This window comes from Alexandromys fortis, unplaced genomic scaffold (genome assembly GCF_014885135.2).
Source record: "Alexandromys fortis isolate MF-2015 unplaced genomic scaffold, M_Fortis_MF-2015_v1.1 scaffold_15, whole genome shotgun sequence".
Taxonomy (NCBI): Eukaryota; Metazoa; Chordata; class Mammalia; order Rodentia; family Cricetidae; genus Alexandromys; species Alexandromys fortis.
The window spans coordinates 19,053,420-19,125,508 of NW_026067911.1; positions in this window are offsets into that span (position 1 = coordinate 19,053,420).

The window sequence follows — 72,089 nt, forward strand, 5'->3', positions numbered from 1 at the left end:
TGTGCTGTGGTTTGGGAACACAGAATGTGAGGTCATGATGCCCTTCCTCTTTCAGAGAGACCTGGGTATACCTGGAGCAAAAAGATAGCTACCTCAGAAGACCAACTTACATTAAAAAAAAAAAAAGAAACCCCAGGATTATCTCTGTGACAAACACAGAGTATAAGCCATATGCCTCATTTCCAGGGAACAGCAATTTATCAAAGTAGGGAAATAAATGATTCCTGGAACGAGTTGGTAGGACTGGATCGAGATGGAGCATCTAGGCTTACTTGGCAAGGAAAATTGAAGGGAAGATGTAGAAAGATGTATGTATGAGGCTCAAGAGACTATGTATAGCCAGGTTTGTCACAGGGGTGAGCACCATTTAAACGTTCACTAAGAGTCACCAAGATGGTTTAGTGGGTAAAGGCACTCATTCCCAAACTGATTACCTCAGTTTGAAGGAGAGAACCAATTCTCACACGCTGTCCTCAGACATGGTGCACGAAGAACACCACCACACACAAATAAATAAATATGATTAAAATAGAATTTAGAAGTGTATTAGCCCTGAAAAAGAACCATGGTCCGCACTGTGGCAGCCTTCGAATTTTAGTCACACACGATAAAGACTAATAGAAGCCTGGGCTCAGGGGGATGGGGTATTCAAGGTAGAATGTGAGATGGTCTGTAGGAACACTGTATGTAGAAGTCTCCATAGTGAGGGAAGGCATAAAGACCCACCTAGGACACTGTCTAGAGCAAAGGAACATCGATGAGGAAGACACTAGAGAGAATTAGCAGAGTCTCCCTGGGTCGTCTCTCTCCCACTCTGTCTGAAGCTCAGACTTGTTTAGTCCTTTTACTCAGGATTTGTGCCTGGTAGCATATTCATGATGGTTTTTGACTTATGCCTCTTCTGCAAGGACAGACGACTCACTTTGAATAGCAGTGCAGAAGAGGACTTTCTTTTCTTTTTCTTTTTTAATAATGAATGCCACTGATAGAAGATCTACAGGCTCCACAGCTCTTCTGGGAATTGGCTCTCAGTGTAGATCATGAGATCCATTTGTTTTGTGGAAGTCGATGCTAAGCAGGAGAAGGGATTCATGTGAAGAAATGGCCAGTATTCCGAGAGCTGAACAGTAAGCTTCAAAAGACACACTATTGACACACACAAATAACACGCGCCTACTGTTAATATCTTTCTGTTTTCTTTATTTTGAAAAGACAACTTGGAAGCATATGTGGGGAAGAGGTGAATCATGTGAGAAGTGTTAATGAAGAAAAAACGAAATTCATAAAGGAAGAAGGGGGGTGAGAAGAGAGAAACCTGTTTGAAACGGATAGGCTTGATCGAAACACGTGCAGCTCTGGCAGAAGACAAATTAATTCAATTAACCTAAACACAAGGCGCATGCCACCCATCCCACACCTAGAGTCTGCCATGCACTCCCTGCTGGCTTGAAATTGCTTGAACTTAATGGATCAGTCTTCAGAAAGCTAAATCACACCCACTGACAGACCGCTCAGCGTAATGCTCAATGAACTTGGCCTCTGACATTTCATAGGGTAGATATCTGGTTATTAGTCCCAGAAAGGGACACAGGGCAAACTCTTTTATCCTATTCTAGCTTGGACATTCTTCTCAGAGCACAGGAGAGGGGTTGCTTGCAGGAGCGTGGGTGACTCAGACAGGTGCATCATTGAAAAGCCCATCCCAGCATGAGTGATCACCTTCAGAACTGCATCCCAAGAGCTGCCTGGACCACTGAAGAGGCTCTCCTCCTCCTGGGGCTATTTAGTGCTCTGCTTCCTCAACTTGCGAAGGAAATAATGAATCTAATCCCTTTCTGAAATTCTAAGTTTTATTTAATTCCTCAGTTTTATGAATTTCAGTTTGGTCAAAGTGGCTCCCGAGGAGGTTGGAATGAGAATTCCAGAGATGCCGTGTGGCCTGATGCTTTCATTTTGGTGATGAGAAAACGAATATCTTGAAACTGCAGTTAGCTTAGGTAAATTTGTCATGCCGGCCAACTTAGTAACTTCAGGAGGTATGTGTGGGCAGTGAATTTCTGTATCACTGGTCCTTTTTTCCTCAATAATTGGTGCCATCCATTTTCACTGATCAGTGTCTATAGATAGGTTAGGGTGCAACTTAGCAGTCCATCACTGTTACAAATACCCGAGACAACTCGCTAATAAGGAGGATAGCTGTGTTGGCTATGGCTTCAGAAGCTTTGATTGTGATCTTGTTTATCTGCTGTTGCTCAGGTACCCTGTGTCGTGGTGGGAGAGCATGTGGTGAGTGCAGGTATGTAGCTTGGAAGTAAAGAGCAAGAGAAGACAGCAAAGCTGTCAGGTTCTCTTCCAGGACAAAGCCCCAGTGATATAATTTCTTTCCCTTAGACCCCCCACTTCCTGACTCCTGAAAACAGCCAGCTTTCTACACATGGGTTTTGGGGGAGCGCTTGCAATCTAAACAAATCAAAAGCGTGGCATCTACAGACACATCAAATGGATGTATGGACAGAACTTGAATGTCTGAATTCTGTGTCAGACTTTTAGGTGTATAAAGTTACACTATTTATATAATTTATGAAAGAAAATGGGGAACGCTCAGAAAATGGGGAAATGGAGATGGTTAATAGCCTAGTGACCTTTGCACTGTCTGTATAACCCAAGAACACACCAAACCCTCCCCCGGACACTCACGATGTCATATGTAGTCAATCTATATTACTCATGTTTATGGAAGAGATCACATATATTTTACAAAGTTTCAATGTAACCATGTTATAAGTTTATTGTACATATGGGATTTAGTTAATTATCACCAGAAAACTGTTTTTCCAAATCGTGCTGTGCTGAAGTATGACTAAATTAAACTGCCTGTTATAAGACTGGTTACTGAATTATGTTGTGTTGGAGGAGGGGGGCCACTTGTTCGTCCCTGCTGCCCAGAACCGAAATAATCACACGGAAACTGTATTAATTAAATCACTGCTTGGCCCATTAGCTCTAACTTCTTATTGGCTAACTCTTACATCTTAATTTAACCCATTTCTATTAATTTTTGTGTATTGCCACGAGGCTGTGGCTTATAGGGAAAAGTTCTGGCATCTGCCTCCAGGAGGGCTGCATGGCATCTCTCTGACTCCACCATTCTTTCTCCCAGCATTCAGTTCTGTCTTCCCTGCCTACCTAAGCTCTGCCCTACTATAGGTCCAAAACAGTTTCTTTATTCATTAATGGTAATCACAGCACACAGAGAGGACTCCCACATCACCCATGTAGCTTACCTCACTAGGAATATTTATTATTTTTCTCTTCAGGATCCATGTTCTTATAGAAACTAAAATTTCCATTTCTTTGAAACTTTTCCTGCCTGTGTTGAGACGGGATTTAGAACTCATTTTGAGCTCCATATACTTATATGTATCTGTCCTGTAGAAATGATCATATTCTGCCTTAACAATGTGTTAGGGATTTTCTCTCAGTCACCCACACCGGCCTCAGCTGTAAGCCCTTCGGTGTGTGGTACAGCACACTGCTCACTGATGTAGTCTGACTGGCCCCTTCAGAACACAGTGAAGCACTGGCAGTGCTTACTAGAAAAAGAAGAAAGTAGATGCCAGGCTACAAAGACAGACAGGAAGTTAAAAAGTTCGGAGGCGCTGGGCCAGTGACCTTTAGTGAGTGTCACATTCATTTCCCCCAGAAAGCTGAGCTAGAAGAAGAGAGGCCCCTCCTGTACAGGCTTGTCATGCCTTCCATCTTCCGACGCAGACCCTGAATGACTGACCCAAATCCTAGTGGCTCAGAGTGAGGCCAGTTTTGTGGTACAACCTATGACCCAGAGTGCGGTGGATTTGGCTTGCAAGATGACCCCAGGCTCTGATGGTGAAGAGTCAGGAACGCCATCCTAGCTATGGCAGAAAGTTGAAGAATTGGGATGCCATCATAGCCAAAGCAGGTAGGTGAGGAGTCAGGGCGCCATTTTAGCTATGGCAGGAAGGCGAAGAGTTGGAGTGACATTTCAGACTTGGCAGCCAGGAAGGTTTTTTACTAAGTAGCAGAGAAACTCACAGGTGTGTTAATATCTGACCCAGCAGCTGCCTGAATGTCAGCGAGCAAAGAACTTCAAGCAGAGGGAAAACCATCAGAAGGGCTATACAGACGGGGAGGCATTTCAAAGATGGCGGTGTAGGTGAGGGAGAAAGGGTATGGTCAGAGAGTAGCATACAGGACCTTGGAAGATCTGGTGGAGACAAAGTAGCTTTTTATTTTACACCACCACATTGGGTTTAGGAGGTGCTGGCAAAGGAATCCGGAGTCTTGTGCATACCAGGCAAGCTTTAACAACAGAAGCGTATCCCCAAAGCTTAGATTAAAATATCCCGTTCTACAAGAGACAGGGAACTGTGTGGAAAGCTTAGAGCTGAGGTACACTTGACAGCATGTGCTTTCTAAGTGGTGAGCATCTTCCGGAAGCTGTGTGGGGGACACGGAAGTGCAGGTAAGATGATATTGGCTTGGATCAGCATTGTCGTATTGAAAAAAAAAATCCCAGGACTTTTCCTATATAGTGCTTGAGATACTATCAGGAGGAGTGATTCTGTAGGTTAGTTCCCTCTGCTCCGCAAAAGGAGGTGAATGGAGGTGTCCTTATTGCGCTCGAAAACATAGGTTGAGAAACGTGTTCACTCAGAGAGGAGATGGAAAATTTGCCTTCTACATGCAAACCTCCAGCCTTCTGAGTGTGGGTAGGATCCTTGGGGTTGGCATTCCTGAGAGAGGGAGGACGGAGGGGCTGTGCGTCTGGGAGTGAGCCGGAAGTACGTCATTGAAGATGCGTGTGTGCAGTCACTTCTAGACGGAGAGCAGAGAGAGCCGAATTGAAGACTCCCAACCTGAAATGGCAGAAGAGAAGGTGAAATATAGAAGGAATGAAGGGAAGTGGAAAAGAAATAGGGCAGTGTATTTAGTCAAATGAAAACCCAGTGTCTTCAGCAAGTAAAAGCAAAGAGCATGTTCCTTGCACGCAAATACATTCAAACAGCTGACCCTACAACTGTCTGATAGAGAATGGGGTGTCTTTAAATTAATTAATTTGGCTATCACAATGTCTTTCAAGTCTGCAAAATGATGGTCCACGATGAGACAATTTCTAAGGCCATTTAAAACATTTGTCTTTAAATATTAGCCGCGTGAAAGGAGAGGGTAAGTGCAGTCAACCGCATACTCTGAGAGGAACAGAAATAGGTGTGATATTTTAGGAAAGGGGATGACAGGGACGTTTCTTGTTGAGTCATGAATGTTTGCGGTAATTAGGGGACATGTGGGTGTTGCTCTAGAGAGTTCAGGGCGTTGATGAAGCAGCTCACAGGAGCGTTATGAAAACAGCACATCTGCAGAGGATACGACGTGGTGCTGCAACATGAAGCCTCCCCCCTCTTCCCCAACTCATTTCTCCTGCACTGATTTCAGAGTGATGCGCTTATCTAAGAGCGGCACACCTCCGTTTATGTCTTCTCCGCATCAGGAGGCTGTCCCTTTCCAGCGATCAATCACGCACATGTTCAAAAACTAAGCAACCAGGAGCTAATGATGAAACAAAATAAAACCGAGCAAGGACAGTCTTTAAAGGATGCTTCATGCCAGCAGAGAACACATTACTACAGCGTATAAGTCACACGTAGATCGGGCAGAAATTAGATAATCTAAGACACAGCTGTTTAATGACCAAACGTTGTGTTCAACAAGGTCAACTCTGAGAGTTTATGCCTAACGCTTCTCACTGATAACCTTTGTGCCAAATTTCAAAATTCCCTTCTAATTAATGAAAACATCAGCATTTTTAAATTCCTTTTATAAATGTGCTTATGATCTTGCATGAAGTAATGCAGTCACCACCCTTGCCCATGAACATTCGATGGCTTTCAAAGCTGTTCCCTCTGCCTTACTCTTAGCAGTGTACCTCACATTCTAATCATGTTTTGATCACAACTCGAGAACAACTTGCTAATTGCTCATAATTATTTGCAAATATTTACGATTTAACAATGAACGCCTCTGCAGCATTTGTTTGGCCTGAAACCAGTAGTCCAGGCTTCCCTTTTCTGGTGTGCTCAAGCTTCCCTTTCCACTTAGTGTTTGAAAGGCAGACTTAAAGTAAATGGCCTTAGCGTGAAAGTAAACAATAGTTTTTAAACGTCGCAATTTAACACAGTAGCCACTTACCTCACAGTTCTGCAGACCGGACGTTTGAGCGTAGCGTACCTGGGCGTTTATTTTCTGCTCTCTAGCGTCTACGCTGCATCTGTAGTTAGTTGCTGTTTGGGGACAAGCTGGGACACCTGTGTCTGCTCTGCGTTGTCTCTAATCTCCCGGGAAGTTAGTTCATCCTGCTTCCTAGACAGGGGAGGATTTCTGCAAGGGATGAGAGAGGAAGCTTCAAAATGTGTTCAGTCATAGATGAAAAATTCTAAATAGGGCGTTGCTTTCTCTTTTCCTCACTGGGTGACACAACCCAGTGACTTTGTGCACACTTCTTTATCAATCAGTTCTTCTGTGAGGCTTCCAGAGCCTTCACAAGGGTGGCAGCGATCATCCTCTCTCATCTGTGTTCCTGTGACTAAGTTTACGGCTGTAGACAGGCTGTTCCTGATGCAAGGGAAGAGCTTGGGTGTGTGCCATTGTGTATAGAACTGTCTGTGCACAGACTCCACGGCCATTGGCTGCTAGAATGATGTGATGATGATGGTGTGTGTGTGTGTGTGTGTGTTTGTGTGTGTGTGTGTGTATAGTTGCTCCCACTAGCTTCTTAGCTGCTGAAGGGACAAACAGGAAATATGGCCTTATTCTTTATTGTGTTTTTGTGCCTAGTCTAGGTACACAATGATGCTTTTAAACAGATTCCTTAATTAGATATGCTAACATGACTAATATTTCAAATGTCTTCACTAAATGCCAAATTTTCTACAAAATAATGTATGATAATCAATGCAACCGCTGAAACTAAAGACTTTTCCAGGGCTGAATAAAGTTCTAGACATCTTCAGTTCCATTCTGGGAACAACGTGACTCTAAATATGACTCTAACTGTGACTCTAGCATGCCAGCAAATTGAGCTTTCCCTGCCCCTAAGCAGAGCACATCTGTCCTCAGGTTAATGGAATCACTTCCTAGTTCCTTTCACCCTGAGAGAATTAAGCACACAGACACCACTCTCATGGGGGCTAAACTTCACAACGTTGTCAACAAAACTCCATGGAAGCAGGGAGTTCCATATCTTCTCCAGCTCAACACCTAGAATGGTACATGGACAATACATTTGCCAGTTGAAATATACTTCAAACAAGTGAGTAAATTAGCAATTCAAATCTAATCGAATGTATAAGCTGAAATATTTCTATGTGGCAATTCAGTGGTCAGAGATAGCAAACTGTCTGGTTCCAGCCATGTTTGGGTCAGTGGGCCAAGAGAAAGCTAAATTAGACTGTCAGGTTGATAGTAAGAAATGCTAGAAAACAAACAGACACCGAAGACAGGCTAAATAGCAGATATTCGAAATTTTGATTACAGACTTTCGTACCTTCTATTCCGGACTGTAATTCTTACAGATGTTCACGCTGAAGTTTGGAGGAGTTTGAGCATGTGTACACAAGCCTTGAGTACCTCAGACGGCGTTTATTCCTTCCCTTTAATCATAGGGATTTTGTAGATGTCAGGCCAGATGTGTCCCACACTTTAGAAAAGTATATAATTAGTTTGTAAGCGCTTTTCTCTCTCTTACTCCTTTTAGTTACACAGCAAAAGCCACGACGGCAATTTTAGGCTTTCTGTCGCATATTTGCTCGGTTTGGGAAGGAAGTTTTCTTCTATTAGTAGAAAACTACTTAACGTTCTCCCATTATTTGTAAAGAAAGAGATAAGCTTATCTAAAAGGTGTAGAATATGTAGTACAAAATTTAACCTATCTTGGACAAGTTATTACTACTTATTATTTTGAGAACAGCTCGTCTTCTTTAAAGGTTTATTAGATATAATCATTTGTTTACAAAATTTATTTTAAAAAAAAGTATAGATGCTTCTTGACATGGACTAAATTAATAGAAATAGTTATCTTATTAATAGTTAGTGTGAACTTTTACAAGAGAATTTGCAACTTTTTCTTCTCCTGTCAAGTTCTATGATGCTTAAGAAGCCCTTGTCCTCCATGGACTATCATTACCCCCCCCCCCCACACACACTTTCCCTATCTTCAACGTAATTGTTGTTATTTCCTTTCCCTAATTCTTCCATCTGAAGGTGAACAATGAAGATCCATTTTGTGAATGACCAAGGCCAAACTGTTGGTCTCAGTAATCTTCCTGCTGTGAAGATCAGGGAGAGGGCTACAGCTAAAACACATCAAACCCAGAGGAAGGTTCCCCGACTCACACAGTCATGGCTGAGCATGTAGCCTTCTACTTCACCGGCACAACTCTGCTTTCCATTTCCTGTGCAGAGTCCTTTTCCATCCTGGTCTTTCAAAAAAATGTAGCTTGACAATCCTTCTTAACGTGATCCGTAGGGTCTCGCGTGTGTCGTGCACTGAAGATGTGGACTGTTTGCTTTTTAAACTCAATGGCACGATACTCATTTCCAACAATGTGGAATATGATAGCAAACTCTTCATACCGCATCCATAAGCAGCCTTCTCGCCCCTGATTTATTCAGCTGTTCACACAATATTCTAGTGCATTTAAAGGAGGGTCTCTTTTTAACTATTCCTCCATGGATATAATAGCATTCTGGACTTAACGTTTTATGATGAGGGATATTCTTAACAAGTTCTGATGTCATTCAAATGCTATCATCTGGTTCAAAGGAATGCTGGCGATTTCTACATAAAGATTGTTATGTAGAATTTTCTAACAAAATCAAGTCTAGCAAAACTGCATACTATGTTCCATTAAAAATTCTGAGTATTTTTCGTTTGTTTCCTGGATCCTTTTGGCATCAGGTTCAATGATTTCGAAATAAGGATACTTTGCTCTTTCCCTTTCAGTTCTTAAAAGTATTTCACTTAATACAATGGCCAGTGTTTTTCAAGGCCAGTTTAAAATCAAGACTGTGATAAACATTAAGCTTTAAGGCTTTTTTGCATTTTAAAACTATAAATATCAGGCAAATACATATATATATACATATATATACACACATATACATATTTAAATACCTATGCATTTTCATGATTTGTTCAGAATTATTTCCTAACCATAAATGAGGGTTGGTTGCTGTCAAATAATTTTCTGCATTGATTTAGAAGATTATGTGGCTTTTTTGGGCTCTGTTAATCATATGTGCTCATTTTAATAATTGGATATTTAAAATTGCAGTCTAGAATGTGTACAAAAAAACCCATAAATAGTTTTCTGTCCTCATACTCCAATCAGGGCATTTCTGTGTTTTCCCCTAACAATACAGAGATATTCTTCCAACACCGCCCACCTGCAGACACAGTAGACACTTAACTCAGACTTAGCTGAGTTCTGATACATCAGCCTGGAGATCACATCCCACAGGTCAGTAGGTAGAGTCCCCAAAGACGGCATTTCTTTGTTTTTTTTTTATAACAGATTTTTTTTTCTATTTCTCCCACACTGTCAACAAAATTTTAGTCATCTTGATTAACCCTTAAATTATTATCTTAAAATCCTAATCTACTAATTCCAATGCCAATCAATAAGGGCTGTAATTTTACATCTGCTTGCCTTTCATGGTTCCTGTCACGTGATGACCTTGTCTCAGAATACCTGGCATGTATGTATTAGCTATTGGACAATGTGAGTTAGACCTTCAGAGTGTTGATTCCATGTGTTTCTTTCCACCCAAGAGCTTCTTCGCTGTGCCCAGCTGTGCCCCTCTACCACAGTTCAGCAGTGGATCTGTGCCTTGGTTTTCCTGCTTATCAATTGCCTCCAGGTAAAAGTTACCCTGTAGAATGCCAAGTCACCTTGTCCTAAAAGGCTTTCGTGCATACCCACCCTTCTGGGTGTCTTGTTCCTTCTTACAGGTGAGTATTTGCTTTGGAACACACTGAAGATATATGTGTCTCCATTCTCACCTTCATCATGACGTCACACAGATTATCAGAGAGAGGAGAATATTCCCTAGAACCTCTTAGTCTATGCGTCCCTGCTACCCACAAACACCATAGGATTTGCCTTGGATAAGTTGGTGTATATTCTCTCCAATATAGCAGTTCCAAACAAACAGCTCCCAGTAAAAAAAAAAAATAGTTTTGGTATTGTTAAAGAAATTTGTTTAGCATTAAATAAATACATAAATAAATAAGTAAATAAATAAGCTTGTTTGTGCATTGGGCAGTGGGTACAGAAGTCAACTACATGTTGAGCATTTTCACACATTATTGGTGATTATTAAATTGAGATTAATATTGCCTTGAGATAACACGCACTTGGTCAGGAGCACTGGTTCATCACCTTGTGTATCTGTGTAGGTGAGCTCCCTCTGATTTTTTTGTTTGTTTTTTTAGAGACAGGGTTTCTCCTCCCTCTGAATTTTAATGGGGAAGAAAAGCTAAAGTGGGAAGGCAATGGTTTTCTTATGAATGTATGCAAAAAGATAGTTTAGTTATGTAGGTAAAATTCACTAGTCTAATATAATAATCTGGCCAAGAACCTGTGGCTGGGGAGGGAATGGGGTTTACTACTATTATTTGGCTAAAGGAGCACAGTATCAAGTGGGCTTCTAAATGCTTACCCTTCTTCACATAGACTAGTGCAGTTTTCACCCTTGTTGGAAAAGCATCTTTGTGTAGTGGAGTGGCTGATACAGACAAAATGACTGTGGAGGGCTCAGCCCCCAAAGAGACATCTTTATCACATCCCCATCCCCAAGGTCCCAGAACCATCTAGGAAGAGGGGGCAGAAAGATAGTGAGAGCTGGAGGTTGGAGAAGATTACTGTAAAGTTCATCTTCTGGACACAATGGGGTATTATGCTTATGAACGGACAGCTGCAAAGGCTATCCGGATAAGACCTGGTGAAGATCAAGCCAGAGAACCCCCCAGCATGGAGAAAGGAGGGACTCATGAGGTCCCACCTCTAGCCAAGGAGCTGTTTGTAGCTTATGGTCCCTGAGGAAGTGGTGTGGTCCATGGTGGGTTGCCATGCTCCAGTGGATGGTTTATATCCATGAACATGAAGGCAGCACTGGTTAGAACTGCAAAAGACAGAAATAAGGGCAGGGAACTTTGGAGGGGGACCTAGCAAGAGTTGGAGGGCAGCTTGAGGAGTGTATATTATCTAAATACAATGTTTTTATGTATTAAATTACCAAAGAAATAGGTAAAAATGTTTTTAAAAATGGAGTGGGGAGGTGGGCACAAAGTCACACACCTGGATGAAGAGCCCTTGGCAACTGATAACTTCCTGGAGAGGGAGAACTGGTTCTCTTTCAGGACAGGGTTGTCATCCTCTATAGAAAACCCCACCCCCATTCTGGAATATTTGGACAGCAAAGGTTCTCTTCAAGAGCAGCAAGCTCAATGAGCCATCTGCCCAGTCCCTCCCTCTTCTCTTCTATCTCCATCAAGCAACCTCTAGGAGGCCAAAATGCATTTCTCTTTGTTGCTGATCTGAGCACGTAAACAAGGGGCACATAGCAGTCATATAACCACCGTTCCTATAAAATGTGAAGAAAATGAGAACTTAGCATTGGTCCGAATTGCTCAATGGGAAATGATGCATTCTATCAGATGGGACACAGTGCCCGTTTGAACTGAGGGATTAGTGTCAGCCTTGTCCTTGCTCCAGATCCACAGATGCTTTTGGAGTCTGCACAGAAGCAGAGCGGTTCTGGACCTTATGACTCAGGCTTTTCTCTTCTAAGCCATCCTATAAAATATTCAAACATGTGCGTGAATACCACTGCCATTTCTTATAAAGTCATTTGCATTTCTTTCTTCCTGGATTAATTACGTTCAGATGTGCTATAAAGAGTGTCTACTAAAAAATCACCTGGAATCATTTGGTAGATAATTGGAAGACATTAAGTGATAATTCTCCACTCATGACTCAGTCCCGCCCACCTTTCCTGACTGTGACATTTCCCGACTATTCTAAGAGACTTCCTGTTTTCTGCTATCTTCAATTAGATTTTTCTGTCACAGACAACCATTTGCATATCTAATAACTCTTTTCGATGTTAATGTTACAACTTTTTGTAATGTTTTTTGATGGTGTTTTAAGAACAAGAGATTTAAATTTAGGCAAAAATCCAAGAGCATTCATTATTTCCTATCTAACTCCGGGTTAGTGATTGGGTCAAGAAAAAGTCTCTTTCGTCTGCTGCAAGTTTCTAGGGTGGTTTCTCACCCTTGCTCATAGGCATCCTTGCAACTCTGCTTTTAATTTCACTCCTGTGAGTGCAGGAACACTTTTCTGTGATGAAGAAAAACAGCCATTGCTCCCTAGAGACTGCCACAGCACCGGCATATAGCTTGACAAGAACACCCCCGACTTCATCTTCAGACTTTAGTCTGCGTCCAACAACCATTCGCAAGGCATAGCCCACAACAATGTCTGCTGTGAGCCATTTGGAACCAACCCCCAGCTCATCTGATGAAGAGAGTAACACTACCGTGATCTCTGAGAACAAGCAGCACAGCTTCTTCTGACCTACCACGAAGCAGCTGCTTGGAGGCAGGAGTTGACGTGGACCCAAGAAATCAAATTGGTCAAATTCTTCTCAGGTACCAGTAGCCAGCCCCAGAGCCAAACTACAGCTTGAACATTGACATCTGATGTACAGCTCCCGAGACTCTAGTTTTCCTTTTAGAACCCAGGATCCCTCACATCCCTCTGCCACATGCCGCCATCCACTGGAAAGCACTTAACAACAGCCTTTGGTTCTGTAATGTCCAGGCAAGCAGGGAAAGATGCGACCGTATCAGCAGTCACGTGGAAGCTTAAATGTAAGCATCACCCTGGTCCCAAGGCTCCAAGGTGACTGCATTTCTGTATGGATTTCCCTACCCTTTTTATTTGATTCCAAACCTCAGCATTTATTGTACTGGGAAGCCCTACATCTGATTATCCACACACAGCTGTGAGCCTACCTCTTATTCCTCCGATCTTTGCATTCTCCACGTTATTTTAAATCCCCCAAGTGGATCATTTTTTTTTATATTTACTTATTTATTTTGCATCTCGACCACAGTTTCCCCTCCCTTCTCTTCTCCCAGTCCCTTCCCCACATACCCTCGGCACACCTTCCTTCCGCCCACCCCCAATCTGCTCCTCCTCAGTTTCTGTTCAGAAGAGGGCAGGGCTCCCACAGATATCAAAGCATGGTATATCAAGTTGCAGTAAGACTAAGCACTTCTTCTTGTATTAAGGCTGGTCAAGGCAACTTAATATATGTAATAGTGTCTGAAATGCCCACAAAAGAGTCAGAAACAGCCAACAGCCCCTGCTTCCACTGTTAGGAGTCATAGAAGACAAAGCTACACAACTTTCCCATATATGCAGAGGGCCAACGTCAATCCCATGTGCTCCCTGGTTGTGGGTTCGGTCTCTGTGATCCCAGGTTAGTTGATTCTGTGGGTCTTCTTGTAGTGTCTGTGACCCCCCTGGCTCCTACAATCCTTTCTCCCACTCTTCCACAGAGTGGAATGTTAGTATGTTGGTCTGCATCTGTTTCCATCAGTTGCTGGATGAAGTCGCTTTGATGACAGCTGGGCTAGGCACCAATCTATGAGCATAGTAGAGTAGCATTAGGCATCATTACATTGACATTTTTCTTTCTCTACCTATGTTTGGTTCCATCTTAGGTCACGAGGCAGTTTGCAAGGATAGATGAGAATATGAAAAGGAAGCGGTGTGGCAATGGTGACCATAAGTTACATGTATTTTCTTGGCTTTGCATATTGAATTGTGTAGTTGGCTGGTCCTAACTAGCAATCTTCTGTGTAACCACGCTTTTCTCTACCAACCAACTCAAGAGCACATTGACAGTCGATATTCCTGCCTTAGTGAGATTTTCAGTCGCCATCATCGTGAAAAAGTTAACTTGGGGAGTGAAGGCTTTATTTGGCTTATACTTCCGCATTGCTCTTCATCACTAAGGGAAGTCAGGACAGGAACTCATACAGGGCAGGAACCCTGAGGCAGGAGATGATTCAGAGGCCATGGGGGGGGGGTGCTGCTTACTGCCTTGCTCAGCTTGTTTTCTTATAGAACCCAAGACTACCAGCCCAGGCATGGCACAACCCACATGGGCTGGGCCCTCCCACCTTGATCACTAGTTTAGAAAATGCCTTACAGCTGGATCTCATGGAAGAATTTCCTCAACTGAGGCTCCTTCCCCTCTGATGACTCTAGCTTGTGTCAACACACAAAGCCAGCCAGTACGGTGCCTGCTCCTGTGTGCAAGTTTCCACATGATAATTGGCTAATCTTTCTTCATTTTCCTTATGAGTCAGCTCAGTTTTTCTAAGATTCAAATCTTAAATCTTTAGAGGGCAAATCTTTTTTCTTATGCTTATAAATAATGGGATTTAAAAATAATTTCTGTGGCTCACATGGTTCATTAGGTGATGAATAATAAATGAGATTAATTTTCATAGTTTATGTCTCAATGACTCCGTGTAATAAATAATATTTGGGACAATTTACAAATTGGTGGGAAAGGCTCAATTTATAAAACACACTGTGTCTTAATAAAGTCACAAGGTAAATTGTGCCTGGGCTGTCTCATTTTTTTTCTACCCTCTAGGCTTATCCCTTTAAAAGCTCAGACTATCTGATTTTCATAGTATTTTTTAATTTCTTGTAATGAATATATTTATTAGACCCTAATATTTCCAGGCACAGTGCTAAGGGCCCCCAAGCCAGACAGAGGTCCAGGCCATTTGACCACAAGAACAGCGTTTGACACAATAGTCACCACTATTGTATTGGGGAGTGTGATATGTCATCCTCTGAATTTCTTAATTCTGAAAGGCAGACTAGAAAGTTTTTCTGAAGGAGGTTATTTTGACACAAGACATTTCTTTATTTATGATCATAAAATCATTGTATATACTTCCTAGTGAGGAAGAATTTGAGGCATTAAGTCACCACATTGTAGCAAAGGGGTTTGCTTTGTGCCGACAGGATGATGCCTCTGCTACAATGCATTTTGATCATCTTTTGATTGAATTGAGAAATGCCTAAACTATTAACAAAGCCACTGCTGGTGTGGTCCTAAAACTTTTTTTTTTCTAGACCCATTAACTCATGAGGGTTCTGACCTGATGGTTTTTAAGTCACTGATGGATTCAAAATAAGACGATTGTTGAGAGAAGGAGGGGTTGTGGAAGTCAGAGGTTCCAGGTTGTTGTGTAGATGATGCCATTCCGTCACAAAGAGCTCAGGTCTGGCGCATGGCAGCACGCTATAGAATGTGATAGGTTCGTAATCAATGATTGGTAGAGACATAATGGTTGGAAGTTGAATGGGTGCCAAAGCAGATAATGGAAAGAGATGATACATTTCTCGTAGGTTCTCACCAATACCCAATTTCTAGTGATGAGCAGATTCCAAAATATGGATATAGCAGAGTATTTTTTTTCCAATTTACTTTCTTATGGAAATTTGGTTTCTTTCCAATTTGGAGATCTATTAACCATAATTGTATTATTAATGTTCAAGTACATGAGGGATATACTTGTCTTTCTCTTAGGTGAACGCCTGTGGGTAAAATGTTTTCCACACACCAGGTGAGATAAAATCATCAAGTTGTTGTAACGTAGTTCCACCACTTACCATTTCAATGGGAGTTTACACCACATAAGCAAAAACAACACAAATAAAAAAATCAATTTTCTCTTTTGTCTAAGTTTTTAGCACTGCAGGTGCCAAGGCGCACCCGATATGTAGGCTAATTAGCCAGTTGGAAAATTGTATTAAGCACCTAAAATGTGCTCTAATGAGGCTAGGTACTGTGGCTATGGGTAAGAGCTGTCTCTTGTCTTTAAACTCAGAGGGGGAGTGTTAGCTAACATAACATACTTTTTTTTTTAATTTGGCTTTTTGATCTAGTGAAGCACAAATAATAAAAACCCAGAGACAGATACTGGGGTTCACGCTGAAGATCAGAAAAGCAAAGCAGCCAAGCCACTAGAGAGATCTGATCTCTACCAAGGCTCAGACAAACAAAGGGGCGATCCTGCAAAGAACTCCACCAACCTCAGACTCCACACTCCACTGAGTTCCTGTCTCCTCCCTCTCTCCACACAGCCACATCACTCCTGTCTCCACCTCCCTAGTGCTGGGATTAAAGGTGTGGGATCTTAGTGCTGGGGCGGCCTTGAACTCAGAGAGATTCAACTGCCTCTGTCTCCTGAGTCCTGGGAGTAAAGGTGCGCAGTAGCAGATAGAAAACAAATCCAAGAAATTCATTTAAAGAATAAGAGCAAGGAAGTGAGCAGAAAGGCTAGGAAAAGCCACCATCTGGGCAGCACAACGCCATCGCAATCAGGAACTCAGGGATGCTGAGGATGCCTGAGAGACCCCTGTCTAGTCATTCAGGGTCTTAGGGGACCCAGCTACCACTGAACTATTCGCTACTGACTGACTTAGGGAAAGGGAGAGTCATTGTCTTTAATTGTATACCACCTGATCACTCCACCATTTTCCAGTTGCCGTTCCTCCAATGATTGTACAGATGGTCCTGTTAAACTAAATGTGTCAAGGAACAAAACCCATGATTGTGAGAAACAGACAAAGGGAGGAGGGAGAGGGTTTGTAGATAGGGAGGAAGGGAGGGAGGGAGGAAATTAGGGTGGGAAAGAGGGTGGTGCAGAGAAAGCAAGCAGAATTTATGCATGTGCGAAATTTTAAAATAAAAATAACAAATAAAACAAAAGGCATTAGGGAAGTATATATGGTATAAAGAATATAATATATGCCATCTGTTATAATATGAAATATTGTATAAAGATAATTTCTTTCATGATGCTATTTTTTTCTCATTAATTCTAGAAACAAAAGTCTGGGTTTTAGCCTCTATTTAAATTTCTAGACGTGGAACCCATGCCAACCATACATGGGCATGTGGGAAGATAAAAGCCATGAGTATAGTTAAATGTTAGATATGTGACTACTACTTCAAATTGTTTTCCTGATTTTCTTTAAACATCTGGTTTTTCTCACAACGCATTTTCATTAGAAGATGTTCTTAAATATAACCTAGGGCTGGGAGTGTAGTTTAGTGCATAAGACCCTGAGTAAAAGCCACAACACTACAAAACAAAATACCATTTATATGACAGACACTGTATATTAAAGTGCTCTATCTGATTTGTAGTGTGGTAGACAAGCCGTCATACGACCTTCTACCAAAGCTTCGATCGAATTTATCCTTTCTCTATATAATTCTTACCTTGTGCAATCTCTATTCTTATAAGTAAACACTGATTAACTTTTTGTCATTCTTTGTTAGTCCTAAAACTTTATATGAATGAGACCATTCCACATGCACACACTTATCCGGTATCTTTGCTTCAGTTGTTTTGGGGACTCATTTTCATCACAACAATATTTTATGTTTTAAATACAGATCAGATTCCATCATGTGCCTAGAGCAAAGAGTTTTCCACTTCATTTCCTGACGGACATTTGGGTTATTCCCAATTTTGCGTCTATTTTACATAAGTCTGCTGTGAACATTCAAGTAACCTTCATGGGGACTACCTAAATTTCTTTCCTATTTCTATGAAATGATACCATGGCCAAGCCACTCATAGAAGAGTTTTGGGGGGCTTACAGTTGCGGTGAGTCCGTGACCATCATGAAAGGGAGCATGGCAGCAGGCAGGCATGGCTCTGGAGCAGTAGCTGAGAGCTCACATCATGATTCAGAAGTAGGAGGCAGAAAAAGCTAACTGGGATTGGCATGGGATTTTGACCTGTAGGCTCACCCCTACTGACACACCTCCTCTAATAAGGCCACACCTTCTAGACCTTACCGAATAGTTCCACCAAATAAGGGCTGAGTATTCAAACACATGAACATACAGGGGCTAATTTCATCCAGACCACCACAGGGACATACCTACCCTTTTCTTCAGTGGACACTTTGGATGGACTGTTACCATAAACTGTATAAAATAAAAATACTGAGTTCTTTTAAACTAGTTCTGCCATGTCCCCTTTCGGGTAACAATGGAATAGTGGGAGTCTACCTTCTGTATTGAATTTTCATTTGAATTTTAATAAATAATAAATAAGAGTTGCCTGAAGGTCAGAGAGTAAAATAGCTCCACGGGTCAGCCTTACAGACCAGGCAGTGGTGACACACACCTTTAATCCCAGTAGCCACACTAGTTAGCCACAGAGGCTGGGTGGTAGCTGTGCACACCTTTAATCCCAGCACTAGAGAGGATTCTGAAATGAGAGGAGACAGCTCTCAGACACAGTCTCATTCTGAGATTCCTGGAGGCGGGATGGCCATTTCAGACTGAGGTAGAGGTAAGAGCCAATGTCTGGCTGTTTTGCTTTTCTGACCTTCAGGTTGAACCTCAATATTTGTCTCTAGGTTTTTATTAATCGTACTACAACTTTCCATTAGGTCTGAGTAGCAATGAGGATGGCAGGTACACACTGACCTACCTCACTCCTAAGGACTCCCAGGGCTTTGCTAATCGTTCATTCCTGCAACTTGAAACTCACTCATCTTTTGCCTCGGTCGAATTCCACCTATTTCTTCCACTTGACTCCTGTTTTGAGTCTTGAATATAGCCTCCTGTACCTGCTTAACATCATCAAGTCCGAATAAATGTCTGTAATCACTTGCAGGCTTATAGTGATGGGGTATGTGTTTGATAAGCTACCTTTTCAAATTTCTGTATTTTCATTTATGTGCATGTGTGTGTGCGCATGTGTGGGTGAGTTTATGCGTGTGTGCAGGTAAGCCTGCAGGCCAGAAGGGGATACTGGACTCCCTGGAGCTGGAGCTACCAGTGGTGGTGGGAGCCAAAGTATGGTCCTAAGCAAAGACAGTATATGCTCCTTGACCAGTGAGTCATCTCTCCAGTTCTATGAAATGACTACGATTTCATAAAGTCTCCAGCCTGGCTTTGAGAAGGAAGGAACATGACCTTGTTTCCTTTTACCAACCTCTGAAAAGATAAAGAAGGAACACTGACCAGGGGTGTGAGTCTTTCTGCTCTAATTGCAGTCTGGGTGTCTCCAACAGCATACGGCTGAGCGTGTTGGTGGGGAGATGACAAACGGCTTGGGGAAGAAATACAAGGCAGAGGGAAGGATCCCCAAAGAACCATGGCACCTGTTCAGACTTAATGCACAGTAGCCACTTCCTTCTCCTACGAAGGCAACACCAGCAAGACTCCACTGGAGGGGATGAGGTTAGAAAGAAACATTGGGGGGAAGGTTTAAAAATATTATCTAGTAATTTAAAAGAAAATTTAGTGCTAAAACTTTCCCCCCTTGCTTTAAAAGCATGGGCTTTTATACTCATCTAAGGGGTTTAATGAAGCTGTTGCCCTCAGGAAGAATAGTCCTAAAAGAGGAAAGACATGAATTACTATGAATCTGAAAAAAAATGGCCTCACATTTCATTTTAATGACTCTTCATTTCTCACTGTGTGCTCTTACTCTATGCTGTTAGTGTGATACTGGGATTTTACTTTCTTAGAGAAGCTCTCTGTACAGTCTATTGGCATTTTGTTTGGGATGATCCAAATAATACTAACATATAATGTCCTTTACAAATCAAATGAAACTTGGAGACACAGTGACACAGAATACCTCTGTTGACATTATAATAGGATATTAAATAGTCACAAAATTTCAGAAATTTTTCATGCAACTTCTCATATCTCCACCAAAAAGCTCCACTTGAGAGATAGATCTTTGAGACAGTGTGCCCACGGTTTGGAAGTGGTGAACCCAGGCTGAACCATAAACCTTCTAGTGTAGTTAGGTGCTGTTTGTCCGTACACGTAACCTAGCCTTGCTATCTCAAGCTTCGAGCTTGTGGAATCTCGTCTAGCTGGTGTGCTGGGAGTGTAGATCTGAGAACAGGGCGTGTGGGATTTCAGTATCACTGTGTAGCTCCCAGGACTGCGGTCTGAACGGCACAAAGAGGCAAGGAGTCTTTCAACCCATTGAACTCTTCTGGAGAATCTCATGTTAGCTGTCTTCCTCCACAATCATGTCAACGTGTGCATCCCCATATATGGCCACAAGGAAGCGTGAACTCTGTGGTCAGTGGAGCTGGGTAACCAGTCTCCATCACAAAGCCATTAACCACAAACGCATTCTGATTTTTTAGCTGCTCTATACGGCTCATGCCATCAAGTCTGAAGTTCTAGGAAGAAGCCAATGGTCCTGTGGAATCGGGGAAGCTCCTTAGAAGAACTTAGCAGTGTATGTAATTCTGATTTGCTAACCCCGGAAAATGTGGAGTTATAGTGTTAAACACCACAGTTTAACTTTTTAGACACGTGACTAAATGCTGTTGGAGGCCGCAAGATAGTCAAGGTGAGCAGAGCTAAAGGGACCATGGCACGCCTACCTTGAAGTTACCTCTTTAAGTGGCTTTGCTATAGGTTTGGTCCCCATTATCCCAAATTCTCGAGTTCCCCACCTGAGAGCATCCATCGCACCCCTGGCCTGCTTCGGTTCCCCTTTATCCATGTGTTTACCCCTGACTGCCACCCCCTTAAGATCCATGAGAGCATCTCTAACATTCAACAGACTGCTTGAATCTTCTAATAAAACCAGTTAGCAATGGTTGGACAAGCCCCAGCAACGGCACCTTTGCTGTCATTTGGACGTTATAGGAGCTTCCCGTAAGCAGAAGAGCTGCAAAGATGGCGGTGCCTTAATCTGTACATCTGCCCCGCTTCCTTGGCTGATGTATTTTATGTTATGGTATGTTTTCAGAGTTGATGAACCAGCACTAATGCAAGCTAGCCAAGCTCCGTCCTCTGCCAACACCATACCTGCTTCCCTTCCTCTTGTGCTACCATCCTGCCCATGTTCCCACATTACGTTTAATCATTTCCATCCTTAGGCTCCAATAGGTAGTGACAATTTTTCAGGTTATCCTTATTTTTAATTTATGTATTTATTTTTTGTTTTTATTGATTTTTAATTTAAAAAGAGTTCATTAGGGGGTGGAAAGATGGTAAGAGCCAGAGAACCAGGACACCTAGTGTTAGGTAGTGTTTTCTAGACACAACAGAAATGCCCCATCGGGAACTCTCGGCAATATAGTTGACCGGACAAGGCCTGCCCGACGACACTAGCCCACACTCACGCCAGCATTATTTTTAATGACGGACAGATTTGAGAAATACTGTGAGGTATTTGCTAGTGCTTTTTCTAAAGTTTCTTTTTCTTTTTGCAATTACATATAACTTATACATAAAACATATGAATTGCTCATGCATTGGTGAAATAGCTTATGACCTTTCAATACATATGTATGTATCTATCTCTTCAAACACTTATCATTTCTTTAAGTCAGTTTATTTTAAATTCTTCTAATCTTTTAAAATATACAATGATCTTCTTTATGTATTTAGAGTTTTAAGGGGCAGAAAATGAAGCATCAGTGGCATTCTAAAGACACTATATCAAGGCTACATGCCATCAGCATTTCTTACCCTTGGTGAGATTAGTCCAGACTTCATGCAGGCAACACTGCCTTCTGGACTTTAACACATCACAACACCCCCATTCTTATGTCCTTAGTCTTTTCTTTGGACAATCTACTACATAGAGCCTCAGTTTGGGAAGTGAGAGATGTATTTAAAGTTCTTGCTGGGGAAGTTTGTATATATAATTACTTGGAATTTCCCTGTATGAAAGCTTTATCTGTTGAACCCTATTTCTTTACTATTTTAAGTATGTTTATACCAGGATGCTTATGTATAGTTGGTAGTCAAGGTTAAAATCTAATACATCCTTATTTATTTTGTTTCTTGAATTTTTCCGGTATTGGGTACTGGGTGTTCATTCATTTGGGTCCTGGTGATATATCCTTCTACTTTTATTACATTTTTATTTATTTATTTGTGTGTGTGTGTGTGTGTGTGGTATACGTGTATGTGAGTACATGAGTATGTGTGTATGTGAGTGTATGTGTGTATGTCTGTATCTGAGTATATCTGTGTGTGAGTGTGTTTGTGCACACACATGTGTGCACATGTGCTATGTATGCATGTAGAATTGTTTGTCTCCCTCTGCTGTGGGTTTGTGCTGGGGCTCAAATTCAGGTCATCAACTTTCAGGCACTTGCTGAGCTATCTTGGCAGCCGACCTCTCCGCATTTTTTCATAACTGAAGAATATTGCAGATCAGGGCAATGTTGTCTACAGCTTGCTCTGTAGGATCCTGTAGGTGTTCCTATTCAATTAGCATCTATATCCATGTCTCAAACTCTAATCCAGCATCATGCCGTCCTGCCTAACCACTTGATTCCCCATCTCGAGTCTCACAGCATGCTTCATCACTCCCTTAAGTATACAAGGTGCTTTTGGAACAGTAAACCCTTCCCTGTAAGAAATGACTTTCCTCTAGATCACAATGTTTATGCACAGTCGTTTTTATTATCATCCGTCTTCGAGCTCTCAGCCACGTCTGTGATTATGCGGATCAGCTACTTGCTATGTGCTTAGTGCTCCTGTGCAGGCTACATAATCCCCTACTAAACAATTGTGTATAGTGTTTAATACTTAGTGATTTAAAACTAAACGGGGTTGACATATAGAATAATCACACTTCTATACACTATGAGATCCGGGAATTAGAGCATTTCAGGCTAACCGTGAAGCGGTGTTTACACTGTGAGCTCTGAGGACCAGGGTACACAGTCTCTGCTGCTGGACCTCTGACTGAATACGCGTGGGTTTATGCTGGGGTTAAGCCTGCTGTTTAAATGATTCTCACTGCCAAGGCTTTATATACCATCCTTTTGATATTTCACAGACAGGGCTCTGTTGTGTGCATTGACACAGACTTCTCTTTTCTGTAGTCTTGTGCTGTGCAGCTGAAACCGCTATGCCTCTTGCCTAGGAGACGTGGCTTTGCAAGTTTGATACTTGGGTTTCTCCACAGCAAGTGTTGGGAATTTCTGCTTCCACTTAAACCAATGATATCATTGTGGTGTGTTTGTGGGACTCCAAACAGTGGGAGAGGGGGTGTTTCCTACTCTTCTGCCTGATCTTGGGGTCCTGTAGCAGAGTTTTCCCCAGCTCCTATCATGACTTCAAAAACTTGAAGTTTTTTGACACATATGTCTTTTTCTCCAAGATATTTTTTATTGTTTGTGGCTATTGTGAAGTGTGTCGTTCCCCCGATTTCTTTCTCAATCCGTTCATCATCTGCATATAGGAGGGCTGTTGATTTTTTTTTTTTTAGTTAATCTTGGATCCAGCCGCTTCTCTGAGGGTCTTTATTGGCTGTAGGAGTTCCCTGGTAGAGTTTTGGGGGTTGTTTATGTATACTCTATGTATACTATACTTACGCATACCATCTGTGAATAGCAATATTTTTATTTCTTCCTTTCCAGTTTCTCTCCCCTTCATCTCCTTCAGCTGTCTTATTGCTCTAGCTAAAACTTCAGGTACAATATTGAATAGATAAAGAGCAGACAACCTTGTCTTGTTTCTGTTTTTAGTGGAGTTTCTTTGGGGTTCTCTCCATTTAATTTGCTGTTGCAGCCAGAACTCTCAATCGCGAGCTCTCTCTGCAGCCCATCCCTTGTCCTTACCCATCTTGCTTCTTTTCCCCTACAATCTAACACCCCAGTTGTCCTTATTCTGAGAATGCTATACTCAGGGTAGGAAGGGACTCTCTGGTTTGTGTATTGTTTGTTCTCTTTCCACATCTTGCTGCTGCTCTCTCCTGTGAGTCTCCGACCTCCTCAACTTCCCTGGCACAGAGCTGAGACTCATAGGTTTGCCCTGCAGTATGTTTACATCTGTCCTGAATTCCAGTTTTAAATCCTCATTATTAAGCCATCTATCTCTGGACTAATACTTCCACATGCAAGGCTTATTGGCAGAAGATGAAGAGGCACCAGCCTGGTACCTTGAGTCATAATTTGGAAATGCACATATTTAAAATTTCATTTCAGTGCCCAATATTTTGATTCCCATGTGTTTCTTTTTCTCCCAAAGTTCCAGCTGCCTGTGGGAACAATGACTAACACACCACCTGTGAATATGTCTTTATTAATTGCCAAAGTCTATAAATCTCTAAAAAAAAATCTTTATTTCATTTTTTTAAACCTTAATGAACAACTGATGGAATTGAAAGATATCAACAAAAGTTTGTTTTTCTTTTCTACTTGCTCTACACATTTAAAAAGGCAATGTGCCTCCGCATCAAGAACTTCATTTATTCATCTGTTCAGTTATTCTCATGTTCAAAACAGCATTTGAATTGTTAAACATGGATCTCTGTGTGGCACACTGAGAAGCTTTGTACTGGGCTAAGTACGACTTGATGGGCTTGTGTTAGAGTCGGAGCTTCAGACAGTAGAACAAGAGGGAAGTAAGGAAGTGGACATGGTGGTGTTCGCACTGTTAGCTCAGCTGAGATGAACAGTGAGGCAAGAGAGTGGTTGGCAGGAGGTTTTGCTCAGGTAGGGCAGGCCAGATGTCCCTTCCTGGTTATAATCATCACAGAAAAGTATCTTGGGAAGAAAGCCAGGAAACGGAGTCTTTAACTGAGACCCACAGTTCCTAAATATGGCCATGTGTTCATGTTGAGGTCTGGGGATTGAGGAATTCGTCTCTCACTGCCATGAATACCACAGCCAACATACTGTAGGTAGTGGAAGACGACACTTTCCATTACATCAAGGAGGATATAAAATGCTCGGGGACTCTTGTGGCTTGGGTATGGGATGTCTATAATAGTTTCAGGTGTTTAAAAAATTTGGTCCCAGCTGGAAGAATCTTTTGGAGGGGTAGATCTGTACCTGAAAAAGAGTGTCTCCAAGGGCTGGCCTTGACTCTTATTAGTCCAGACCTAGTTCCTGTTAACTCTTTGCTTTCTGATTTTTTCTGATTGTGGCACAATGTGACCAGCTGCCCAACATTCCTTCTGCCATGCTTACCCCTCCATGATGGATGGTATCCCCTTGGAGCAATAAGCCAAACTAGACTTTTCTTGGGGGCAGGTTGTGTCATACTAGATTTCTGTCACAGCAGTGAGAACTAGTCCAGTGACTTATTCTAATGACAAAGTCACAAAATAAAAACAGCTTGCCAGTCTTTAGTAGATGCCCGGTAATGTAGGGTTCTGGGTTTTAGCCTTTATAGTCCACTGGGTTGTGGCTGCTCAATTTTTCTCTCTAAGAGAAGGACTTAACCGCCACAGGCATGGGGATTGTCACCTCAGTGTCTACAGTGTGTCCTCATCAGCTAAAAAGATTGACATCTCCCTGGAGTCTGGTCTTAACCTTTCACAAGTTCCCAACTATGGCCACATCCTTCTTCTGTTTTCTCCTCATGTCTTTTACTTTGTGTTGTGTCCTGGTCCAACACAAGCACTGTGACTGTGAAAAGTAGCTGTGTCTGTTCTTGAGCTCATCAACTGTAAGGCAATTGCTAATGATAGTAATTATCATGTAGGTTGCACTCGAGGTCACTCCAGTGCTAGCTATTTATAATGCCACCAGCTCCATCCCCAGGAATCTACTGTTGTTAGCACCAGATGCACTTAGTCTTCTGTCCCTGGCATCCTGCATATTCTCCTTTTAATTGAGTATCACTCAGCCCAATATTCTGCACAGAAGAGAGATTTTCACTACCTCTCCTAATTCTCTATCTTTTCAAATAGTGTTTTTCCTTATATATTGAAGCCTACCTTCAAAGAGAACAAGGATTCTGTCAGTCAGTGACCGACACGTGGATTTTTTATGCAGTGAACAGTCATGCAAATGCTGGATGTCACGAGAACTTGACTCTGGACGGCATCTCAGGCACTCCATTTCCGGATCTTCGTAGTTACTGCCTCTCCACAAACGCAGCCAAGCATTCTTCTAACATCACTGGTCCCAGGACAGGTTTGCATTTTGCTCAGCTGATGAGCTGAGACAAACCCTGAGCAAAATGCCTTCTCTGAGCCAGCAAGGAGTGCACGCTGGCCAGTGACGTTACCACTGTTGCCATCATCACCACTGACATCTAATTGAATAACAAGCAACTCTAAAAATGAAGACAAAATGATTTACAAATTTTAGCATAGAATCCAATGATGAAGGCTGAAAAGACCTCTCTCTTGTGTGCCAGCCCTTCCTGGATTATTTGCTTTAGAGGTTATCATCTGTTTCCCTTGGAAAAAGAAAAGAAAAAAAATATTTTAGTTACATAATGATCTCATTTCAGAAAGAAAACTGTTTCTAATGTGAACATTAGAAATAAATTATAAGAGCTTAAGAACTACTTGTTATAATAAATTATTCAGTAATGTATAGGAATAGAAAAAAAGCAGTATTCTGTTCTTCCATGCCTTGTGTTTTAAAGGTCTTCACTCAACCCCAGATTCCTCTCCTTGGATGATTCAAAGGTCTTAAGACTGCTGCGTATTATCTCCCAGGCATAGTGGCGCAGGCCTTTAATCCCAGCACTCGGCAAAGGCAGGAAAATCTTTGTGAGGCCAGTCTGGTCCGCAGAGCAAGTTCCTGAACAGCCTCCACAGCTACACAAAGAAACCCTTTCTCAAAAAAATATAGGTATTGTCTTGATTTGAAGAGATTTTCACAACATCTGATCTAGCAAGATGGACTTTTTGTTTTTTATAGCTATAAAGCATCTTGCCTTGAATTCTCATAACTAATTCTTGTAGTCCTTAAAGTCTCTTCTCATATGATTTCTTCTTCAGAATTCTACATTGCTGATCTAATTTAATATGTGCTCCCCATTTCCCCCACCTCCCGCAGGCACACATACATATATACACATGCACACATGTTGTGAGTGAGAGAAGAGGCTAGCATTTCCAAGTATCCAAGATTCTTCTTTATTGGAAGGAAGCTGGCAACTTCAGTGGGAGATGGTTGGGATGGGATGGAGGGAATGCAGAGGAGGGTAAGAGGAGGGAATCCCAGAGCCCCAAGGATGAGCGAGACAGGTAGAGCAGGTCCACGCTGGAATAGCCTTAGCTCTGGTGAGCTAAGGATAAGCCCACAAGGGCAGGTAGCATTAGAATCATTTCTCTTTCTCCTTTTGACTTCATTAACATTGATACAACTTAGGTAGGTCGTAAATATACAAGGCATGTGTTTGCCTATCCTGTGCCAGACTTAGAAAGCAGAGTAAGCTAGTATGAGGGGAGCCATCTTGAGTGGAGAACCCAGTGGGAGGAAGAGGGAGGAGGAAACTGAATCAGAGTAAATTGTGACCTGGTCTTTGTCTCCTCCGGGTTCTCAGAGCACAACGACAGGATGGATAGGGACTGACTATCCCAGCATCAGGACTGTGAGCTCTGACTTGCCCTGGACTATGTGATTGACAGTCACAAAGCCCCACCCCCCAAATGAAATACTTCCTCCAGTGTGTTTGTGTGTGTGTGTGTGTGCATGTGTGTGTGCATGTGTGTGTGTGTGTGTGTGATGTCGCTCTTTATCAGTTGTAGATTAGCTTATCAACAGCAGGATATTGAAAGTTGTCTTGACAAGTGGTCAACAATGAGATTTTTGATCAGTGTATGGCATCATTTTGGATTCTTTGATCCCATACATTGCTATCCAAAGATATTAACACAAATCTTCTCCTCAGAAGGTTTTCCTCAGAGGAAACCCCAGAAAATAGGCATCAAATGTCAAATAATCTTTCCAGAACTCAAACTCAGCCACTGGTGATTGTGGTACCAAGAGTCCCACCTTATTAATAATTAATGAGACATGATTAGGAGTACTGTAAAATAAAAACAAGAGACACATATGAAGTACCATGCTCATGTTTAATACAGAGGAGACATGAGCTATGCTATGCCTCACATGCATGAGCCTCACCGGTCACAGGAACAGCTAACTTTCCAAGAACAGATTTCTGCACATGTTTACCATGTCTGTGACCCTGGGCAAACACTAGCAGGATTTCTATTTCATTACCTGGTAAAATGCCGGCCTTCTGGGGGTGTTGTTAGGATGAAATATTCTCGGGACAGAGAGTGAGTGACAGATCACAGTCAGTACCCATGCATCCGTGCCGTTATTGCTTGCGTTCTACTATTATAAAGCCCTGCTCTAAGACAAGGGCTAATGATTTCGAATTATGCAACACATTAGGGTTGAATCCCAGACTTTAATAGAACCAAGGGAAGCCTATCAGAGGCTGGTATTAACCAAGTGACTATTAATGTCGCTTAGATCATAGGAAAGCTTTCTGACACCTTCACTGCCCTCCGCTGACTTGCCCTTGACCTCAATGGTGACAGCCTGGCCTGTGTAAAGTCTTGTTAGGAAGGTGTCAAGTAGACTTTGTTTCAAAATTAGTTTTTCTCTACTTTTCATCCGAAAGAAGACTTTCAGAAGAATGGGCATGGGATATTTATTTATCTTCATTTCAGCTTTCTCAGAATCTCGGAGTAGGAAATAAATAGGCTTTGCTCAAAAATGTCATGTGACTAAAAGGGAACACTGCCACCCAGGGCAGAGGGCTGTGGTTGAGGCATACCATAAGTGACTGTAACAAGCTGGGGAGGAAACTGGGAATAGTCTCTTTGGGGAGCTGGAATATTTTTAAAATAACTGCATTAGGGGATTACAAGCTCCACAAATCCTCAGAGCACAGTGGAAACAGCACTGGCTTTCTCTCTGGTTTAGTTCCAGGCTCAGTACATACTGGGTAAACACTGGAAAAGTGCCTTAGCATAAAGCCAGTCTATAGAGACGAGGCCATGGTGATGAGAGCCTGGGAATCCTACATGCAGAAGATGGGCGTGGTCTTCAACCTCACAACACAAGGCTTAAAGAACACAGAGTAGAAGAGGAGTCAGGCACACGACCACGGCATCTCACAGGAATAGGAAGGGAAAATGTGTAACCTTGAGTTAGAAATAGATTCTCCCATGGTGCTTCAAACGTATGGGAAACAAAGCAAAAGGCACAAAAAAGGTAAATTAAACCTCATCAAAATTTAAAACTTTTGTGTGTCAAGGGCTGTGTTTAAGAACGTAAGAAATGGTCAGTAGTATTTGCTGACAAGCCTAATGACCTCAGCTTGATCCCCGAGACCCCATGTGCTACAAAGAGAAAACTGACTCCTGCAGGTTGTCATCTGCCCTCTGCAGGCACACTGTAGCATACACATGCTGCCTCCTCTAAGCAGAGAAACAAGTGTGTGTGTGTGCGTGCGCTCGCAGGAGTGTGTGTGTGTGTGTGTGTGTGTATGTGTGTGTACATGTATAGTGGTAATTTTTTTTAAAAAAAACACAGAATGGGCAGGCTCATTGTAAATAATAGTCTGACATATTTTAGCATACAGAATGTACCAGTTTCACAGTCAGAAGAAAACTCAAAAATAAACAAACAACAACAAAAAACAAAGAAAATAGTTCAATAGAGATTTCTCCAAACAAAATGTGAAGCTGCTCATAAATGCATGAATGATAGCAACGAAAGTGTTGACGGTAAACACACCCCAAATGATGCCACATCTCATGCTATCTCATGTCACTAGCGACCACTGAAAGCTAAAACAAGTGCCAAGATATGGAGAAACTGGAACCCAAGTCAACTGCCAGCGGGAATTTAAAAATGGCCTAACTTGTGAAATCTTTAATTTTTACTTGAAAATTGTATTTAGTTTACTTTCAGTTGCCCTTCTAAAACTTCTTCAGCAGCTGACCCAAATGCTGCAAAAGTAGACTTAATAGTGACTATCTTTTTATTTTACATGTACATCTTTTTGCATAAACTCATACATACATACATATATATGTAATTCGTATCTACAAATGTGGAGGACTGATGTGGGATTCCCTTCTGTATACTATGAAAATGCTTTATTACCATTGGTTAATAATGAGGCTGCTTTGGGCCTATGGCAGGGCAGAATAGAGCAAGATGGGAATTCTAAGCAGACATAGAGGAGGGAAAAAGGCGGAGTCAGGGAGGTGCCATGTAGTGGCCAAAGGAGAAAGATGCCCGCTGTACCCTTACCAGTAAGCCAGAGCCTTGTGCCAATACACAGATGGATAGAAATGGGTTAATTTAAGATGTAAGCGTAGCTAGAAACATACATAAGCTATTGGTCGAACAATGTTGTAATTAATATATTTTCTGTGTGATTATTTCGGGTCTTGGCAGCTGGAAAACGAATGAGCACCCTCCATCTACAAAGGACAGAGTTAGTAGATAGTGTTATTTTCCCCGAAGTCAAAACTTTCCAAATATATTTTCTTCCATGAATGTATGCATTTCTTCATCAGAGAAATGAAAGCAAGCAATGTTTTGTGAAAATGGTGAATTGCCACTGTGAGTTTATTATATCAGTGTTTGCATTCGTACCCATATAAGCTGCCAGTCATTTTGTTGTTGATTATTTAACAAGTCCTAGGTTTGACAGTCAAAGCCATTGCTTTAGTTTGAAAACAGTATCCAGACTGCAAAGCAAACTGAACAGAAACAGGCTGCTCTCCTTTGCCAAAAAGTAAAAAACCCTTGCAAGTGGTGACTCCCTGTGCTGAGCTCCCTCGGCTCTATTCTTTCCAAATAGCTCACCAAATAAGTCCAGAGAGCGGCACCTGTGGGCTGCGATAAATCAAATGCCACCCCTGGCTTCTGTCAAGGAGCCATATTGTGGCATGATCCTTCTCGGGGCGGCTCCTGGGTTTCTGCTCTGCAAGTGTGTGCCACCAGAGAAGCATGTCCTGAAGCAGCTGGATGGTACACCTCCAGCTCTTGGCACAGCCCCTGAGTTCTCAGCAGGAGAAATGAAGCCTTCAGTAGCAGCCACGGAGAGTCCATGCAGGGACGCCCGTGTTTGCAGCTCTCTAGGACACCCCCACCCACCTGCACCGTTCACTCTGTGGGTTATTTTTCCTTTCTGTTGCAGCAACTGCTACTAAAATCAGCCCTAGGCATAGACAGAAAGCATACAGGTCACAACTGAGCTTGTGTTATATTTGTTTGTGCAATTATCAAACATATATACTTAGCCTAATATTGTGGGGAACAATGCAAATGTCCCCAAATCTCAAACCTAAAAGCTGCTTTGTAACCACATAGATACACATGTGTGAAGACACACATAAACACTAAGGTGTTAGTTAAAGATAGAAAAGTGCTTAAGAGGTGTGCAGGTAGTGATGGGTGTCGTGGGATATCCCCCCCCTTGACTCTCTCATCACTACTGAATAATAATACAGCATAGGACAGTGGAGTCACTCACAGATCTTTAGACCCCCCCCCCCCCATTAATGGCCAACCCCTGTGTGCTCACTCAGCCATCCCTGGTTTTATGAGGAGATTGCCTCAAGGTAAATATATATAGCTATTTATATAAATTTATAAGGCTATCTAGCCATCCACAAAAATGTACACTTCAGTATATCTTGAATTCTTTTGGTGGCAACTTCTTATTTATTTTCTTCCTCAGATATCATTTCTTTTTTATTTTTTATTTTTTAATTTATTTATTTATTAAAGATTTCTGTCTCTTCCCCACCACCACCTCCCATTTCCCTTTCTCTCCCTCAATCAAGTCCCCCCCCCCCCCCCCCCCCCCCCCCCCCCCCCCCCCCCCCCCCCCGTCAGCCCAAAGAGCCTAGGCAGTTTGGATGCTCACCTTACTTAGACATTATTTCTATAAATAACAATGTGATCCACTCTGGTATAATCTGTATTATTGGTAGAATTAATGTTTATGCATTTCTAAACGCATAACTAAAAATCCATTTTTACATTTTTAATTTAGAGAAAATAAGCTTTGAATCTTTTAGGATGAAGTTTTAAAAACATTAACAGAAAGGAAAACAAGATGGCAAAGTAGTCTCACTAATATTTCAAAAATATAAAGACTTAGATTATTAGATTCCTAGTATTAAAGACAAGGACTCTAACATTTATTCCTGTAATGTGAAATTTTTCTTTACCCACAAAAGGAATATATATTCTATAATAGGAACTATCAGCTTTGCTTTAACGGGTTCCTCTTGAACACTTTTAATAGACAACATTTGTTTGAATTCAAGTCTTCATTTACAACGCAGTATTAGACTTGCCGCACCGTAATACACAAGATCACATTTACTTTTGTTTTGTTAGGTAGAGTAGATAAACACACTAAACAATTTTTGTTTTGTTTTGTTTTTTTTTTTAAAGTTAATTTTTAGGTTGGCATACACAGTAATGGGTTCCATTCTGATATGCAAAGATGCACGTGTCATATTCTTTGTTTGTTTATCTCTAAATGTCATGTGAGATGACATTTTATTTTCTGGATTAAAAATTTGATGTTAATTTATTAATAAATTAAATATTAATTGATTTAAGCAGGTTAAATGTTTCCCAAGTCACACAGCTAATGGCCAACAAAGCAGGGTCAGGTTCTAAATTTTTGTATCTTTAATCCTGTGCCTTCACTCCTAGAGTAGCCAATGGCCCATGATGGTGATGGCAGAGGCAGGAACCCTCTGGCTACAGACCCTGAGATTGCATTCTGGGGAAAACATTCTTTGGCATTTTCTTGCTACTTATTGGAAAGCCAGTCACCTGCTACTGCTCCATTATTTTCCTGGCTGCCTCTGTAATCTTTTGTATGTTTGTACTGTGCTTCCCTGATGACATTTTGAACCTCTTTGAAGACTGTCTCTATTGCTGTAGTTTAAGATGTTCCTATTATAGAAATTGGAGTTTCCTTGGGGGTGGGGGTGGGGGTGGGGCTATGGTGGGATGGTAGATAACAGGCCTGGGTTTGATTATGTACACTACACACACACATGCACATGTGCGCGCACCCATACACTAAATAGGCCAGTGTCATCCTCCTGAGAATTGCTGGACAAGTATACAGAAACCTTAGGTTGTGTTTCAGTCAAGCTTCATCTGCAGATATGCTGAAAGGCAACCAAACCACGCATGCCTCACAGCTGCCTAGAACTATTGTAGCATCTAGAGCAGGGGATGGTTGTGACAGTGAACTCCCTTGTAGGTGGCAGATTGGAAGAGGCAAACCAAAGACGACCCCCAAACCCTGGCCCCTTATCTAATCTTCCAGCTGCTATACTGATTAGCACGTTGATCAAGGACTAAACTTAAAACACTGACCGCCAGCTGTTACCATCATGGGAAAACACTCGCTAAAACACAGCAATTAACGACTTTGTAGTTAGAGGTAAATTACCATCATTAGGGCCAATTTCACTGTGTGTGGAGTGTGGAGTATGTTGTGTTTTATTTTCTTCTCTATTCTCCTCACAGAAGGAATGGTAACCAAAATAATAAATACATTTGCTAATTATTGTCCTTATCAATATGGAGACCAAAAATGCTGTTAGTAATTTTGTTTGTTCTTAACCTGGTTTAACCAGTTTTAACTGCCCAAATGTACCTCCGGTGAGAATGTCACTGTCTGAGAGCAAGCTGCAGAGAGGTGACATTGCCTCCTGGCTGCTGGATCCTTTTTACCTCCTGTGTTTTCCTACTTCTTGGACATCTTAAGGGCGCACACAAGACAGTATATAAAGGGAATTTGCCTGGTTCTAGAAACAACCACAATCTAAAAGAAAAAAAGTGGAATTTTGGAAGTTGTAAAAAGAGTGGGCCTGGGTCTGGGAGATGGATCATCAAGTAAATGTGCTTGGAACCGTTGGTGGCTAGTTTTGTTACCTTGACACAGTCTAGAAAAATCTGGGTAAGGGGATCTCAACAAAGGATTTTGTATATTGGGTGGGTCTCTCTCTCTGTCTCTCTCTCTCTGTCTCTCTCTCTGTCTCTCTGTCTCTCTCTGTCTCTCTCTGTCTCTGTCTCTCTCTCTCTCTGAGTGTGTGTGTGTGTGTGTGTGTTGGTGTTGGTGTGTGTGTCAGTGTGGAATTACCTTGATTAAATGAATTGAGGCAGAAGGACTCATCCACTGTGTGGAATCATTCCCTGAGCATGCTATCTTGGAGTGTTTAAGAGTGGAGTATGTGAGCTGAGAGTAGCATGTGGGCATTAATTCACGGCTCCCTGCACTTGACTGTGAGTGTTGATGTGCCAATCCCCTATGTATCACCATTGATAAAGGAATTGCTTTGGGCCTATAGCAGAGCTATAGGGGAACAGAGCTAGGTGGGGAAAACTAAGCTGAATGCTGGGAGAAAGGAGGCAGAGTCAAGAGAAGCCAGGGAGCCACTGATGGAAACAAATGTGCTGAAACTTTGCTGGTAGGCCACAACCTGGTGTTTGATGGAGGTGGGTCTTGTATCTTATCTGTTGATTTCATTGGTTAATAATAAAGAAACTGCCTCGGCCCTCATAGGACAGAAAATTAGGTAGGCGGAGTAGACAGAGGAGAATGCTGGGAAAAAGAAGCTGAGTGAGTGAGTCGCCATGGTTCTCCCGCTCCAGACAGACGCAGGTTAAGATCCTCCCTGGTAAGCCAGCTCGTGGGCTACACAGAATATTAGAAATGGGTTAGAACAATATGTAAGAGCTAGCCAATAAGAAACTGGACCTAGCCGGGCCAGGCAGTGTTTGAAAGAATACAGTTTCCGTGTAATTATTTCGGGCATAAGCTAGCCATGCGGGCGGCTGGGTGCCGGGGACGCAGCCCCGCCACTCCTATTTCAACAGGTGTTGATGCACAGATTAATGGAGATGGGTTAAATTAAGATGTAAGAGTTAGGCAATAAGGAGCTAAAGCTAATGGGCCAAGCAGTGATTTAAATAATATGATTTCTGTGTGATTATTTCGGGGCTAAGCAGCCGGGAACCAATGAGCAGCCAGGAATCAACAAGCAGCCTATAATATCTAGTCAATTTACATTTGACAAATTCAGAGAAAATATTCCATATCTATTCTATCTTGGTGGGTCCAAAGTCTGGTACCTAATTTACTATCTATCAAAACTTGTTTTCTGCATCTGGTAAACAAGGAAAATTATACTATAACTATATAATCTTCAACTCCCTCAGAGACCCAAGAAGGAAATAATATTAGCTGTGTAAGCAGGAAGTGTGAGCAAGTGACTTTCAAAAAAATGTGACTAATGACAGAAACATCTGACTACCTGGACAATTACCCAAAGCTCCTCTTAAACCTTGAGTCATCCATCTTTGTACTACAGGCCTACCATATCCAACAGACTTTTCTGTGAAGTAGGATATTCTGAAGGGATGTCCCTTTTTGTCTTGCCAATGTTTGGCAGTCACTTTCTTTTGTGTCCTGCTTGTCCAATTAGGACAGCATACTGTAGGCAGTCAAGGCAAGGCCATTTTCTTGCCGAGCAGCTTACTTTTTCCACAAAGAAAGTAAACTCCATGTTGAGTTTCCTTGATGCCCATTATTTTCTCCAAAGTAGATTGATTGGTGCTGCCAGGAGTAGACAGGTCTCATAGTCTAAATAAATAATAAAAAAGAAAAAAAGAACCTAGGTTATTAAAACATCTTAAATGACATATTCTGTAGATCTCAGAAGTGTTTGAAGATGACCTGTCTATCTAAAATATATCTTTGTTTGACCTTGAAAACATACCTAATGTGACTACAAGTTTGATTATACTAGATGATTAACTACTAGCCTATATTTGCTTATTATCTTAAACAGTTGCTAATAATAATTTTCAAGAATTAGAAATTTTCGTTATATTGTTGAATTAGTTATGTAAGTACAATACCTTGAACAAGAGTAGAAGTGTATATATAATATGTTCTAACAAAATTAATCTCAATATACAAAATTTGTATACTATATATAAAAGTCCAATCCAATGTATAACATTTAAAACTGGTAGTTGCTTTTTAAAAGTAGATTCAATAATCCACCTTTTCATCTTGTCCTATCTATATTCTCCCTTTTTTCTTTCCAGAGTAGATTCAATAATCTACCCTTTTATCCTATCATATCTATATCCCCGTTTTTTCCTTTTTTTGATTTTTATTGAGCTCCACATTTTCCTCTGCTCCCCTCCTGCCTCTCCCCTCCCCTTCAACCCTCTCCTAAGGTCCCCATGCTCCCAATTTACTCAGGGCCCCATTTTTTTTTTTCAAAACAAGAACGTTGAATCTAATTTCCCTGTTTAGCTTTTTTCCTGATGATTACCAATAACAACTTGTAACCAAGCCCACTAAACAATGACAAATATTCACAATCCATTGAATGACCCAAAACCACCCAACCCACCTCTTGGGAATGTGAGCGTCATATTCTTAAATTTCTGTTGTCTGTGGGTGATGGTATCTTTAGGGTAGCCTGAAAAGAAAAATTTGGGTTAATTGTCAAGTCCTAGGAGAAGTAGCTGTTTCTTTCTTTTTTTTTTTTTTTTTTTTTTTTTTTTTTTGCCCAGTCTGTTCATAATGGGAAAGTGTCGAGCTTGTCTCAAGTCTAGAGTAATGTTAGGCTGGATCATCTCAACTAGCCACCTTGATATTATTCTGAACAGTTTGTAGTCCAAAGCCGATCCTTAGGTGGTGTTTTTCATATTCCTGGAGGAGTCGTCTTTGTGGAGCTCCATCCTCCTTATGGAGACTTTAAACGTTGCTGTTAGACATGGATGGTTCACTGCAGAAAACTGATAAAGACTCAATTCCAAAATCAGGTACAGGAAAGGTAGATAAAACCTTTTTCTAGAATTAATTTGTACTCTATATGACCATTAATATCATCAAAAAGATATATATATATCTTATAAATCTTATAGCTTAAAGAAAGTATTTTATCTTGGCAATAGGAAATGAAATCAAGACATCTGACAACCTGAGGTAGTGGGAAGAAACAAGTAAGACCACAGGTTGTCTTCTGACCTCCATGTGGGCACTGTGGTACCTGAGCTCGCTTGCTCTCTCTCTCTCTCTCTCTCTCTCTCTCTCTCTCTCTCTCTCTCTCTCTCCCTTCACACACATGCATCACAAATAATTACAAATATTTTAGAAAAAGAGAAATTACATGAGAAGGAAGTCAAGAGATGAGTTTAGCAGAATCAAAAGACATCTCTACAAGGGAGAGGCAAGACAAGGAAAGAAGATCCTCTCGGAAAGTAGAAAAAGAAAAAAAATAATCTGCTTAGTAACTAGCCAGACTTTTGCCACTGATGGCCTCAAGTGGCATTTGGCAGTCATAAAGCAGTCTGCTAGGTTCAGATGGCCGGAGAAGCAAGCAACACATCTCAGTAAACAAAGCTAAGCTGATGTAACAGAAGGCTGTTTGTGTGAGATTTAGGTTCTTAACTCAGTGGCAATCTATTTTCCCATTGGAACTCTCTCCAGTGAGAGGAATGCTTGAATTGTGGTCACTTAAAACAGACTTTTAAACACAAGCCAGGAGGAAAGATGAAGTCGAGGAGAACGGCCAGGAGACCATTCTACATTAAAGAGTTTATAAGTCATTATATATTGTCAAAGAGAAAAGAAAATGGGATTATGCAAAGTAAAACTAACTGGCAAAGACGAGCAACCAACGTATGTTATAGGCAGGAGTTCTGTTGTATTTGTCACACACGTGTGCTTCAGTGACACTGTGCCAGCCAGAGCTCCAGTCAGTCAGAGAAGGCTGTTACAGACCCTGGGGACAGACAGACAGATGGATGACTCTGGGAGGGTCTCCTTTATGTTTTCCCACCTCACTAGACAAATTCAGGAACTCACAAATACCCCTGTAACCTCAAGTTGGGATTTTACAGAGCTCTAAGATGCCGACAGTCTAGAAGGGAGGCATTGGCTCTTGTGTGAAGACTTCCTTGGAAATATTGGCACCTTCTCAAAGCAGCACTAGCCAGCTGATCTCAGAGTTGAAGGAGTAGGCTCATCAAATAAAGATGGTCAGAATAAATGATTATAGACTTTATAAGACAGTGAGGACAGAAGGGACAAATACAGATGTTGTAATTTATAATAAAATGGTCCCACACTAGCCCAGAATGGAGTAGGATAAAGGTTTATTTAATAGAGGGTAAATACACAGAAAAGGTAGCAATCCACAGTCCTCTGCTTGCTTTTGCACTTTATTACCCCCATAATTCTCTTAATTGCTGAGTAATATTCTAATATTGGTACACTAAAGCTTAGTTTATTTCAGGATGAAAGAGAACAGCTCTTATCTCCGCTCAAAGCCTGTGAAAGGTCCAGTCACGTGTCAGGGCATGCTTACCTGTCTTTGATGCTACCTGTCTGTTTCATTTATCTCTGTGCATGTGGCTGGGAGGACTGGATGACCATTCATTTTTGAAAGCATTGTTAAATTGTCTTTATACATCACCGATGGAGGATGGTTGATTACCTCCCATCGTAACTGACTGAGTAATTATCCCTAGGAATGATAATCCATGGACCACATTTAATTCTTCAAGTCTGCCTATCAGCTGTGCGGGTTTGGGTACCTTAACGAGGCCTCTGCTTCTTTTGCTGTGAAATGGTCTAATAAGAGATTCAACTTACAGGCTGGTTAGAAAGACAAAGTGAGAACTATCTAGAACAACTGGAAAGGTGTTTTTCCACATACCAAGCACGTGACAGTCTGAAATGAAATAACGGTAGGAAGGACAACCTTAAGAACCTAAGTGCCAAGTCTTCAGGAGCACGAGGAAAGTATAGTACCCGATGGATGTGCTTTTAGTGCATACACCAGAAGATTCAGAAGATGAAGACAGGGCACAGCCGGAACTAACAGGTGAACCATCCGCTCGACAGATGGCAGAATCAAAATAGAAGCTTGCCCTATGTAAATGTAAAGAAATGTAAAGGAAGTTGGTTTGTGTTCTCTCCTAGTACCTTCCCCAAAGCCTAAATGTTACAGATCTCATCCCCAGGGTTAGACGGCTAGGATAGGGTAGAGGTTTTGAAAGGCATACTGTACCTTTAGGTCATGGGAGAGGGGGGGGGGGCATGTGCTAGAAGGAGACGGTGGGACCTCAGATGCCTTCCTGTAGCACCAATAATAAAAACCCAGAGGCAGATATGAGGGTTCAAGCTGAAGATCAGAGAAGCAGAGCAGTAAGCCATGAGAGAGATCTTTTACCTCTACCAATGCTCAGACTGAAGGGGCGATCCTCAGACTGCCTAGACTGCACTGTGCCTCTCCCAAACCTCAGACTCCACACTCCACTGAGTTCCTGTCTTCCCCTTTGTATCCATCTCTCTGCTCACCCATATTACTCCTGTCTCCACATCGCTGGTACTGGGATTAAAGGTGTGTGACTCCCGAACACTGGGATTAAAGGTGTAAACCACCACAACCTGGATCTGTTTTTGGACTATCTTGTGTAGCCCCAGGTAGTCTTGAAGTCAGAGAGATTCAGCTGTCTCTGTCTACCAAGTCCTAGGATTAAAGGTATGTACCGGCACTCCCTGGCCTCTAGTGGTTTAGCTTTGCACTCTAATCTTCAGGCAAGCTTTATTTATTAAAATACAAATAAAATATCACTATACCTTTCCCCCTACTTTTTTTGCTTCTTGTTCATAAAGCACATGGGCTTTGTCCCATTCCAGTTCCTGCCATGGTGTGTAGACATGTGACTCTAGACATGTCCCAAAGAGTGGGAATCAGTCAATCATAGAGTAGAGCCTCCAAAGTCATGAACCAAATTACATGTTTTCTCCCGATGTCAATTGTCTGTATGTTTGCCAAGCATCGGAAAGTTGAGTGACTTCGACTCTCGCCCAAGAAGTGATAGCTGTGGCAAGCGATGCACTGGTTAACATTAGCTAGAACTGGAGCCAGCAAGAAGACAGCACATAGGGCAATTGCCGCAGGAGCCCTAGCAACTTGAGCTAATCCCTGGGACTCATGTTAAGGTGGAAGGAGACAGCAGACTCCACAAAGCTCGTCTCATGGCACGTGTACTCACTCACAAGCACATCATACACACATAAATAGTGATAAATAAAAATTTTCGTTAGCAAGACGTAAATGTACTTTGAAATCAGGCTGCGCATGATAAAATACACACTGTTGTTATTATCAATAAACTATTTTCAAATATGTATCTTAAAAAGGTAAAGCAAGTGAATTACGAATGTGGAATGTTCCATTTAGAATGTGGAGCATTCAGATTGCATCAGTTGATGTATTCCTGATGGAGTTCTAATTTCTAAGTCCTTAGCCCCCTGTGCATAGATATCCTACCCATAGAGGCAGGTTTTTCCCACATAAATCATTGGTAAGCATTTTTCTTAAGACTTCTGTCTATGATTCCTAAGGTTCCAAGACCCTATTCTTTACTTCTGTTGATCAGATTGCTTCGCCGGCGTGACTCTGATAAGGGAGCTAAAGTGTTTGGCAGGAGGGCTTCAATGCAAACTCTTTGAACAGATTGAAACAAGCACCATGATATAATAGAGATAAGTAATTATTTTTATAATCAAGCAAACACAGTTACTTGGCACTTATCAGCCCAATTTCACTAAAAATTGAGGGGAAAAGGGTTGAGTTTGATATTATAATAACCAAAGTACAGAAAGTAGTCTTATCTTCAACTGTATTTATAGAATGATGATATTGGCAATTATAATTAAATCATATATATTATAATGATAATCATGACATTTAATACGCTTCCCTTTGATAATTAGCTTGAAGGGAGAGCATGAAACAAAGTGTTCACAGCAGAGGATGAAGATCCAAGTTTTATACGAGAAACAGGAGGTGGCACCATTGGCAGGGCCAGTTTGGCCACACGACAATAAGCAAACAGCTGTCACTTCCTCTGCTAAAATCTTCAACTCTATCCAAAGCCAGTCCATCTGGGAAAGGCAATGCTAGCTGAATGAGGGGGCAATCTGAGCCTTCTTCTCCTTCTCCATCACAATCCCATTTCTACCTATTTTATTTTTTGCACATTTCAAGCTTCCATGACATGTGCCTTCTTATCTGTCACCCTGAATGTGAGTTCTTTGAGCAAGGAGGGTACATTTGGCTTCTGCGTTCACCCTCTCCCCATAAGTACTGGAGCCAGGTGCAGATGCTTGAGAGATGTGTGTCAAATCAAGCAGAATGAGTTTCTTAAACTACAGAAGCATTCAAGTGTGGTCCATGTGCTTACAGGGGACAAGTACACAGGATCAAGGCAGATTCAGTGTCCGAACCATTGGGAGCTTGTTTTCAGTCTTAGTGGGAGCAGCTCAGCAGTTATGTCTGTTCTGTGAGGAGGGAGTGGTTTGGGTGGCATTTTCTGTCTCATTCTGAGTTCTTCAAATGTGGATACAAGTTCAATAATATATTAGAATTAGGAAAAAAAATCAGAAAATCAAAAACATCTTGGGAACAAGAGTAGTGACTCTTACAGGAAGGTCCAAGTTTCTGACTCACTTGCCATGCAAAATACATAATGTCCTGGAGGTGATAGTAAGTGAATCACTAATTTTGTTTTTCTAGAATGTCAATTTCTGCTATTTTTCTTAAAACCATATGTCATTGTGAAAAAAATCAGACCTCAGAGGCAAGACTCTTTTAGTACTGCTGGACTGATGGGATTTTTTTTAAAAAAAACCTTTTTATGATTAAGACCATAATATTAATCCTCATTGCTTATAATATTTGTATGAAAATTAGAAAAGGCGTTAATGTACCCCACCAGTACTGAAAGGAACACAGTTCTGTATACTGACATTCATGATATTTTGTAGATGTCGTAGGAGGAACCTTGTGAACCAAACCCATAAAGACTTCCATATTTTCACTTTAATCATGGTTGCACATATTAGCTTCTGTTGGTTGCTAATATCTGCTTTAAAATATTCTGCACCTGAATCTTCTGTATATATAAATCACGAATTAGTTTTTATGCACATAGTTTCAATTATATGTATGTTACTTCTACCTTTTCACATTTCTTAAAATGTAGTTTATTTTCTTGTTGTTTATGCTTTTGCCCTACAGTGTTGGGTCACTGTCTGAGATGCTTATATTTTGGACAAAGTACCTAAAGGTTAAGTAATCAAGTTATGGAAACCCATGGGATCTAGCTCATATAAAGAATAAAAGCCCCTTTAGCAGTGTCAGGTATAGGTTCCATCTAAAGGAGTGGGCTTAAATGCAAAAAAAGAAAAGTGATTGGTTACTCCCAGAACACCTTTGTCACTATTGCTCCAATAGATTTGCAGGAAGGTCACTATTATAGGTCATAAGAGATTTTTTTTTAACTTTTTGTCTTATTGGTTTTTATTTTCGTTTATTTTTATTTTTTGTTTGTCTTTAAGAGAGAGGGAACTTGGATAGGTAGGGAGGTGAGGAGAATCTGGGAGAAGTTGGGAGTGATGTGGAATTTCCTCCTTTATATGTGTTACTCTTATTGGTTAATGATTAAAGTGTGCTTTTGTGTGTGACAGGGAAGAATATAGCCAGGCTGGAAGAAATATATATAGAGAGAGTAGGCAGAGTCAAGGAGACACCTTGTAACTGCTGAAGGAGAAGGATGCTGGAACCTTACCGATAGGGCACAGCGTCATGGCGATACACAGATTAATAGAAATGGGTTAATTTTAAAGAATTGGCTAAAAATATGCCTAAGCTATTGGCCAGACAGTGTTGTAATTAGTATAGCTTCTGTGTGATTATTTGGGTCTGGGCAGTGGGGAAACCAAGGAGCAGTCTCAGTTTATAAAATGGTACCCACTGACTTGTCTGGGACATGAATCCACAGAAGATCTAAAAAAGCTTAACAACAAAACAAGAGGGCTTCTAGACCCACAAAAATGGAAGCCAGGCGCAACTTCTTGTTAGCTGCATTTTTTTTTTCAGATAGGCTCTGTTTGCTGGCAGTGAGCAGAGGTGTGGCTCCTTTAAGAAAAGGCTTCCTGACTCAGCATTAGCAATAAAAACTGTGAGGCTTCTTTGAGAGACAGCTTCCTGGTTTGTGCTGACTCTTTCAAGAGGCCAAGCACTCGAATGGGGTTTGTGAGCAGCGTGTTAATAGCAGTATAGACTTGCTGCATCTCTGGAGCTGGGGCAGTGAAAATGCTCATAGAGCTGACTGTAAACGCACCTCTGCCATACTGAAAGACCAAGAGAGGTAAAGCCAGCTTCCAGGGCTGCTGTGACCACACCACTTACCATTTTAAAATGTTCCTTGTCAGAAAAGGAGTTCAGATACATAACAGGGCAGATTCAGACATAAAAGACCTCAAAACAAGACCCAGTGTGTTGAAAAAAATGCCCCAAATTTGAGGAGAGCATTCTGGCTTGGGCCTTGTATCTGGCCAATTACTATTAGTAGCTTCATTTTATTCCCAATGCACCCCAATGGAATGATAATTACAACATCTATATCATCTGTTGACCACCACCTGAATTCTAATCCTAACAGTACCAGCTTGTCTTCTGCAGTATGACAGTTATCTTCACTGACAACTTGACTGAATTAAAAACTCTCCTGTGAGCCACATCTCTAGTTGTGTCTGTGGAGGTGTTTCCAAAGATGACCAGCTGAGGGGCCTGGACAGGAGAGCAGCTGAAAGAGGAAAGCCGTTATGTGCCGGTGTGTCCTTGCTCTGCTTCCTCGGTCACAAAGGACTCAGATATTCTGTCCCAGTGATGAGAAAATGAACTCATCTGCACGCATGGGTCCTGGCTCCTCAGACATTGTAGGTGCTTGAGCCTCCCGTGATGGCTTGGTAGACACTCGGGACTTCCTCACGGCCTGCTGGTTCAGAACAAACATTTTAACAGGATCTTAGGATGGTTCATAAATACAAAGCCTGAGGAAGACTACTCTAAAAAATCAAACTGCCCTAACAGTTGTTCCAGGGTGGTTGTTCTTTGGAAAATAGAAATATCTTCCTGAAAGTGGAAGTCTATGGTACAAAATATTTCATGATTCAAAGAGGAAAACATCAGCCTCTCATATTCAATTAATTATTGTTTTAATATTCAAATATGTTTTTATTTCATAATATAGATAGCCTAATTATACTTTTAACAGGTTAGACATAACGTTATCTCTATTACAGGTATACCAATATTACTCAAAAAGTGATCAAAATATCTGTAAAAAATGACATTAGATAAAATAGAAAGTGATTTGTTTCAATGTTTGAAAGACAACTAAAATGTCCAATAGTTTTATACTTAGGAAAATGGTATCTGTCAGCTAGCTGCAGACCTATGTCTAGAACTCTGAACTAGCCCTCCATCCCCAGACCACATCTTTCAAAGGTTATATCACGACTTTCACAGCTTCAAGGTTCCTTTTGTCTCCTCCACCAACAATTTGATGGCTGTGTAATTGTCTACAGAGGTAACCGTCAACATAGCACCGGCCACAGGCATCCCTGCCGTAACTCTGTCAAGTCTGCAATGGCGTGAAGCAGGTGACTAGATTTTAAGCTACATCCCTCATCTATCCTTCTCTTTTGCTGAAATATAGTGTTATTACTGTCTTCTGTTTAAACATAAAAAGAGTTTCGGGCCTGTGTGCAGATAGAAGCCTCACTGCAAGGTATTATGAAATTAGGATTGGCTTCTACCCAAGCGTAGAAGAAATTCTACTTTAAAATAATAATAACATTAAAAAAAAAATCCCTGCCTAATTCTGGCAAAATAGTGGCCCAGGCTGGCAGGAAGCCTCCCACACACAAAGAATAAATGATTCTGGCAAAACAAAATAGATCGATTTCAATAAGCGTTCCAGGTTCTCTGAAGGAAAACTGCAGGATATAGACGGAAGAGGAAACTGCCATGTGTAGCAGCAGCAGGAGCCTCTCTCTCTCTCTCTCTCTCTCTCTCTCTCTCTCTCTCTCTCTCTCTCTCTCTGTGTGTGTGTGTGTGTGTGTGTGTGTAGGAAGGGCAGGGGAAGTATAAATGAGGAAGGCCACCGACTCAGCTGTGAGATAAAGGACTGCAACCTAGAGGGGTAGGAACAGCCTGTGGCTTTGGAGGTTAAGGAGGGAGGACAGGACCTCAGAGCAGAAGCTCAGGGAAGGAGGGAGGAGGTTCCTTGGCTGTCCTGAAGAGAGAGGCCACCGCCTCAGAGCTGAGAAACCAGGGACTGCCGCTCAGGGAGAGTCTGGCCAACTCCCCCGCTCTTCTCCCACATCACACATTCTTACTTGCCTGTCTCACTTTAGTTAAAATTATTTCTCTCTCTGGAAAATATTACTTAATAAATGATCCAAAAATAAATTTGAGACCAGAAATTATTGTATAAAATAACAGATAATCAAAACCGAGAGAGGAGCATAAAGTGGTCAGAAAACCCAACAGCTTACAGAGTCCAAGGAACAACGTAAAGATGTTTGGAAACAACTCAAATCTGTACAGACATGTCCCGGGGGGCAGGGAGGGAAGCCTATATCAACAGAAGATGAAGCCCAGACAACAAAGATGACCCTAAGAGAGACATACCTAGATCTAATCTACATGGGAAGTAGAAAAAGACAAGATCTCCAGAGTAAATTGAGAGCGTGGGGATCATGGAAGAGGGCAAAAAGGTAGGGGGAAGAAGGGAGGTGAGTGGAGAAAAATAAATGGCTCACTAAAAACAATAAAAATGTATAAATGCTATTTCATATCTCTTTTAAACATTTTAAGACATTATAAACAGCAGCAGAAGTTCATTGCAATCAATGGTCAATTATTATGAGAAGTAATGTCTCTTAGAAACTTGAGATTTTAAACTTTAATCTCAAGGATATATTAATAGTATTACATTTAAAATAACTGGAGCTGCTTAAGAGATGGCTCCGTGGTTCCAGCACTGGCTGCTCTTCCGCAGGCCTCAGGTGCAGTTCTCAGGATCCACGTGGTGGATACAATCTCTGTAATTAAAGGTCTAGCGGCTCCTATGCCCTCTCTCCCCTTTGGGGCATTTCCCTAACATGGTGCACACATGCACATACAGGCGAATACCCACAGGCATAAAATATTTGTAAATTAAAATACTGGAGGATATAAGACATGTAATTCCTAAAGTGATATTAAGAACATTCACCCCCAAAAGAGATATAAAACAGCATTTGTACATTTTTATTGTTATTATTGAGCGATTTATTTTTCTCCACTCCCCTTCCATCTTCTCCCTTCCTTTCTGCCTTCTGCCATGATCCCCACGCTCTCAATTTACTCAGGAAATCTTGTCTTTTCTACTTCCCATGTAGGTTAGATACATGTATGTCTCTCTTAGGGTTCTCTTTGTTGTCTATGTTCTCTAGGGTTGTGAATTGTAGGCTGGTTTTTCTTTGCTTTATGCCTAAAAGTCACTTATGAGTGAGTACATCTTATATTTGTCTTTCTGGGTCTGGGTTACCTCACTCAATATGATATCTTCTAAATCAATCCATTTGCCTGCAAATTTCAAGATGTCTTTTTTTTTTTTTTAGTACTCCATTGTGTTAATGCACCGCATTTTCCTTATTCATTCTTTGGTCGAGGGGCATTTGGGTTGTTTCTCGGTTCTATTACAAACAATGCTGCCATGAATATAATTGAACACATGTCCTTGTGGTACGATTGAGCATCCTTTGGATATATACCCAAAAGTGGTATTGCTGGGTCTTGAGGAAGGTTGTTTCCAATTGGTGACATTGTAGAAAAAGTATCCAGCTAGGAATCCAGAGAAGCAAGCCGAAAAAACTGCAAAGGCAAGAACCATAATGATGTGCTATATTAACTGGTTACATGGGAACAAGCATGGCTGCACATTGCAAGATAACTTTGATATGCAAAAAAATATGTTGGTGCACACCCTGACCCTAGCTGCTGGGGAGGCTGAGGCAGGGGATCTCAAATTTGAGATCAGAGGAGTTACATAGCAAATTTAAAGACTGCCTGACTAATTTAGCAAGATCTTGTCTCAAAGCAGAAGTCTACCAGGGCTGGGGTTTAAGGCCAGTGGGAGAATACTTGTTTAGTATATTCAAGGCCCTGCGTTCAAACCCCAACACAGGAAAAAGGAGAAATCAGTAAAACAAATAACCAAGATGTACTGAACACAGCACCATATTTTACTACATGAAGTTCTAATAAACTGACATCGGTAAAAATGCCTATGTGTTTTATTTTGACCACATATTGGTTATCACCAAGAATGGAGAAAAGTGACTACTTCTAAAAGTTATGAATAAAATTCATTGAGTGGAACAAAATTGAGTAACTCAAAAGATGCAATAAAGTCCTTTTCGAGGCCAAGACTTAGAATTTTGCACTTTTATCAAACCTCAGAGTTACACAGAGATAGCACGTACAACAATCAGGAAACCACAAGAGTTAATGAAAATGACTGGAAGATCTGAAGTTATAAAAATGCCTCTGAGATGATGAGTTATGGATAGCAGAGTAAAGGATGTAAGCAAATTGCCAAACCATTCTGAAGTGAACCAGAAAGCAGGAAAGAGGGGGTCCTTGTAGAAGCGCCTGGTAGAACGTGTGCTAAGCAGGGAAGAAAATGTTCTTGGGGAATTATCTCTAGCTGGCTAGATAACAGTGTTTTCAATGATCCAGAATTCTAAGACATAAAACATTAATCACAGATGTCTGGTTTGCTTGTTTATTTGATTTTAATGGCTTCGATGATAAACGCTCAATTTGGATTGTCTTTGTTTAGGGGACACCTTTGGATTCCAGGCCTACTCAAAGGAAGCTAGAAATTTAGCCAGTAGGATTGTGAAAATAAGAGACTGTTCAGAGCTTCCGTGAACAAAATGTCAGCAGATAACAAAAGAGAAAATTGAAAAGAAATCACCAGCACACCATAGTAACCATCTGGTATACACTGGGCAAGGCTTTAACTTGGGGACCATCCATAGTGGGCCAAGGTCAGGGAACTAAGGAAAGGCAGATGCTCTCTGCGCTTTGATTTCCACAGACTGTGAGGATCCTGCAGACACAATGGCAGTCGGCCTTCAAAGTTTACCTACACTTGGTTGACTAGCACTTACAGTGCTGGAAGTTTCTATGCATGCTACCAGGGAAGAAAAGTAATTAACAATCTCACAACGTTGTCAACCTCACCAGCTACAAAAACAAAGGGCCTGGCAACTGCTGTTAGAGTGGCCAGATGTTATATATGCCACTGATCTATATATTCAGCTTCATTCGAGAATTTTCACTGGCTGTTCATGCCGAAGTCCCACATTCTGTGCACCGAGGGTAACTGGCACCTGAGGTGAAGTGTGCTCCTGTAACTGAGCCACCTGCAGTAGTTTTCATTATTTTGTCTCTCCCAACCACCAAGGCATTCTGACTGTAAAATTCCTGTGAAAACAACATGGTCAGATCTGAACCAAAGAGCGAGTCTGGATCCTAATGACAACCGGCTCCTTTTCCACCCGATGAGGTGAACTAGGCATGTCTCAGAATGTCGTATATGTTCCTCTCACTTGTGGAACCAACACTTGACATAGCTAAATAAAGTCATGTATGTATACTGACCTAAAATTAAAAGAAAAACTAGGGGACAAGCAGAGGAGAATGGTGGCACGGAGGAGGATGTGCAACTTAGACTAGGAAACTTGATAAATCCTTGAAGACACTAGTTTGAAGAGGATGACATTATTTTCCCTGCCTGGCCGGTTCCTTGCACTGTAGGCAACTCTGTTGCCTAAAGCTGATCCATCAGGCTGACGTGACTAGGCATACAAGTATTTCTCAGTTCTCTGCATGCGCATGAGTATTGAAATGATCCGAACAAAGGTGTCTATGTCTCTTCTCCCCCAATGTCCTCTCTTCTCTTCACAGTTAACATGACTCCCATCACTTCAGTACAGTTTACAAACACTCTGAGAAGACCGTGTCTACGAGGCCAGCATCCATGCACCATGCGTTTTTGTGCCTCTAGATGTGGGTTGCTTTGTGATGCGTGTTGAATATGCAAGCGGTATTTGCTGGATGGAAAACAAAATAGGATGCATTTTGTTTTTCGGTGGTTACAAAATGAACGCAAAAATCTACTACAAAATAAAAAAAGCTGGTGACCATTTCTGACATCTTGAATGCTAGCTATTTCTGGCGTAAAACCATCCAGCAAGGGGATGGGAAACAGTGTATTTTGATGGAGGAGAAGGAGAGTGACTGTGGTTTTTTTTTTTTTTTTTCTGGGGGAAAGACACTAATCAACATGTTCTCCTAATACCAGTGAGTCATGCGGTATTAATCATAGCCACGGAAAAAGCTGTTATGTCTAAGAGAACTGACACATTCTTTTGATAGCCAGCAACTGCTGTTAATATGAAGGTAACATTAACCATCACAAGAATGACAACAAGTGACATTTAAGAAGCAATTGCCCGTGACTCAAGGTTGACTTAAACCAATGACAAAGACGTGGAGACGTGGAGAATGATTCTGGGACCTTCCTTCTTCCCTCTCTTCCCCCACTTAGGGGGAGACTCCTTTTGTAGGACTTCAGGCCAGCACCAAACCCTCAGCTTGTGAGACATTTGAGATTGCCCTGCCCCAAACACTAGACTTGTCCCATCATGGCAACAACGAAATCTTTACATGTCTCTACTGCCTGGCATTGGTGAATACCATTCCCCTCTTTGAGACCGTGTCTTGAACGTTTTTCTCTGACGAAGTCTTCCATAATGGACTCCATGCCTCTGTTTTTCATTTTTATGGTATCTGATTTATCCTCCTGCCTCAACCACAATATGCCTTTACTTTCTGGGCTGTGTTTACTGACACTCACAGATGAAAATAGAACCGAACAACATCGTTCAATATGGGTACAACCCAAACCAGCTGCCTTTCCTACTTCCCCGTTCTGTGCTCCGCCACGACGCCATCATTCCTTCTTCTTGTTTTAACTTAAGAACTTGTCCTACCACCAGATAATTTGAATTATTAACGACATTATGATGTAATACGTTAACGAATGCACGGAAAGCAGGACAGAAAAATAAACTCTCTAGATCCTTGCAAGAAATGACCCTTGGCAAGAGCCAGCATTGCCCCAGGGATATGCAGGAGCTTCTCTCCCATGGATTTTTAGGAAGGATGCCGGGTCATTGAGGCAGCCAGCTCACCTCGTGAGTGTCGCCACTGACATTTTAGGCCAGGCAGGAGGAAAGTGAGACCACGGATGACCGATAGAGTTGAGGAGCTGGTACCTGGCAGAGCCTGAACACTCACCCACTATTGAGTGCTTAGGCTGAAAAATGTTCATTTCCTTTCAAAACATTTTATCCCTCACAAAAGTGTGATATTTTAATCTGCACAATAACTGTGAAAATGTAATTGAGGCTTTTCGAAGGAGGAGAATTAAAAATTAAGCCTTTTCATTTTGTTTTCAGCTACAAATGTCAAGCTCAGATGCTTTTCACTGTGTATTTTCGTGCCAAAGATCTCAGTACCTGTACTGAATTCTTTTCTTCAGTGAAGAAACTAAATTTCCCCATTTGGGAAGATTTTCATCTCATTTTGTTTCTGGTTTACACTTGCATGGAAATTCCTTTAATTCAAAAACAAATACGGTATAACCCTGAATTATAATTCGCAGCCCACTTTCCTTCCAGCCTGGCATGGTTCCAAACTCTGGGGCGCTTCATCCTTTACGCTCTCTCTCTCAGATCTACAAGAAAGACTATAATCCATCAAGCTGAATCGGCAGAGCTTTCATATACATTCGCCACCCGGCAACTCTTCTAGAAGTCCCAAGGCAAAGCCGCCACGGAGGGTAAACACCCCATGTTCCTCACAGAAGACAGATCTTAGTGCCAGCTCTCAGCATTTGTTCTCTCCAGAAATACTTACATTCATCTAAATTTTAAAAAGAAAAATGCAAATGGATGCAATAACTCTCATCTCTTGGGCAGATATTTTCAAATGTGTCATTGCTCTCTCGTCTCTCCCAGGCCACAAGTCATTGTCAGTCCTGACAGGTGTGAGTCAGACCGAGGTCCCCGACCTATCAGGTACAGCGGGAGTTGATTGTTAAACATAACCAGACGGAGACAGCTAACCCTGGTGAGAACAGTAAGCAGGGAAACCAGAGGGGATTGGGTTTATCATTAATGACACAGGCATTTTGAGGCAATATCTTGTATAATCTTAAAAATATTGTCAGAGTTCCGTAAACAAAAAGAAATAGGAAACAATCCAGTCTGCCATTGTTTATTTTTGATAATCACTGTTTTTGCAGACGGGACATGTAATACTGGGAGAGGGAAGTGATTCCTATCCCTGAAGGTGACAGGGATTTCCTACTTGGGTTAAGCTGTAGCCAGCAAGAGGTAGACCCGATTGCGTTGTCAGTATGAATGCAAGACATCGAACAGTCCTACAATTTTAACAACTGTATATCACTTCTGTTTCCTTTGCTTTAAATGCTAGGTAAAATAATAGAACACAGGCTTAAAATCTCAGGTGACTGGACTATCAGGGCTAAGTTGCTGTTATTTGATGAGGTCATATCTGCTAAGGCAGAGGATGGATCAGGAGTCCCTGAGGCCAATATACATGGAGGTTTCCAGGGCAGTTTTGCCTTGGCTCTTACTCCCACTGGGATGGTCCAGGGATGCTGCTCCCTGAAGCAGTGGGGTGGCCCCCTATCCCTGAGAGTGAAAACACCCCTTTTGTCATGTTAGAGGGGAAGCAGGGACACTGGTCAGGAGGTCAGGAGATGATTCATATGCTAGCAGGATGAGGGTTGGATCAGGAGGAGAGCAGCAGAAACAAAGCAGTATCTTCTCTTAAAATAAAACCGGATCTATAAACCATTGGAAAACATCTTTTCATCTCGTTAGCTGGTTAGCTTTCTGTCATTATGAATCATTCTCAAGTGTGTTCTCTACGCCTCTCTCGGTTTCACCCAGTCGTCATTCTCCCACCCCTGCCTCGCATTGTTCCCAAAGATGCAGGTCTCCTGGGATTGGGCTCAGCTTGGTTAATCATTATCTACAGCTTGCTAGACTAAATAACCCTCTTTTAAGTTGCCATTATTCATGACATTTCATCCTGCTACTTAGATGGTAAAAATTGCAATTCGAACTAATTTGTATGATTCTTGCGAGACATGCATAGACAACCCCCCTTCGTTTCTTTCTCTAGAATTTCTTCCGTCTAAATCATGTGGGGCTTTTAACACTGTCCACTCCTTTGCATCAGAAAACAAACTGTCCCTGAAGCCAAACACTTTCCCGTGGCTGTGCCTTTTGCTTATATGATGACTCCAATCTCATCCAAGATTTCTTTGAATCAAGACCGTTGGCACGCAGTTACTGATCTTTTGAGCCAATTCAAACAAGACTTGTCCAAGACCAAGTCTCATTGTCTGCCTGTCACCTCTCTGCTTCCTAACGGAAAACCCTGTCAACATCTGTGCTTTCTCAAAGATGGCTTTGCAACCCCTCAGCTGCACAAATTTTAATTTTCCATTATTTTGTCACCCTCACTTAGGAATCCTCCCTTTGATCCAAATTTCCACACTTGTTGTGAATTTCTTTTCTTCAAGAGTTTGTGACCTCTATTAAACCAAGTCCTCCTGAGCAGTGAGCCATTGTCAACTACCATTTTCCAAAACCTGTCCCCTGCGCTGGTTTCCTAAGGGGACATCTCCACTTCGGATAGATGTGCAGATTACATATGTGCATCTGCATCCTCCCAGCCCACCTCTAAGATCCAAAATCATCAGGAAAATACATGGAATACATTCTCTAAAAAGCAAAAAGGAAAAAACTGGATATCATTGATTGAAAAATGAATAGGGAGATAAAATCTAGATGCAATGCGCTGCTATCATTTTCATTGTTGATGGAGTAGCAGACCTTAGTTTGGCCCTCCAGTCTGAAAATCTGACTTGAAGGGATAATTCATAACACAGTGATGTACAAGGCCCTGGGCATCTTGAGAGGAAGGGCAGTGATGCCTCACAGGGAAGACAATGAGTCCCCAACAGTCTCTGCTTTGTACTTGGGGTGTCCCCATGTCATGGAATAGCAAGGAAGACTTCCACCGTAGTTTGATGGTCTTCCTGAGCTAAAGTGGAGCAGAGGTCACAAAACCAGAGGGACTGTGACAAAGGGGACCCAGTTAAACCTGTGGAGAGCACCAAGGCTGGTCTTCAAGCTCGAAGTGCAATCGTGTACAGCACAGGTTTGTGGGAACATTCCTTTGGTCATGGAAAGAACCACCCAATAGATTAGCAGGAATAACATTTCTTATTTACATGGGGCACAGTAACATACAACTCTTCCAGACAGAAAGGAAGCCTAATTATCTATGAGGCATTGGGTCAAGTACACAGAGGACCTTTCTTGTTTTAGAAATGGGGAGTAATTAGAATTAGATCAAGCCCTGTTTCAAATGATGACAGTTACCTTCACTGCACTGTAGACCCAGCTCAGTAATGTTTGTAGATACACACAATGCCAGGAAAGAAGGCTCACTGTAGCTGGCATCCCATAACATATCAGGTAGGTATGTAATGAATCAGAAAAGCATGATTCATAATGAGGAGGCAAATCAACTGAACTGAGACAAGCATGTAAGAAAGGTCATTATGAAGGAGAGCGATGACGTCATGTGAGGGGAAGCTTGACAGTGCCTTAGCTTCCTTTGTTGGTGGGTGTATCTATTATGCTGGGGGTAAGAGTATCAGGCTGCATACTTTAAATAGACACAGCTTATTTTAGGTCAGCTCTAATTTATTGGTTGGAGTTTTTAAAATGTAATTTCCACAAAGAAAACCATAAGGAAGGAGGAGGAGCAGGAGGAGGAGAAATGGAAGCAGAAGCAGAAGCAGAGGAAGAAGAAATGAGGAGGAGGGGGGCAGGGGGAGGAGAAGAAAAAGAAGAGGAGGAGGAGGGGGAGGAGGAGGAGGAGGGGGGAGGAGAAGGAGGAGGAGAAGAAGAAGGAGGAGAAGAAGAAGAAGAAGAAGAAGAAAGAGGTGAAGGATGGGAAGGGAGAATGAGTAAAGCAAGAGAAATGACTGCCTGACTTTCTAGGCAATAGGGAACAACTGGGTCCAGTAAGATTGGGGGTGGAGTGGTTCATAGCTAGGTACAAGACTATGGCAAGACCAAGGCCAGAGATCCACCGTGGAGGTCTCTCTCTGGGAGTGACACAAGGTGTTTCCCGCAGCACCTGGGATGCAGTACTACATATCTAAGAAAAAAGAAATCGATAATGATGATCATTGCCATTCCCTTCTGGAGAAGCCAGGGAGAAGTCTTACTAGCATAATAGCCAAGAAACAAAATAATTTCTGTAGGTGCATCTAAGCCCATGAGAATGTCTCTTTACATCAGAAGACTTCCTTCCTAAGTTTTAGATACAGGGACCTCTGTTCATTCCATTTTCTAATTTACCTGAGTTTTAGAACACCCCTCTAGATCGCCAGGCAACATTTCCCTCAGTTATTAATCTCTTTTAAAAATACAAGCAGTGAACTGTCAGTGAGTCCTAGAAGAGTGGTTATTGTTCTATTCTTGTGAAGAGAGACCAGGACCAAGGCAACTCATAAAAGAAAGAATTTAACTGAAGGTTTGCCTACCTACAGTTTTTGATGGTTGGTCCATGATCATCACTGTGGGAAGCAGACAGGCATGGCACTGGAGGAGTCACTGAGAGTTTACATCCTCATCCACAAGCAGCAATCAGAGACAGAGTGAAACTGGCCCAGGTGTAGACTTTTGAAACCTCAAAGCCTACTACTCCCAGCTATACACCCCTTCCAACAAGGACATAGCCCTTCCAACAAGGACACACACCCCTCCAACAAGGGCACAAGTCTTCCAACAAAGACTCACCCCCTCCAACAAGGACACATCTCCTCCAACAAGGACTCACCCCCTCCAACAAGGGCACACCTCCTCCAACAAGGACACACCTTCTCCCACAAGAACATACCACCTGTTCCATCCCAAACAATTCTACTAACTTGTGATTAAGCATTCAAACAAACCAGGCTATGGCCATTCAAACCAGCCTATGGCTCATTCAAACCACCCCAAGCAGAGACCTAATTCTCAAAAACAGAAAGCAAAGGGCCTGGATGGCTCTGCAGTTAAGAGCACTCACAAGCGGATCTTGCAAAGGACCTGAGTTCAGTTCCCAAGCCCCCACATGGAAACTCACAACCCTCTGTCACTCTGAGTCCCATGGAATCTGACATCCTTTTATGGCTTCAGAGGGGACTGCATGCATGTCCTGCACATCCATGTGTTCATGCAAACATACAAGAGAAAATAAATACAAACATGCAAACAAACAACTAATTGCAAGGCAGACAATCACTCTACATGAGGAATTGCTTGCCGAAGTGCTGCTCCGCCACTCTACATACTGCTCCTTTGTCTTAAGAAAGACCCAGTATGCTTGGAATAGACAAAAATCATTACCTTTTGCTCCTCTTAGGATCTAAAATCACTTGTAATGGCATGCCCTCACTTATTCTGTTTTTCAGGGTAAATAGGATATTGATTTTCTCACAAGGAATAATAAGCAATTTGCTCAAAAATCTCATTCTCATCTACCCAAAGTGGGGTGCTAGTAGAATCAATTCAAATTAAATAACTGTGCCATACCAGAAACTGGTTCATCTCAGCTCATAAAGGAGAAGTCATCTGCTTTGCTATTGGAGAATGTGCAGGGGGAAATCCTGAGTTGTTTTTAGGGCTTGAAACTATGTTACCCAGGACCATGCCCTGATGATGACAAATGCACAGAATCAATTGCCTCAGAGTGAGAAAGTGCTGTGAACAACACAAGAATGACAGGGAAGAGCTGAGCCTCCCTACACATAAGACATGACCAGGACAAATGGAACAGCCACTGCCTAAAACTGAAGGACAGCAGTGACTATTTTAGAATGTTATGCTCGGGAAATTTTAGTGTAGGAACCGAAATGAGACAGATAAATAGAACTAGAGATTCTATGTAACATGAGGGCCTGCTTGTTGGGGTTTCTGTCCTGCCTAGTTCCCACAGTTCGTGACCCCCAAAGAAATTACACAGAGGTCTATATTAATGATAAGCTGATTGGCCCATTAGTTTAGGCTTCTTATTAGCTCTTAAAACTTGTATTAACTGTTGAAATAAGAGCGGCAGCGGGGCTGCGTCCCCAACACCCCGGCCGCTTGGCTAGCTCATGCCTGAAATAACAACACACAAACTGTATTCATTTAAAGAACTGCTTGGCCCATGAACTCTAGCCCTTACAGGCTAATTCTCACACCTGGACTAGCCCATTTCTAATAATGTGTGTAAGCACCCCAAGGTGCGCTTACCGGGAAGATTCTAGCCTACATCCATCATAAACACAGAGCGAAGAGCTATCGTGTCTATCAGGCAGAGCTGAGCAAGGCATCTCTGCTCCAGAGCGCAGAAAAGCAGAGTCTCTCTGGGAGCAGAGCAGAGTCTGACCTCACTTCCTCTTCCGCCCAGCATCCTATTCTGTTTATTCCACCCACCTATGTTCTAAGCTATGAGGCCAAGCAGTTGGTTTATTATAATTAACCAATTACCTTCCTCCATCAATTAACCCATTATTCTTATCTATGTTAGCCACATGGCTCAGTACCTTTTTCAGTGGGCTGGTCACATTCTGCTTCTTCGGTGTCTGGACAAGACTGGGGAGCAATGATCTTCCTCCTTCCCAGAATTATCCTGTTCTTTTTGACCTTCCTCTACTTCCTGTCTGGTTGTCCCACCTCTACTTCCTGCCTGGCTACTGGCCAATCAGCGTTTATTTAAAATATAATTGATATAACATAGACAATTGTCCCGCACCAATTCTATTGGCATAAGAACCAAGAAATTTGGTAACACATTGACTCTCAGCTTTGTTGGGGATTTGCTTGTGGCTTTTGCTTTTTGGCAATTGTTCCATGATGCATATGTTTTAATTACACTGTTTTGGGCTTGAGATACTCATGTTTATTAAGTAAGAATCTATTAAACTCTAAATAAGTAATCAAACCATCATCAATACAGACAAACTCATTTAGAGAAAGAACAGTTTGTAACTTACAGGGAAAGGTCAGGGAGGGAGTTGCCTTAGGGTGCCCTGCTGAGGCTCATTACAGTGAGTGTCAAAGAGGAGTTGGAGGTTCATTCACAAGCCAGTTATCTTTTAATAACTTGTTGTATTAATGGATACTCATCTCATTTAACTATTCTAAATGAGTTTTTCTAAAAGCGGTCTCCATTTAGTTACATTCTAACAAGAACCTGCACAGATTTCAATTACGGACCTAGATGCTTGCCTGTGTCTCCTTGGGATGGTACCAGTTCATTCGAGATGAGACAGTTTGATTGCTTTACTAGAGTCAACTTTTTAATGACTTTATCCATGAACAGACTCTGAAGGGCAAAGCTCAAATGTAAAGTATGATCTGTCACAAAATCTTGAAATACTTAGGTTTGAAGGACATGAGGTAAGGGGGTCATTTCTGCAGGTTTTCAATGTATTTAACCCGCATTCTCCTAGAGGGAGCATTTCCTATTACTAAGCAAAGCACCGGGTGGCTGGTGAAGAACCACAAACACACTCGGATGTCCCTTTGAAAGCCTTGGGAGCATCGTTTGAAAGGACAAGGCTCACTCACCAATTTTCACAAATTGTTTTCAGCTTGCCAAAATCCATTATGGAAGAATTATTGCTTTCCAAATGGGGCTGCCAATCTTGTTTCTTCCCATGCCTATCAAACACTGAGAATATTAGATACAGGGTTGCCCGGCATGAATTTACATCACTGGGAAAATTGTTCTTACAACCTCAAGAGGTCATAGTTTGTGCTTTTGTCTCTGAAGTTTTCAGGGCATTTAGAGACAGGAGCTGATACAGCTACCTGTTTTCAGTGCCACCTTCTACTGACTCACTCGGTGATACATTTCACAGCAAACCTAGATGGCAGGGGTAGATGAAGTGAAAAGCTAAAAGATTTGCCTTGCCTCGGAATACTAAACCCATAGCCACCACCGCTACCCCAGACAGTAATGATGTCACAGCAGTTACGGCAGCTGCAGATAAACCCAGGCCCTAAGCTGTTTCTCTAGCCATGTTCAAAACATGTTATTATGGCTGGTTTTATTCATTTTGATAAGAAACTATGAGATTATTTTTGTTCTTCAAAAATTAGCTGGGAATGTAGTGCTTGCCTTGGCCCACATGGCATAAAGCCCCGGGCTTGAGCCTTAGAACCACACCATGCAAACTGAGAGTGTTGGCACATGCTTATAATCTCAGCACTTGGGAGGTAGAGGCAGATGGATCAGAAATTTAAGGCCATCATCAGCTGCATAAGTACCAGGCCAGCCTGGGCTATACAAGACCCTGTCTCCAGTAACTGTAATCATTATCATCATTAGCATCACCATCACCATTATCATCTGATCTTTGATTTGCTTTGATTTTATTCTTTATCTTTTTTTTTGCAATAGCATTTTTTAAAATAATTTGAGGTGAGAGAATATCATACTCAGCCTACTAGTGTGTGTGCACACACATGCATGTTTGTGTGCCCATGTGTGTGTATGTGTAGTGGTGTGTGAATGTGTTTGCTCACATGTTCGTATGTGCGCTTGAATGCATGCATGTGCATTTGTGTTTATTCTTATCATGTGTGTGCACATATTTCATGTGTGTGGGAACGCATGTGTGTGCATCTGTGTGTGTGTGTATAGTTAGCAAGTGAGTCTGTGGGCTTCAACTCAGGAAGTCTGGGTACAGAGACAATTGGTGAGTTTTGTATGAATTTCTTATTGTTTGACACAAAAGGGAATGGCAGGGAAGTAGAGAATTGACTAGCATCAAGATTATAATTCGTGTTATCATAAGAAGACTCCCTTGAGGTGTAAAAGTACAACAAAAGATGATTTCATTTGCCCAGGACTTTGAGAGGTGTTTGGTGAGTGAGGATTCTAGATGAGGCGAGAAAATAGAAATCGAATTTTTCTATTTATAGCTGTTGCTTTTCCATTAAAAGGGCTAGTTCTGTCTTGATACATCAGAGAGACATGCTGGGATGGGTTAGTGCTTGATGCTTACAAATGAGAGTAGAGTCTATTTTAACACTATTTCTGTTATGCGCTGACATCAAATATTACCCAGATTCTCAAGCAGACAAAATCCTGAATTTAGAAATGATTACGGCTTTTTGTGTATTCTGCTCAATCCCAACCAGAGCATCTGCCATGCTTGGAAGCCCACGGACCACCAGGTTGAAGCTAGATATGATTTAATCTGTCTCTGGGTCGACTTTAACTCATCCCTGTGCATTTTCATTCTAAACATCTACCACCTTTCTCTGCCAACAGGGTCTCATTTAAATGTCAGTTACACACATTTTGGAAAAAGGAAAAAAAAACCATGGATTGTGACAGCCTGGGGACCTGCCAGGCATTCCCAGGTGTTACACTCCAGATGACTGGCCTGATGCGAAATGATCGGCACCCATCTCTGCCCCTTTCTTCTTTCAAATTGAGGAATGACTGGTGGCTTTATATAATAATCTTACCCTCAGCAGTAACATAGAATTCTAATTTCCTGTCTTTAAAAAAAATACCTAAGGTAGTACCTTCTCTTGATGACACACCTAGTCTATATGTCCATCTTACAGCAGATCTTGTCGTTAGCCTATTTTTCATTATTTACATCACACTTGAATATAATTTTCATGTTTCTTTGTAGATAACATGAAGAAAAGTATGACAGCTTCTGGGGACTATTCTAAGTTTTCTCTGGTGTGAGGTCATCTTAACGTTCACATACAATGTGCTTTCTTCCATTTATTTATTTATTAAGGATTATTGACTTGGAAATTTCACCTCCTCTCCAGCACTGACAAAAAAACTTGTCACCAGAAAGAAGCACCTTCTCTGTGGACAGATATCTTCCAAGATTACCAAGTATACAAAAGACAGATTTTTTTCATGATTTTAACAGGTTATATTATAGAAAAAAGCCATGTTTCCCTTTGGACGTTAGCAGTCACTTTTAAGGACAGCTGTGACAGTCTTTGAGGCAATTCACCGAAAAGCACAGCAGGCTCTTCATCAGGACTGCAACTCCCCATGGCTCACTGAGCAGCTACTCTTCCTAATTAGGTAATTATGTGCTTAAGCAGAGGCCAGAGTAATTAAGTTTATATCTATTAGCCAAACATCGACAGCATTGGTCTATAGCGGGAGTTGAACACAGGCAAATAACTCTCAAGGATAATGGGAAAAGGCACAGCCTGTTGGAATGAAAAATGGCCCAAATACAAGCTAAATTTTAAGCAAATAAGTTATGTATGATTTAGATAATTTTAAGCCCCAAGTGTGTTTGGTATACCTATAGCTGTTTTCCTTAAATTATTTAGTATTGCCTTCTGTTACCTTTTGTACATAATCAGTGTCTGATAACAAAAATAAAAATATCTTATAAGTCCACAGGCGTGCTAACAGAGTAATGGAAGATGTGCATGTACACGTGTGTTTGGTGTGTTTGTGCAATGTACATACGTGTAAATTCGTGTGTGTATATTCATAGACACATGATATATTCCTTGATCTTCAATAGGTTCTTCTTGGTAAATCTAAAATTCTGTTAAGTTTTTGATCATTATTTTCTGCTCAGAAATATTTCCTTTTATCATAAGGCCTACAAAGAAAGAAAGTGACACCTTTTATGGTCTTGTTGATTTTTGACAATATAAAAAGAGAGAAAGGGTAGCTCACAAAATTGTTTTGTTGTGTGTTTGGCAATTCTTACAAACAAATGTAAGCTCATAGCTTCCATTTCAATGAGTAATGTGCACTAACAAACCAGATTAGGAATCAGGCTGTAATGGGTGCCTCAGAGGCCTTGTGTCGTTAAGACTCAGTTGACTTCCAGGAACAGCCAGTAGCCTGAATATTAATATTTCCTTTGCTTTTCTTTCTAGTTCTGGGTCTCCTATAGCTAAGACTCCTGAATGTGTTGTTTAGCTGGGGAAAACAACTTCAGCATTGCAAGGAAGGGGTAAATCTCCCCAGCAGCTCTTGAGAAGGCAATCACACCAGAGCAGACTCCAGGACAGAGCAGACTGTCGCAGTTCCTTCACAATAGTCAATGGTCAGTATGACAGAGTCTTGTGCATTGAGGATGTGCCTCATCCAAGACAAAGCATCTCTCAGGCCTACTGTGCAGAAGAAATGATAAGCAAACAGGCTGGGCAGTCCAAGGCAAAGAGACTTCTTTGTACGCTCTTCTGAGCCACTCATGGCATTCAAAGACATCTTTGGCTTATCTGGGTGTTGCAGGTTGAAGGGCACAGATTAGTGACACAGTTAAGGTGTCCCATCTCGAAATTCCAGCTCACATGTGGCTTTCCTGCAATACAAACTGTGTCATCAACGATCTTGGCATCAATTTCTGCTCCATTTCCTTTTTGCTCTCTGTAGAAATTTTCTCATCCAGGTGTCTCTGATCCTCCCCAAGCTCTGACTTTGTAGCCTCCCACAGCCCCCCCCCCATATTCCACAATGTCCCCCCAGCTCCAGCTTCATCAGGCTTACCTTCTAATATCTTCACATTCGATTTTGTTTTTGTTTTCGAGACTGGGTTTCTCTGTAGCTTTGGAGCCTGTTGTAGATCAGGCTGGCCTTGAACTCACAGAGATCCGCCTGCCTCTGCTTCCAGAGGGCTGGGATTAAAGGTGTGTGCCACCACTGGCTTTTTGCAAAATGGTCCAGAACTGACTTTTATCTACCAAAATTACGGACAGAAACAACTTAGAAGGGAAAGTATTGTTTGGTTTGGTTCATGGTCTCTGAGATTTCGTTTCTTATTTCTTGGTTCTGTTGGTTCTCAGCTTTTAGTGAGATGAAACACCTTTTTAGCATAACTATGTGGAGCCTGTCTATGTCACGGTGGATAGGAAACAGAGAGAACAATAGGAAAAGTGGGCAGAACATAATACAGAGCCCACGGGCGCATCCTCTATGACCTGCTTTCTCCCACCAGGCGCCACTTCTGCTGACTCCTTACTGTGTCTGATAGGGCTTCATATCATAAAGGAGTACATCAATAGAACCAGCCACTCATTATATCAGAGCCACATGGACTCAAAGATGCTCACAGAGGTGCAATTTACTAGTCATGTAGCTATTTCATAATATAACCAAGCTGACAGCCAAGATTAGCCTTCAAAGGCTGGCTTTTCTTTTTCCTGAGTTGGAGTTTGTGGTTTAGCTTCTCAGGTCTACTAAGTAAATTAACCCATTGTATTCTACTTTTCAGGAGTTTATTGCTGTGGTCTGTTCTTCTGCATCCCCATCCTTTTGGGTTTTGCTTTTAAAATCTATTCTTTACTTTTACAGGAGAGATTGAAACTAGATGTAACTATTTCTAAAACCCTGGTCTACACAACCCTAAAGCTTCAATACTAAAGCATTTCAGAATGGTATTTCTAATACTTCTATCTTTATGAAATATGTTTTACACAGTAGATGTAAACGAGGCAGAAATCAGTGTGTTCTGTTATGACTTTTCTTTTCATCAAGAAAAGATCAACAAAATTCTAAATATGCTCTTTATGGGCAGCGTCTTCCTAACATTCATGAATAAGCAAATCACGTCCCCTTTTTCTGCAGTCCTTTAAGAACCCATCCAATGGCAGGGGTTAATCTTTCAAAGGGGTCAATTTCCACTCGTTGAATTGTTCTCCCTCTGAAACACTCAGTTTCCACAGATGGTTAGGAGAAGCCCGCCAAAGCAGTAGAATACAGCAGGGTTCCCTAGCCCAGGAACCCTGTGTGTATTAGCTTGTCCTTGCCTCCAGCCTTCCCAGTTCTGGGTCAAGGTGGCTTCTTCTCTTACCATCATTAGCATGGACAAACAGAAATTTCTGAGTGTATTTCTGAAATTTTAGGGTTTCTAAAATGGCCTGAGGAAATCATTGTGCTTAGTGCAAGACAATGCTTGAAAGAGCAAAATGACCAAACAGGCACCGTACCAAGATTATCTTGTCAAGAAATACGCAGGGTCTGAGATTTTTCTTTATTTTGAGATAAACAAATCAGCCTGCCATGGATTCACAGATGCTGGCAGAAGACACCAGACTCCTAGCTTAGAAAGGGAAACCTTATCAGGCAGAGCAATGGGAATAAGAGGACTAGAATCATTTGTGCAAGTGTGCAGGCCCTGGTTCTCAGGACGCAGAATGCAGGAGGCTTGTTCACTTGTTGGTGCATCTGGCTGTGTCCTGGGAGAGGGTTCCTGGGTTTAGGGACCCATAAGATGGACGGGGGGGGGGTGACTTTTCCTCCTCAGGGATGATTATGTTAAATAGACTAGACAATAAACCAGCCTCCCTCTGTCCCAGAGGTGGCACAGCCTTTACATGGAGTCAGAGTTTGTAAAACACCAGCCCTTATCCCTGACAGTCCTCCAGTGTCTCCTTCCAGATAGTTTGGTGATTAAACATTCTAGAAATGATCAGTCAATGCCTTGCTCCCAGAACCACAGAAACACGAGGCACAAAAAGGGAGGTGTATGCTTTCCTTTTTTTTTAAATTTCTCGTCTGCCCTTAATCTTATATTATTTGATTAAATAGTCATTGTTTTTTTTTTAAATATTTATTTATTATGTATACAATATTCTGTCTGTGTGTATGCCTGCTGGCCAGAAAAGGGCACCAGACCCCGGTACAGATGGTTGTGAGCCACCATGTGGTTGCTGGGAATTGAACTCAGGACCTTTGGAAAAGCAGGCAATGCTCTTAACCTCTGAGCCATCTCTCGAGCCCCCAAATAGTCATTGTTAAATGAATATAAAGTGAAGCTCCTGCTGTACATTTCTGAGAATGCATTTGCATATAACTCTGGGAGAAAGAGAGATTGATTTTATCAAAGACTGAAGCTGTATGCCATTGTATGTTTTCAGGAGGATGACTTTTTTCTTTGTATGTCTTTGTTATTTTTAAACCAAATTCCATGAAGCACATTAATGATACATCCCCACGTTGTAGCTTTGAAATCTTTTCTAAAGCAAATACATGCAAATTCATTTCATTTTCATAACAAACTTCTGCTGTCACATAAACATACCAAAATTTCTGCAATCGTTACCTATTATACTACGTAAGGTCTTCTTTCATGCATTTCTTACGATTTTTTTAAAATTTCTATGTGTTTTGAGTTTGTTCATCAATGTAAATGTCTTAGAAAATTGGGCTGAATTTTTTTCTCCCCTTAAAAAAATAATTCCTAAGTGAAGAGTATAAAATGTCTTTTTTTGAACTTAGTGACTCATCCAAGTCATATTTCTTATAATTGCCATTATTTTTGCCTAATTTATCTTATAACATCCACATGCTAATCTTTTTAAATTTTAATTTAAATTTTATAGTTAATCTTATAGTGAAAATGTCAAAACTGCCAAAAAATTCACGACAAAATTAGTATCAGCTAAATTTACTCTTGAAGGTAATTGTGTTTTCAGCCCTATGTCTTCAAAATGTCTTCTGAATTCAGTAAGCTCTATCCTCTGAGTGGTGAAACCCTGCATGAATTCTTACACTCGGTTCAACCCCTACCCATAAAGAATGGTCTGTTGTAGTCTCTTGGATTCATCTTTTTGTTGCTTTCCCCAATGTTAGGTCATGGTCAACTCCATGGTGTTCTGTTGGGGATTTCAGGTTTATTTCTTCTCTCGCCGATGTATTGAATGCTGTCCACAGATGTATATACCTCTCTCCTCCTGCTTTCTCTAGCATCTTCATGCTCGCAGAGACAAAGACTGGTCAAAGTACACAAATTCAGGAAATCTGTGTAGTGGTCCTCCCAAGGAACATGTGGAAGCAAGTGGAACAGGACTCTGTTGGGAGCCAGATGTGGTGGTACATGGTTGTGATCCTAGAGTTTGGCAGGAAGACCAGGAGTTTAAGTCCAACTTGAGATACATAATGAATTTGAGCTAGCCTGGGTTATGTGAGACCCTGACTAAAAATCAAACACCAAGGACATTCTGGTTGGGTTTCAAGGCCTCTCCTCAAGATGGGACTCATCCTTGGTTCCATGAACTGAGGCCAAATCCCATGGCTGGCTAGATGGTAGACCCCATAGAAAAATCCAGAACTATTATTCTACTAAAGAGAAAGAGAAATGAAGTTCCCCCTAAGTTCTTATACCCATATCGTTATACCCATATATTAGCTCATCTTTCAACACTCATTGGAGGAGGTTCTTATTGCAAAAGATGATAATTAGTGCAGACACACCACCAGCTGGCATGCAGAGAAAAAGAGATTGTGAAAAAGAGTTCTCAACTCTAAGTGGGATGTACCACACTCCCTACTTGTAAGACTCAGAGATCATCATGAAAGGAAGAGCGGAAAGACCGTAAGAGGGATCTATAGCAAAACACTGTTTATAGATATGACAGAGCAGCCGCACACATGAACTCACAGTGGCTGGGGCTGCATGCACTGAGCCTCTACAAGATCAAGGCAAACAGAACCCCAGCATGGATAAGGAACCCATTAAGTATTACCTTATCTGAGGAGCAACTGATGATGGCACATGGAAGGAAGATTGGTTTTCTTCCAGGACATGACCCAGAAGAGGCTGCCTTTGCTCTGGTTGGCAGTTCCACACCCAGGTACATTCAGGCAGCCAAGTGAACTGAGAGTGTTTTAAAGAGAGCACAGGAAGTGAGGAGGGAAGAGGGATGAGGTTGAGGGGAAATTAGAAGGAAAGGAATGGGGTGGATTTGATCTAAACGTTTTATTTGCATGTGTTAATACTAAATAAAAATGCTTCAAAACAAACAGCAGAATCTTTCCTGCAAAATGGGTCATTCACACCACAGAAGTGGAACAGTTAATGCTAAGTGTGGACTCTGAGAACCCTGTCTGAAGTTGTGAGGTCTCTTCAGTGAACTGCCCCATGTCACTGGTGGTGAAATAGCCCCAGCTCATTTAATGTCCTCCACGGTGCTATGTGATGGATTCTGGTGTGTCCTCAACTCCTACTAAGTACCCTGACCTCCTGAGGCTCTGAACATAGCTTCTCCTGTTAGCTGGATGCTCTTCCCACAGAGCATTCCAGATCTCAGTCCTTCGTCGATTTGAGGCAATTGCTTAGATGTCACCGTATCTCAATAACACTTCTGCCGGGCGATGGTGGTGCACGCCTTTAATCCCAGCACTTGGAAGGCAGAGGCAGGAGGATCTCTGTGAGTTCGAGACCAGCCTGGTCTACAGAGCTAGTTCCAGGACAGGCTCCAAAGCCACAGAGAAACCCTGTCTCGAAAAACCAAAAAAAAATTAAATAAATAAAAAATAAAATAAAAAAATGGAAGAATGTCAATGTCACCATTTACTTAACTCCTTTCTTCATGATATACGTGTCTGCTGATCATTTTATCTTAACACTACAGGTTTTGTTACATGGACTAGTAGTGACCACTGACCAACGCCTTCTACACATATAGATATTTGTATGGTTTTTAGATTCTGTATTTTAAGTAATATTAAAAACACAAAGTAGAGGGTTTTGTGGTCATATTTTCAGATATGCATAAACATACACCCAGCAGTTTTGTGTCTGTTACTCTCTTATCCCCCTCCTATCTTTATGGTTTCCCCTTTACTAGCATGTCTTTTATTTATTTGTTTATCTATTTATTCACTTATTATATATTACCCATGTGTTACAATTAGAATAGGAGATGGAATGTCCCCTACATGCTCATGGTTAAAAATCTGGTCAACAGTAGGTAGCTCCACTTGCCCCTTTTTAAGTAGGTGGCTCTGCTTCCCTCCTTTATGTCACAGGCATCCTGTCTTGTGTTGAGGAAACTCAACGCCACAGAAGAGAGAAGACATCCAGGACTTGTCTTTGGAGCCTGGCTTTTGTCGCTTACCATGATGATCTCTGGCGACATCCATTTTCTCCCACTTGGCCTGATTTCATTCATAGTTATTATGCTGGGAATCAGGACAATCTAAGGCTTTCCCAGGGGCACATGTATGGAGAAGGAACATAGCCCCTTGCTTAGAATGGCCCATCATGGCCTGGAGAGCTGAAACTTGGAATCCTGTCGTAAGGGTCGACAGTTATCTATCACAAGGCTGCTGTGTGCTCAGGTCTGTGACTCACTTGAGAAACCCTGTGTCCCCTTTTGTGCAGCATTGTGTATTTAGTTTCCTGCCGACTTTGTCCCATTGTCTGATAGCTTTCTGCTGACTGTCCCATTTCCCCCCTCAAGTTGTGTTCATGATGCCATCCTTCTTAATAAACTCACTTGGCTTTAGATACAGTTTGTGCGAGACTTCCTGATGCCAGCCTCTTCCCTGTCTTATTTGTGTTTCTTATCTGCTGGTCCTCCCTGCCAGGAACCTGTCACTAAAGAATGGCTGGCTGGTCCAGATCGATATGACTTAACTGTAATGCTCACACAGCATATTTTTTTTTATCTATTGCACAATGTTAGAAATCTAGACTAACCTCATGACGCGACTATTGTGGATGGCGCCACAATGGCATAGGTGTGCATGCATCTCTGTAGAGCTGCCCCTGCTCCTTCACCTTCATACTGCCAGTGTTAGCTGTAGCTGTTGAGGAGGCCTCCTCTGGATTTTCACAGTGGTTTCACTAATTTACATTCCTATCAACTGCATGTAAATAAGAGTTGATTTTTTTCCCCTCTAGAGCCATATCAAGATTTGTTGTTTTGTTATTTTCTCAGTGATAACCATTCTGACTGGCAGGAGATGGATTCTCGATGGACTTTGGATCTGCATTTCTCTAATCATTTAGGATTATTGAACCCTTTTCATGTATTTATTGGCCATTTGTACCTTTCCATATTCAGAGCATCTAATTAGTCCATTTGCCTGTTACTGATTCCTTTGCTGTTTATTTTTTCCTTCTGATCCCTCTGGTCCCCAGCAAATGAGCCACAGTGGGGTCAGCCACCCCAGAAGCTGACACTGTATGCACATATTTCTGTTTCCCTGTTCTTTCCTCCACCCACCTGCTGCTGTTGACTAGAACTGTATCTCATAAGCAACTTGTGGTCAAATCCTCATCTCAGATTGCTTAGAGCAGAGGTTCTCAACCTTCCTAACTCTGTGGCCCTTTAATATGGTTCTCAGGTTGTGGTGTCCCCCAACCATGCAATTATTATTTTGCTGCTATCGCATAACTGTGATTTTGCTACTGTTATGAATATAATAGAAATATCTGATAAGCAGGATACCTAATATGTGACCTCTTAATGAGCTGCAACCCACGTGTTGAAGACAAGTGACTTAGAGAACTCAGAACCTTGGAATCTTTCCATCTGCACATTCAATTTCACCTATGGATACTTTGGGTAGAAAAATACATTTCTCGAGTAATGCGATGGCTATTCTTGGTTGTCAATTTGACTGGAATTAATGAAAAACCAAAAGTGGAGGGAACACGTGTGAGGGATTTTTATGTAATCTGCAGTAGGAAAATCCACTTCTAATCTGGGTCTTCAAGGAAGACACACCTTTAATCTTCATCATCTCTAATCTGGGCCACACCTTCTGCTGGAAGCCTACATGAGGACAGGGAGGAAGGAAGCTTTTGTTCTTCGCCTGTTTGTTCTTGCCTTGGTAGTAAGTCCGTTCCTTCACTGACATTAGAGCCTGCTTCTACAGGATTCCAGAATATACTGAAGACTAAGTGAGACACTCAGCCTTATGGACTGACCAACTACTGTATGCTTAAACTTTCTATTCACAGGCAGCCATTTCTGGATTGGCTGGGCCACAGCCTGTAAGTCATTCTAATAACCCCCTTTACATGTATATATATATATATATATATATATATATATATATATATTCCTTCTATGAGCCCTGTTGCTCTAGACAGCCATGACTAATACAAGTGCTGAAGTTCTTCCATCTAAGTCACCCGCACTACAGCAGCTTTAACAACTTGTACAAGGAATATCTATAGTGTTTACATGTTGGGGTCCGTGTTTCCATGGTGCGCCTTTTAGAAACATCAGGAGGAGGCAGATGAGCACCAGAAGAACACTATAATCAAAAGTGCATTTCTATGCTCTTGTCATTCAGATCCCTTTCAATAAACACGACTGTGGAGGTCAGTTTCATAAGGAAATTTAGGCACTGTTTCTGCACCATGGGAATAAGCACTCGGTATCTTTACACACACTTTCTAGGGCAGTGCTTGGCAGAATGCCGCTGCTCTAAAGGTTCTGTTGTTGGATGTTTAAGTCAAGTTTACTAGCTGGAAGCTTTAAAACACATTCAAGTTAATGACCTCATTTGTCTCTAATGTTGTATTTAATTAAGCAATTATTACAACGCTTACTCTAAAGTTCTAATACGTTCTCCCCTGAACTCGAAAGTATTTGTCCTCACGAATAAATATCAATATTTTATGGGCACCAAATATTATCAGTCTCAACAGAACAAATTAAATAAACGATGAGACTTTCTCTGCCTGAACCGACATATTTAATGAGTTCATTTATTTTTCTTCTAGGGCCACAGGCAAGAGATTATACATTTAAATTCAGGCTTCTTATAAACTATGACTTTTCTGCAGGAAGGAAAAAAGAAAAGCGCATGGGCTAGTTAATGAGAAGGCTGGGAAAATGGCCAGGAAGGCATAGAATAAGACGAGTGTCCTGTAATGCTGAAAAGCACGTTCAGCAGTGTGTAAGTGTCCAGCATCATGAGAACAGTAAGACCCAGTCCAGGAGCCCACATATTCCAGGAGTGCTCAGACCTGCCTCTGGAATGGAAAACTAAAACAAGTGAAACCGGCTGGGGCAGATCTCAGAAGAAGCTTCCTTAGCCTAGAGTCTCTCACCAGATGCACAGCAGCCATGTTCGTTTGTCCAGGGTCGACAATTTCAATCATGAGGCCGCGATGCTTCCATTTCCCATGATCCTTAAAAATCAGCCTGAAAAGCTGAGCAATCCCTAAGAACCCACGGCCCCTGTGAGAGTAGTATCTGCCTAATACTTTTTGAGGAAGCTAGCACAGACAGTGAAATGGGGAGTCCTGGGAAAGCGTAGCATTTCCTCAACAGGCAGAAACCACGTTAAAGATGCCAGAAGACCATAAGGCTTCAGGGATGGCTATGCTTTCCCCTTATATTCTGTAGTATGGCTATCCTTAGGGCAAAAAAGAATGGAATATTATCTAGAATGATGGATTTATCAGACATCGGAACAGTGGGGACAGCAGGGAACCCTGTCTGAAAGTCCACAACTGCCTCTAGTGAAGAGGGCCACCCACTGCACGGAGGAGAGCGAGACTCCCACGGAAGAGGGCCCGCTGTCAGCCAATTCCACTCGCCTGACATTGCTTTCCTTCCTGTTTTCCCACTGCTCATTGTTGTGGGTGCAAACAAACTTGCTTTTTTTTTTTTTATAAATTGACTAAATAGAAGGAAGGAAAATGAACAAATGGACTATCATGAGTTTTACATTATCACTGTAGTCTCTGGGATGTGGTACTTGATACGGCTCTACCATGAAACATTAACTTTGGTTTGAGCCTCTGAAATGGGAAATAATCACAAGGGAGGAGAAATTCAGCTACTATGAAATGAGAGTAGAGTTCCAGAGACGAAATAATGACTGGTTCTCAGCCTGGGCATTGTTGAAGGATCGGAGCAGTAGCCCCGTGCTGAGCAGGGCTGTGCTGGGCAGGGCTGAAGTGAGCAGGGCTGTGCTGGGCAGGGCTGCAGTGAGCAGAGCTGTGCTGGGCAGGGCTGCAGTGAGCAGGGCTGGGCTGGACAGGCCTATAGTAAGCATTGTATGAAGCTCCCGTGAGTCAATGGACACAGTCCTATGGATTCCAGGCTGATAATTCCAAGAAAGAAAACGATAGAGAAATGAAAGTTTAAATATTGTCCTAACTTTTAAAAAGGAAGAATGGAATTGCTGAGATGTACCATTGTTCCAGGGAAAACCTGAGCAGTGATCCACCCTTCATTGTGAATCGTGGAGTTGCTTTAGTCCAGTGAGAAGCCCAGGCGGACTGTGTGGATCCAGGCGCACAGGGTTCTCTAAGAAGACTGCTTCACACGGTATGGAGACTGGGGAATCCCATGGCTTCGGGAGAAGCAAACTGCCAGCCACACAAATAGCAGCTCCACTTGGGGGAGACGCTTGGTCTGCACTCTAGGACCCGCACATCTGTCTTGAGCGAGGCACACCTGTGGGGAACATGTCCCAATAACCTGTCAGGTAAACACCGAAAATGGTTACAACTGGCCAGGAAGAAGTCTACAAGGGGAACATTATTTTCTCTACTTTCCAGGTAAACCTTTCTCCACTTCTGGTATTAAAGGGATTCACCCTTACTCCCTTGATTTGAAGCATGCCCCGCCTGGTTTCAATATTTCGCTCCCTTCCCAGGTGCAAACAGAATGTCTGCTACCCATTAGCTCTGCTCATTGTCACCTTAATGTGTGGGTCTCCACTCACAAATGTGATAAACCCCGCATCACTCTTGTGTTTTCAGCCTCCTGGTATTAATTTATGTGCATGTGAATATGGATGACTCTACGTCCCCCTGATACCCTCGGTGGTTTTCTATCCATTTCGTATCTGGGATGTGCTCCTTCAGCTCACGAGTGCTCATGGGTAGATCTGCTGGTGCTGAAGGCATCCAGCTTGACACTCTCACAGACTCCAGCTTCTGCTTGGTCTGGTGGGGTCCTGATGGAGGCCTTCACTGTCGATCATCTAGTTCCTACAGTCTTGGACGAGATAAAGCCATCAACTTTGTCTACTTTTGTTGTTGCTGGTTTGTTTTGTTTTATAAAAGAGCATGAGCCCCCCAACACACCACTAATTCCTTTTTTAAAAAAATTTCCCTTGGACTTCAACATTCAACATTTTCACCGTGATATATACAGGCATAGTTATCTTTATATTGATCACAAATGGGTTCTATTAACAACGAGAGAGAGAGAGAGAGAGAGAGAGAGAGAGAGAGAGAGAGAGATGCTCTGTTACAGTCTTATTGGACATTTAAGAGGTGTGAGACCTGTGATCTCTGGTGCAC